Below are 72089 nucleotides of genomic sequence, written 5' to 3' on the forward strand. Positions count from 1 at the left end.
CTCTTCAATATCTTTTAATCCTACTCTCATTATATTTCTCATTCATTGATGGTGCTTTCTCTTTGATCAATAAAAATATAAATTAGAATTTTTTTATCTCATACATACAATGCAAAATAAAAATATTAGTTTTTTTTAAGTTCCTTCTCTTTCCCTTTTCCAACTCTCCTTTCTATGCTTCTCTTATTCATTGAGATTGGAGAAGATAAACTTCACCTAACACAAACATGCTAATCCGATCGGTGCTACTATGCTCCTTGCTTGATTAAATTCAAATGTTCATGCATTCATCCATATTATGTCTCATCAAAATGAAAATTTTATTATTTTTTTTAGCAATAATGAATTAGATACTTTTACTATTTCACTTCCTTGATAGACATTAAATTTAACTTTTATTTACATATATTTACAATCATAAATTATTTGAATTTTTTTTGTCACCATTCTATCATTTATAATTATTCTGGTTTAGATAATAAAAAATATGATTTATTATTTTTACTCTGTACCTAAAAAAACTTTCATTTAGTTCTTGATAAATGATAATAACTAGTTTGATTCATTTGTGATCTTTATTTTCTAAAAATTGTATTCAGTTTTGTCATTTTATATATTTTTTGAATTAGTTATCAAAACTTAAAAATTTAGTTAATAATTTTACATCTAAAAGTTAAAAGAAATTAAATTGTATAATTCTTTTAAAAATTAATATTTAATTTGTTAAAAAAAAATTAAAATCATAGTTTTCGATTCAAGTCTAAATAAAAAAAAAGATGAGGATTTGTTTTTTTAAAATAATGTCAAAGGCTAACAAAATTTCTTGCTTAGGACCTCAAATAGACTTTAGCCGATCCTGTAATATTATAAATAAAACACCACCATCTCGATGCTTGCTTGTACATATATGTTGGAAAGTAGTGGGCTCTCAACAATTTTTTAGTAAGAGAAGTTATAGTATAATAACTTTATAGTGAAGAAAAAAATTTATCTTCCAACTTTATAACTTTATATTATATGAGTATTTATATACTCAATAGAAACTCCAATATCATATATTATTAATTAGATACATGAATTAAAATATTCATATTTCACTTGGTTTATGTACATAAAATATTTATGGTTTATATATTTAAGTTTAATTCAACTTTTAAACAAAACAAAGACACAAATTAAGTGACCAACAAAGAGAGAAATGTTTTGCTGAGAGTGAGAGTCCAAACGATTGAATGCATTTCTTGGACTGACGCTCTTGCTTCTATTTCTTGCTCAGAGAAGCTCTTTCTGGTATTTATTGTAATGTCGTGCCGTGTTGTGGGGGAGCAAAATACATCTTCTGCTTGTGCACCTCGGATTGTATTGACTTCTCTGCTTGCTTCCTCTCCAGGTTATAGGCTGAAGTAGCATAGGATTATAGGCTGAAGTAGGATAGGATTGCACATGCCCCGGCTTCGAGAAAAACTTGATTAATCCTTCTTACTTCAAGTATGAACCTTAATATTTGAAAATCATCAAATTTGAGTGGCTTTATAAAAAAATCAGCAACTTGATCAATAGTCTTCACAAACTCAAGTTCAACTTCTTTCTTTGTAATATATTCCCAAATAAAATGATATCTTGTATCAATATGTCTGCTACGCTCATAAAATACTTAATTCTTTGTCAATCTTTAAGTTGACTTTTTATGAATCATAATCTTTATAGCATTTTCTTGCTCCAAATGAAATTCTTTTAACAATCTTCTCAATCATATAGCATGACAAATGCAAGAAGTAGATGCAACATACTCAGGTTCACACAACTGAAAAGTGTAACAATAGCTTTCTTTTTTGAACTTTACGAAATTGCACTATTTCCTAAAAAGAAAATAAAACTAGTTGTATTTTTTCTATTATCAATGTCTCCCGTAAAATCGCTATCACAATAGCCCATCAACTTGTAGTTGTTAGAGGATGAATAAAGAATATCATAATAAAGAGTACCTTTAATATAATGAAATATCCTCTTAGCTACCAACATGTGAGACTCAGTTAGATTCTCTATAAATCGACTCATAATTCCAACTGCAAATACAATATCAGGTCTTGTACAAGTTGTAAGTACCCTGTGATGATTTTGATGTGATAAACTAAGTCAAGTTAGGTTCTGTTGTAGTTTAACCCTTGTGTCTAAATATGCAGGAACTTAGGAGCACAGGAAGTCGAGCAAAAGACGTAACTAGCGAGAAGGACGGCATGAGAGAGAGCTGACAAGCTCGGTGCGCCCAAGGGACGTGTAGGATCGATGACATGCTAGAGGGGGGGGGGGGTGAATAACACTCGTGGATTTTTCACCCGTTTCAGAAAACACAGAATAAACGCAGTGGAATAAAGAACAAGTAAAACAAAAGCAATGTTAATACAATTTTTTTACTTGATTCGGAGCCTATGACGACTCCTACTCCAAGACCCGCAATCTTCTATCGCTTTCATTGGGCAATCACTATAGATCCGAAAATACTTTACAAATATGCAAGTACAAGTATTAACAAAAAACAAAGTGTACTAACAACAAATGATTAGTAGTTCGTTGATTGTCGGAGTAGTAGTTAGGCGTTATTGAGTTGTTCCAGAGTAGCGCGCACGTAAGAAGACTGTTCTGAATGTGTTGTTCGAAGCTGCTGGTTGACCCTCCTTGTATAGCCAAGCCAGACCTAATCCAGATCCACTGATCTCGGGATCAGTCGATCGATCCAGGTGTTCGGTAGACCGAACCCTCTGAACCTGCCCAGCTTTTTCATCCATATGCTTCTGCTTGAACAAGAGTCTTCATTCGGTCAACCGATCCCTATGTTTGATCTACCAATCCCGCCGATGATCTCTGACTTATTTGATTCGATCAACTCGGTCCGAAGCTAATTCATGTTCGGTCGACTGAACCTCCCTGTTTAGTTGACCGATCCCTTGGTCAACACTTCACCACGAGTTAGAATCTGATATGTTCACTCAGTGGTTAGGTCGATCGATCCAAAGGTTCGGTCGACTGATAAAGGCCAACTCTTCAACCTACAACATGTTAGTTCCCTGCAAAATAGACATTAGAAAATAAGCAGTTAACATGTGAAACAAAATCCGTTTTGACAGTCATCGGATTGTCCGGTTCTAATTTTTGGATTTCACCAGGTTTCTTAGGTCGAACCGATGCATATTGTTCCCTCTTCGGGGAACGTGTCCTCACCTACTCCTCTCAAGAGAGTTTACCTTTTGCCAGACTGGTCCTCCAGACCGACTGGACTTTTGTTCAGCGCCTAAGACTTCAGGTCTTCATGTTGGACGTCCGCTCCACGACCTTTCCAGACTTTCACCTGGTCCACGACCACCAGGATTTTCACCTAGAATCCCTGACTCTAGGATTTTGCCTAAAGTTTACAACCCTCCAAGACTTTCCACCTAGGGTTACCATCCCCTAGGACCTAGGGTTACCTCTCCTAGGGTTTTTTCATAACCTAGGGTCACTACCCCCTAAGACCTAGGGTTACCTCCCCTTAGGATTTTCCACCTGCCTAGTATCCACTAGAACTTATGCCTAAGAACATTTAGGAATTTCTTACAACTTCATTCACACTTGTTAGAACACAAGACAACTTAACTTTGAACCCTTTGCCATTATCAAAACATAGGTTCGATCATCTGGTGCTCACTACACCAACAGGATGAGGTGCTGTGGAAGAGTACACGAGTGGACGAGAAGGAGATGCGCAACATTTCCGACGGATGAGAAGTCGGAGCAGAAGGTTGCTTGAGAAGGTCGGAAAATGGGTTCGGATGAGCTCTATTCCGAATGGCCGAAATCACCCAAGCGAGCGGAACCGGAGCGGAAGACCCGGACCCAAGCAAGCGGAATCGGAGTGGAAGATCCGGACCCAAGCAAACGGAATCGGAGTGGAAGACCCGGACCAAAAACTTAACTGAAAATTGACTTTTCTAGTTTGGGCACTCGAACTCTGGGCACTCAGAACCCCTCCGAGTGCTCGGAACCCCTTTGGGTGCTCAGAACCCCTCCGGGTGCTCGGAACCCCTCCGGGTGCCCGGAACCCCTCTAGGTGCCCAGACCAGGATTTCATCCAAACGCAACATGGCACGTTCCGTTGTGACAGAGATAAAAGTCTATCCCCCTCCAGGTGCCTGGAATCCTTCCAGGTGTCCCGACCAGGGCTATAAATACAACCCTAGCCCGAATAGCTTAGAACAACACTGGTAAACGATTGATTTTTAGTTTTATTCTTTAATTAAGTGCTTCAACTGCTGTAAGAGTCTTCTCCACCTGAAGGAGATTGTTTAGTGAGCTTCAACTCCCTCAGGGCGTAGCGCAGACGATGGACGCATGGTATCTCTGGCGTAATTGTCAGGGGTCGATTCTTAGGAACTCATGACCTGGGGTTTACCCCGCCATGCGCCTATGACCTATGTACCTACATGAACCTCCCTCCATATCCGTGGGGCCGGCATTAGGGGGGGATGCTAAGGTAGCGGATCTACCTTTTTTTTTAGTGAGCTTCAACTTCCTTGGATTAACAATCCCCTTATTGCAAACCAAGTAACCCTTTTGTGCCTCTTCTTTTTAATCAGTTTCTTATTTCTTTTATGCAAGTATCTAGTTTAATAAAGCTGTAAAGTTCGAGAAAGGTTCACTTTTTTGTGTGTGCAGGCTATTTGCCCCCTCTTGTCGGCTGTCAAGGGTCCTACAATTGGTATTAGAGTTGGTAGACTTCAGGAGGACTAACCGTCGATCGAAGCACAAGAGATGGCTGGACCGAGCATATACCCACCTAAGTTCGAGGGGGAATTCATGATTTGGAAAATAAAAATAGAGGTATTTTTCAAAATGGACTTTGATTTATTGTTAATCTTGAAGTATAATTTTGTAGCTCTAAAAGACAAAGAAAAAATATCAATGGACAAAAAAGGAGCAAGCAGACTTCGTAGCAAATAGAAGAGCCAAATTCCATCTACTGAGTGTGCTACCTCCACAAGAAGTCAACAGAATCGGTGCTTATTGTTGGTGCAGGAAGCATCCGACGATCGAACCTGTGTTTTGATTATGTCAAAGGGTTCAAAGTTAAGTTGTCTTATTATCTGATATGCGTGAATAAGTTTGCAGGAAAAGTCCTAAGGTATCTTAGGCAAAAGTCCTAGCTGCGGTTAGGCAGGCAGGAAAACCCTAGGGGGTGATAACCCTAGGTCCTGGGGGGTGGTAATCCTAGGCGGAAAGCCTTGGCGGGTTGAGGTCTTCGGGCAAAAGTCCTAGAGTCGGTGACTCTAGGTGGAAAGTCCTGGTGTCGCGAACCAAGTGAAAGATTGGGCGGGTCATGGAGCGGACGTCCAGCGGAAAGACTTGAAGACTCAGGCACTGAGCAAAAGTCCAGTTGATCTGGAGGACCGGTCTAGCAACAGGTATAATCTCCTGAATGGAGTAGGTGAGGATGTATTCCCCGAAGAGGGAACAGTAGGCATCGGTTCGACCTAGGGTTTCCGGTCGGAAATCCGAAGTTAGAATCGGACAGTCTGGTAACTGTCAAATATCTTTGTTTACCTTATTATTATGTGCTAACTTTGTGTTGTAGGGTATTTTTAGGACTAACATATCTTGCAGGGACAAAGGAGCAAGCTTTGCCTCGGATGAACAGTACCCGAGGAGCCTCGGGTGTAAAGGCTAAGGGGTGCGCACAACAAAGCTGGAGGTGCCCTCATGGAGTGTTGAGGCATTTCGGACAACATTGAAGGCGCCCTCCAGGATGTTGGAGGCACCCTCAAGTGGATGAGCGACGAAGAAGTCAGGCCTTATCCACGCGCGACTGACCCAGTAATTGGAGGCGCCCTCAAGGGGTTTGAAGGTGCCCTTGATAACCATGATTTTACTACACTATTTTCATTCATCCAATTATGGTTTGATGTAGTTTTCATAGATAGAACCCATATTTACATCATATTTTATGCATTGTATCGATTTTGGATTTAATTGCAAATTACTTTAGTATGACTTTATTTGATGCTAATATTTAAGTGTTATTTTGTAGGCATCAAGGGCTCTTGGACTGGATGAATTTGAACCAAATTCGTGCTCGGATCAGAGTTTTAACGAGACGATCAAGCTCCAGAATAATCATAGCCGTTCATTGAAGATCAGAGATCTGGGCCATCTGTCAAGAATCTGGTTCATCCGACCTAATGAGGAGTAGATCTCGTCCATTGATGAAGATCCAGAGGTTTTGAGCCAAATCTGAGTTCAATCCAGCCGTTGATCAAGCCCAAGAAATCTGGACCGTCCGATCAAATTGGAGGAGATTTAAAAGCCGCGAGAAGCTACAGTGCTTCTTGAGCTCGACGTTCGCGATTCTATCCTGTTCCCGCGTCTTCTTCATTAGCGACGCCGACGCTTCCATTCCATATCCAGAGCTAAGATTCAATCTCCTTCATCGTCGGTGAGCTATCTACGATCCGACCACCAACAATTCAAGGGACAGAGCAACAATTTGTGGGCGTTCCCCGATTGTTGAGTTGTTGTTCGTGAGCTTCATCCAAGCCAAGATTTGAGGGTGTTCCCCGATCTGAGTTGCTGTCATACCACTGGAGGATTTGAGGGTGTTCCCCGGTTCTTCAGAGGGCTATCCATCTTCATTTCATCTCGCGTCTCCGGATTTAGCAAGATTTGCTCTGTTCTTCGGTGGCTGGTGATTTCAGATGAATCTGAGCTATTTAGGGTGTTCCCTGTAGCCTCGGACTTCTCCTGAATGTGCTGGGGATTCAGTGGTTAGCTGGTGATTGCCCGAAGGGCGTTCCCAGAGGCAGATCTGTGTTTCGACAAAGAGGAGGAATTGAAGCTCGGGTTTGGTTGTGGAATGCCATTTATGTTTTTGTTTTTGTTTTTTTTTTGGATTTTGTCTTTGAATTGTGCTCGAATTTACTCAGATCTGAAGATCTGATTTCTTTTCCTTACATTTCTTCTTTGATTCAATTTACTGCAATTCATATATGATTTTCTTTGCTGAAATCCCAATCATGTTCCGCTACTAACCTAGTTTTGCAATTCAGATTTGATTTCTCAGTTTTGTTTCCTGCTTTCTTTGAATTTTTGCAATTGGATACTTGTCTTAGCTATTAACTTAGTTTGCAATCTATTTCCTGTTTTGAATTAGAAGTTCAATTGTCACAAGTTTGTTTAGTTTTAGTAATTTAGATAGCAAATCTTGGTGCTATTCAAATGATTTGTTGATACTGTGATTAAGCCCTTGAGTTCAATAGTTTAATTCGGTTGTGATGGGGACGTTGAGATTATTTCAGTCTTTTCAAGTGAATTTGCGCTTATGAGTTTTATTGATACTGTGATGGTGAATTTGAGAGAAAGTAATTGATTCATTTGATTCAATGATGCTTAATTGTTGTTAGCTTGAGGATGTAAGAAGTCGATTTGTGAATTAATTCTAGAATTCACACACACCTACTAGTTATCCTTGGAAATATTCGACTTGGGACTCCTACACGAGTGTTATTTAGTTTAGTTGAGTTCCTAATTTTAATTAATTTGATGTACCACGTGACATGCAAAATGGTTGCCACCAAAATTTTGGCACCGTTGCCAGGGAAGAATAACTAGTAGTGTGTGTTTATTTTGGATTAAACATTGATTTTCTTTGTTAGCATCTTGATTGATTTGATTGCTTATTTCTCTTTGTAATTTCATGTTGGTTTGTCTTGAATTGTTAAGTGCTTAAATGTTCATATTATCATGTGTTTGAAACTTTATGCTCTTGAATCTTCTAATTTTGAGTGCTAGTGTTGTAGTGTAAAAACAAGAGATTTCTTTAGCATGGATCCATATTTTCAGAATTTTGGAGGTGGAATGGAGAATCAGTATTTTCAGCCTAAATATCAAATTTACCCAAACATGGATCAACAAAATAGGTATGAGTCATTTTCTAATGGTTTTAATGCTAATTGGGTGGATAATTCATGTTTTAGGTATGAAAGTGCACAAGGACAATTTATTGAGCCATATCCAACCTACCCGAATTCAAATGGGTTTCAAGAGGTTTCAACATCTTTTTCGCCATATCCTTTTCAACAAAATGAACTTCAAATGGATGAGTCAATATGGAAACTTAGGGAGATTATGCAACAAATGAGCAAGCATCAAGAGCAACAATTCTCAAGGATACAGAACATACAGTTACAATTGGATCAAATTGCATCATCCATTATTCAGTTACAAACACAAAGTGCCAGTGAGGAGTTGGATTGTGGAGCTCTTGTCAGGCCTGACACTGCATCTACTACTTCACTAGATTTTTTAAGTATTTTTTATTGTTGTGATGATGTAGTTGAACATACTTTTGATTCTACTAATGATGTTGCTTTAGATGTTGGAAATGATGCAACTTTTGTTGCAGAAGATGATTTAAGTGTAGGGGAATGCTTACTGGAAGCATTACCTCAAGAATCACCATAAATGGAAGTTGATGATGTAAGTGTAGGGACTTTTGCTATGGAACCAAGCACCCAAGAATCACTACATGAAGTTGTACATTCACCAGAACAAGAGTTTGAGCCATTATTTGATGAAAAGGAGGTAGCAATCACCACTCCAGGTACCGTTCAATATGACAAGGTGATGCTTTCTTATAATTTTTCAGAGAATTTAATAGAGGTACCAATTGTTGACTTTATTAGGTGTGATTCATTTCTTGAAATATTTTCTACTCACACTAATATTCTCCTATTTTCTTTTTCTCCTATATGCATGTGGGAGGTGTTTCCTTTTATTGATGTTGTAGGAGAACATAATTAAGCTTCCGGAGTGGGTACTAAATCTGAACCTGTTGGTTGCTACTCGGAAAGCCTAGAGGTTCCACTGTACAAAAATTTTGTACAAAGGTCTGAACCTTTTCCTAGCTACCATGTGTTCTTTTAAATTAAATTTTGGATCGCCTGCGGAACTTAACACGTTTGATCCAAAACTTAATCTATTTGTTCTTTTAGGTTTTGACTTGGATCTCCTGCGGAACTTAACACGTTCGACCCAAATCACCTTAAGTTATTAATTCCATTAAATATTAATTTCCATAATTGGTTCCCAGTACTGACGTGGCGAGGCACATGGCCTTCTTGGATATGGGAGCAACCACCACCGACTAGACAAAACCTTTTATAGAAATCTAATATTTAATTTCCTAAAATAACTTTAGGTTAATCGAAAAGAACAATCAAATCACAAGGAAAAATAAAACAAAAGAACACAACTTCGAAAAACATATTCGAAATACTAGAATCGTAAGCCTCTTGTATTTGGTATTATTTCCAAAAATAACTAGTATGATGCGGAAAGAAAAAATACTAGTTATACCTTTTAGAAAGACCTCTTGATCTTCTACCGTATTCCTCTTCTAACCTCGGACGTTGTGTGGGCAACGATCTTCCGAGATGAGAATCCACCAAAGCACCTTCTTCTCCTTTCTTCAAGTTTCGACACATAGCTTCCAAAAGATGAAGATCTTTTTCCACCAACCAAGCTCCAAGGGATACAAGCTTTCTCTCCTCCTTCTTCTTCTTCTCCAAGTAGTATCCGGCCACCACAAGAGCTCCAAGCAAATAGAGAAGGTTCGGCCACCACCAAGAGGAAGAGAGGAAGAGAGGTTGGCCGGCCACAACACCAAGGAAAAGAGGGAGAGAAATAATAGAGGTTGTTCACCATGAAGCCTTCTCTACCCCCTCTTTTATAATCCTTGGTCTTGGCAAATAAGGAAATTTAATTAAAAACTTCCTTAATTCTTTTGCCATGAAAAGGAAAAATTTATTTAATTAAAAACAATTTTCCTTTTCTCAATTTACATGGCCGGCCACACCAAAGCTACAAACAAGGAGAGTTTTAATTAATTAAAACTTCCTAATTTGTCTCCAGAAATTTATAAAATTTCTCCAATAATTTAATCCCTTCATGATTGGTTTATAAAAAGGAAATTTAATAAATTAAAATCTTTCTTTTAAACATGTGGATAAAAAGAAAGTTATCTCTAAAAATTAAAATCTCTTTTAATCTACAAATAAGGAAAGATATCAAATCTTTTCTCAATCTTTTGTAGAAACTAATAAAAGAGAATTATTAATTTTTAAACTCTCTTTTAAATCATGAACATGGTTAAAAAGGAAAGTTTTCTTAAAATTTAAAATCCTCCTTTAATCAACAAATAAGGAAAGATTTCAAATTTTAAACTCTCTTTTAAACATGTAGATGATTTACAAATAAGGAAAGTTTTTACCAAAAATTAAAACCATCCTTTTAAACTACAAATAAGGAAAGAGATTAATCTCTTCTCTTAATCTTTTGTAGAAAGTTATAAAAGGAAATTTTTAATTTTTAAACTCTCTTTTAAAATCATGATATCCACATAAGAAATAATTTTAATAAAAATCCTTTTAATATTCTAGTGGCCGGCCACCTACATGGCTCATCCACTTGGTCTTGGCCAGCCCTAGCTTGGGTTCCAAGCTAGCTTGGCCGGCCCCATTGGATGGGTAAGAAGGTGGGTATGGTGGGTATAAATCTCTATATACTAGAGGCTACGATAGGGACCGAGAGGAGGAATTGGTTTTGGTCTCCCGATGAAATTAAGCATCCCGTGTTCGCCCCGAACACACAACTTAATTTCATCAATAATAATTCATTCCACTAAAGAACTATTATTGAACTACCGCACCAATCCCAAATTACATTTTGGGCTCCTTCTTATTATGAGCGTGTTAGTCTCCCTGTGTTTAAGATATCGAATGTCCACTAATTAAGTGAGTTACTGACAACTCATTTAATTAATATCTAAGTCCAAGAGTAGTACCACTCAACGTTATTATCATGTCGGACTAAGTCCACCTGCAAGGTTTAACATGACAATCCTTATGAGCTCCTCTTGAGGACATTATCAACCTAGTATCTCTAGGACACAGTTTCCTTCTATAATCAACAACACACACTATAAGTGATATCATTTCCCAACTTATCGGGTTTATTGATTTATCGAACTAAATCTCACCCATTGATAAATTAAAGAAATAAATATCAAATATATGTGCTTGTTATTATATTAGGATTAAGAGCACACACTTCCATAATAACTGAGGTCTTTATTCTTTTATAAAGTCAGTATAAAAGGAACGACCTCAAATGGTCATACTCAATACACTCTAAGTGTACTAGTGTAATCATATAGTCAAGATAAACTAATACCTAATTACACTACGACCTTCCAATGGTTTGTTCCTTTCCATCTTAGTCGTGAGCTACTGTTTATAATTTATAAGGAACCGATAACATGATCTTCTGTATGTGACACCACACACCATGTTATCTACAATATAAATTAATTGAGCAACTACATTTATCATAAATGTAGACATTTGACCAATGCGATTCTTATTTCTAGATTAATGTTTATACCAAAAGCTAGGCTTTTAGTATACACTCTAACAGAACCGCCTTCGACATCCGGAAAGAATTTTGAAGGGAAAAAGGATGAATAAAAAGAATTTGAGTGGAACTTTGATTACTCCATTACCGGCATGGATACTTCTACTAAATCTTCTTCAACCACCGGGAAAAAAGGGAGTTTGTTCCAACTTAATTTCCTTTTGCATTTTAAGTCATGCTTAATGTTTAGTCTTTTCTTTAATAAATTCTTTGAGTGCAAATGTTGATTTTCTTATTGCATTTAGTTATGTTTACGATTGGTAGTTTCCTTATTGCATTTGATTTTGAGCGTGAATAAGAAAATGGCACCCCTAGCAATTTTTCTATAACATGTTAGAAGTGGGGAATGTGAGCTAGATTTGATAATCTATTTTGGAGCTTAATGTAAATAATGGATTTTTAATTTTTCTCAAGGTTTCTACTTAATGACGGAAATTTGATTGATAAATTGGATTGATACTTTTTCATGCCTATTGAGGATGAGCCTTAATTGAGTGATGCATTTGTGTTATTGCAATCTAGAACTTGTTCTGATTCTTTCAAAATCACAATCCAATGGATTAAATCATGTTTATGAAGGTAAATCTGTTTGTTTCTTTCTTCCACACAAATTCTTGCTATTTTTCTTGATAATCATCATATCAATCTATGTCTTCTCATTTGTAAATCTTTTGGATGTGGATACATGGTTTGTTGTATGATGGATATTTTGGCAAGGTGGACTAAGTTGAAGAGTGGGGGAAGAGTTTTTGGATGATATGTGTAGATTACATTTTTGGATGCATTTTCTTATGGCTGAAATTTTTGATGTTTAAGGTTAAGTTTGATTGCAATGGAGGTTAACGTTAGAGGATCTGTAGTAATTGGATGCATGAAGAAGTTTGGAGTGGTTTAAGATTAGGAAGAGAAATTGCTAAACGATTGTTTTTGTGAAGGATTCCTTGAGCAACCTGATAATTCTGTTTTTGAATAGCAAGGTTTTAAATCCAAAGCTCTTAATGATGTAATGGCAAACCGAATTATTCCTTGAGCTAAATCATGTATACAGCAAGTTTAAATAGTTTTGAATGCTGGAAATTGTTACCTTGGTGATATTTTCAAATTATTCGAAGACATGTTGAAGAAAGTTTTGAAATGCTAGAATCTGAGCATTCTGTTGGAGGTGCTGCCATGAATTGTGCCATGTCTGAAATAGAAAAGCAGAAATGCTGTTGGAGTTGGAATTTTACAGAATAAAGGAACTCAGAGTGAGTTGTTCTATGGAGAGTTGAATTTGGAATGTTATAGTAAGTAGAATCTGCTAAATAATATGCAGGTTTTGGATTGTAGAACTGTACCAGATTGTATTTTCTATTTAGGTGGTGCTGTGAACATAATCAGGAATAGATGAAAAATGCTGTAGTAATCAAATGTACAGAAGAACTTCAAGATAGAAACTTAACCATTCAGTTGCAATAATTCAGAAGTGAAATGCAGTTTTTGATGGTGAAAAAGTTTATTGGTTTCTTAACAATACACAACATTGGAAGACAGAAATCAGAGGCTGAAATCAGATGCACAGTGTGACGACCCGCCTTCTACTGGCTAGGCTGTAAGGCCGGATCGTCACATTATGCTGTGCTAAGCTATATCCATGACCATTACTAAGTCTAGGTGCAGAAAGTTGTACCAATTTAAACCTTGCTAAGCTAATACAGGTTCTTTGTCCTACATGTGCTGAGGGATGCAATCTAAGGTATACATGGCATATCCTACATCCCCTATGGTCAAGGAGCTGAATTACAAGGTTTCCTGGTCGAAACCCGGCTTCCCAATCGATCCAGATTGAACTCAATCGATTGCAGGCTGTTGGATCGATCCATGGATCGATTCAGATTGCTACTGTGCTTGGGGTAATATCCTGGATCGATCGGCTGATCGATCCAGGCTGGCCAATCGATCCAATGATCGATTCCAGAGCTCTCTGTTCACGGGAGCGATTTCCCGATCGATCGAACGATCGATCCCTGAACTCTCTGTTTGCGACAGAATGCGACTGGATCGATCGGCTGATCGATCCAGAAGCTTACTGTTCGCGGAACCAGGCTTCCCAATCGATCCACTGATCGATTGAGGGCCCCCAATCGATCCGCTGATCGATTGAGGGCCCCCAATCGATCCGCTGATCGATTGGGGTTTCTGATTTCGCAGCAAGGCTCTGATTTCCGCACTGTTTCGTGCCCAAATCACATAAACAAGTTCTAAAATGGCTGGGAAACATTCTAACAACAAATATTTAGTATTCTAAGCTTGGCCTAGTGCATAGTTCACTAGTTCATGGCATTTAAACATACTTAAGTGCGGAACAAATAAAATGCTAAAGAGTTCTAATGCTTAAAACAAAACTCGTTAGATCCCTAAGATCTTTATTCCAAGTTCCACCCACACACATCTTCATCGCATTGCCCTCCAGCCTCCGCTAGTCCATCTTTCCTTTACCTTTATCTGCAGTATAAGGAAAAGAGTATCTGTAAGCTTTCGCTTAGTAAGAAACCATCTACCTCACAAAACATGCATACGATGCAATTTATGCTTTGAAAACATGCTATTTGAAATATATGCTGAACAGGTGAGAGCATGGCATGGTATCATACAACATGGAAACCAAAACTGATCATGGAACTATCACGTGTATTAATAATGAAGAACTAAGCTGAAGCATGAACTGAGCTAAGCTAAAACTAAGCTAAAACTGAATTTAAACTGTATACACAACTGATTTGTGAGTTTTGAAAACTATTTATCATAATAGATGAAAATACATAATCATGCTGCTGATGGGCCCAGCAACTATACTTGCTGTGCGTGCATCCCTAACTAGACTCGGATTTGCAAGTCCCGAATTTAGTAGGGTTTACTAGGCTATCTAAACCTAGGGATGACTGTGGGAGCCCAACCCAATGGACATCTAGTCCAGTACAGTGCCACTGCTAAAATAAAATACTGGTTATAGCTAAATTTTCTTATCTTGCTATTTCTAGGTTATCTGAACCTAGAGCTAGGTTATCTGAACCTAGAGGCGACTGTGGGAGCCCACCCATTGGACCGTAGTCCCATATAAGCTATAGTAAAACTGCATATACTAGATAAATGCTTCTATCGCATTTAGTTAAACTATTAAAATGCCTAAGTCGCATTTTAATTGTGTTGAACATACTATCGAGCACTTGGCGTGCGTTGTTGCACACCCTATGTGCCAAATATCCATATACTACTAAACTAAAGCATGCAATCACACGAGAACTACTTATACTGCAGGTGAGGGGTTTCTTACCTCTTGCACTAGTTTCTTACGATTCTAGTCGCTAGTTTTGCCGAAAAAGAGGTTTCTCTGACGATCTTCTTGTGTCTACGTGCTCTTCTCGCGGAGAGGAGCGTCCTCATATCCGAGATATTGCCGGAAGGTGTTCCTATTGCCCTTGGGACGGAACCCTAGATCTTTTCTTGTGGTTGGCGCCGAGAGATGAGGGAGAAGAAAGGTTCGGCGGGATTAGGGTGAGGAAGAGGAGAGTTAACGTTTAGCACCAATAACTCTTCCCTTAATTCCCTATTTATATTAAGTGGTAAATATGGCCCACCTCTAACATAAATATAATTGATTCTCTCTTCTTTCAGCACGGCCCTGCTGGGTTCTCCTGGTTACTAGAGTTCACCTTAAGTCGTAGGTCCCAATAGGTCTCGGGTTCGATTCCCGCTTAGGCCATTTTACGTTTCTATTTATTTTTGCTATTTCCGCTACTCTAAAAATTCCATAAAAATATTCTAAAATTCCAGAAAAATCATAGAATATTTCTAAAATAATTTTGAGAATTTTCGGGCGTTACAATCCCCCATACCTTATAAAAAGTTCGTCCTCGAACTTAGAATAACTCTGGGTACTTCTGTCTCATACTAGCTTCTGTCTCCCATGTTGCCTCTTCTGTGGTGTGATTTTGCCAAATAACTTTTACTAATGGTACCTCCTTGTTCTGCAATTTCTTAATTGCTCGGTCTATTATCTGAATAGGTCGACTGTCATAGCTGAGGTCTTCGCGGACTGGTACCGACTGGGGCTCAATCACCTGGGTGGTATCTGGGATATGCTTCTTCAGCATAGAGACATGAAATACATTATGGATGGCTGACATCTCTTGTGGTAGCTCTAGCTCATATGCTACCTTGCCAACTCTTCTAGTGATAAGGTATGGTCCCACATATCTGGGACTTAGTTTGCCCTTCTTCCCAAAACGCATTACTCCCTTCATGGGAGCCACTCGGAGAAATACTGTATCTCCAACTGAAAACTCTAAGGGTCTGCGCCGTGTATCAGCATAGTTTTTCTGGCAGCTCTGCGCTGTCTCTATCCTCTGGTGGATCTGCTGTATAGCTTGTTGGTTGCTACTCGGAAAACCTAATGGTTCCACTGTACAAAAATTTTGTACAAAGGTCTGAACCTTTTTCCTAGTTACCATGTGTTCTTTTAAATTAAACTTGGATCGCCTGCGGAACTTAACACGTTTGATCCAAAGTTTAATTTATTTGTTCTTTTAGGTTTAGACTTGGATCTCCTGCGGAACTTAACACTTTCGATCCAAATCACCTAGGTTATTAATTCTATTAAATATTAATTTCCAAAATTGGCTTCCAGTACTGACGTGGCGAGGCACATGACCTTCTTGGATATGGGAGCAACCACCACCGACTAGACAAAGCCTTTTAAGGAAAACTAATATTTAATTTCCTTAAATAACTTTAGGTCAACCGAAAAGAACAATCAAATCACAAGGAAAAGAAAAATAAAAGAACATAATATCGAAAACTAATTCGAAATACTAGAATCGCATGCCTCTTGTATTTGGTATTTTTACAAAGAAATAAAACTAGTATGATGCGGAAATTAAATACTGGTATACCTTTTCTTTTGCAAACAGAAACCTCTAGGTCTTCTACCGTATTCCTCTTCTAACTTCGGACATTGTGTGGGCAATGATCTTCCGAGATGAGAACCACCAAGACACCTTCTTCTTCCTTCCTTCAAGTTTCGGCCAAGCAAAAACTTCCAAAGGATGAAGAACTTTTTCCACCAACCAAGCTCCAAGGGATGCAAGAAACAAGCCTCCTTTCTCTCCTTTTCTCCAAGCTATATCCGACCACTTTTATGTCTCCAAGAGATGATGAAGTCTCGGCCACAAGAAGGAGAAGAGAAGAAGAAGGGGAACCTCTAGGGGCTGGCCACACCAAGGAAGAAAAGAGAGGAAGAAAAAGAATAGAGTCGTTAGCCATGAAGCCTCCTCTACCCCCTCTTTTATAATCCTTGGTCTTGGCAAATAAGGAAATTTAAATAAAAACTTCCTTAATTCTTTTGCCATGAAAAAGAAAATTTATTTAATTAAAAATAATTTTCTCTTCTCCAATTTATTTGGCCGGCCACCTCTTTCTCCAAAACAAGGAGAGTTTTAATTAAAACAAAAATTAAAACTTCCTAATTTGTTTCTAGAAATTTATAAAAATTTCCAATAATTTTAATCCCTTCATGATTGGTTAATAAAAAGAAATTTTATAAATTAAAATCTTTCTTTTAAACATGTGGATAATTTTCAAAAAGGAAAGTTATCTCTAAAAATTAAAATCTCCTTTCAATCTACAAATAAGGAAAGATATTAAATCTTTTCTTAATCTTTTGTAGAAACTAATAAAAGAGAATTTTAAATTTTTAAACTTTCTTTTAAATCATGAACATGATTAAAAGGAAAGTTTTTACCAAAATTAAAATCAACCTTTTAATCTACAAATAAGGAAAGAGATTTAGCTCTTCTCTTAATCTTTTGTAGAATCTTATAAAAGGAAAGATTTAAAATTTTAAACTCTCTTTTAAATCATGTTATCCACATAAGAAAAATTTTAAAAAATAAAAATCCTTTTATTTTAATTTGGGCCGGCCACACCAAGCTTGAACCCAAGCTAGGGCCGGCCACCTTGAAGCACCCATGAACCAAACTTTGGCCGGCCCCTATGGGATGGGTAAGAAGGTGGGTATAGGTGGGTATAGTACTCTATAATTAAGAGGCTACGATAGGGACCGAGAGGAGGAATTGGTTTTGGTCTCCCGATAAAATTAAGCATCCCGTGTTCGCCCCGAACACACAACTTAATTTTATCAATAATAATTTATTCCACTAGAGAACTATTATTGAACTACCGCACCAATCCCAAATTACATTTTGGGCTCCTTCTTATTATGAGTGTGTTAGTCTCCCTGTGTTTAAGATAACAAATGTCCACTAATTAAGTAAGTTACTGACAACTCACTTAATTAATATCTAGCTCCAAGAGTAGTACCACTCAACTTCATCGTCATGTCGGACTAAGTCCACCTGCAGGGTTTAACATGACAATCCTTATGAGCTCCTCTTGGGGACATTCTCAACCTAGATCACTAGGACACGCTTTCTATAATCAACAACACACACTATAAGTGATATCATTTCCCAACTTATCGGGCTTATTGATTTATCAAACTAAATCTCACCCATTGATAAATTAAAGAAATAAATATCAAATATATGTGCTTGTTATTATATTAGGATTAAGAGCACACACTTCCATAATAACTGAGGTCTTTGTTCCTTCATAAAGTCAGTATAAAAGGAACGACCTCAAATGGTCCTACTCAATACACTCTAAGTGTACTAGTGTAATTATATAGTTAAGATAAACTAACACCTAATTACACTACGACCTTCCAATGGTTTGTTCCTTTCCATCTTGGTCGTGAGCTACTGTTTATAATTTATAAGGAACCGATAACATGATCTTCTGTGTGTGACACCACACACCATGTTATCTACAATATAAATTAATTGAGCAACTACATTTATCGTAAATGTAGACATTTGACCAATGTGATTCTTATTTCTAGATAAATGTTTATACCAAAAGCTAGGCTTTTAGTATACATCCTAACATAGCTGCTGTGGTATCTACTACTAGATCTGTCTGAAGTTCTAGTTCTTTCTGTTCACCACTTTCATACCAGCAGATTGGAGATCTACACCTCCGCCCATAGAGAGCCTCGTAAGGTGTCATACCAATAGTGGCCTGATAGCTATTGTTGTATGCAAATTATGCTAAGCTCAGATATTTGCACCAACTTCCCTTAAAGTCTAGGGCACATGCGCGGAGCATATCTTCGAGTACCTGATTTACTCGCTCCGTCTGATCATATGTCTGGGGATGGAAAGCTGTGCTAAATTTCAACTTAGTGCTCAACGCTGACTGTACACACTCCCAGAAGTGAGAGGTGAACCTACTGTCTCTGTCTGAAATGATGGTTCGTGGGACTCCATGCAGTCTGACGATCTCCTTAAGATACAACTGAGCTAGTTGCTCCATGGAGTAGGATATCCTGATAGCTAAGAAGTGGGCTGATTTAGTTAACCTGTCGACTATTACCCAGATGGCATCGAAACCATTCGTGGTTCTGGGTAAGCCCACTATGAAATCCATGGAAATATCTTTCCACTTCCATTCTGGAATCTGAATAGGCTGCAGAACTCCTCCTGGTCTCTGATGTTCTGCCTTGACCCTCTGACAGGTCAGACAGGTGCTAACATATCTAGCGATGTCTCTTTTCATCTCGGGCCACCAAAAATGTTTCTTTAGATCTTGGTACATCTTGGTGGATCCTGGATGCATCGCATAAGGAGTCCTGTGGGCCTCGTCTAAAATCTTCGTCTTTAGTTCCTCCTGATCTGGAACACAGAGTCTGTCACCAAAGTATAATACCCCACTATCGGACACTCTAAATTCTCTTCTTTCTGATTCTGCTAACCCTTGCTTGATTTTCTGAATTTCAGGATCCTGTTCCTGAGCTGTCTGAATGTCACCAAGCAGGTTAGATGCTAATGTCATAGTAGAGAGCTGTCCTACTATAAGTTCGAGACCAAAATCTATGATCTCTTTCTGTAGGGGCGGTGACATGGCTGCTAGGGATAGAAAGGTAGCATCGGACTTTCTGCTAAGTGCGTCTGCCACCTTATTGGCTTTTCCTAGGTGGTAGAGGATGCCTATGTCATAATCTTTGACCAGCTCAAGCCATCTACGCTGTCGCATATTCAGATCCTTCTGAGTGAAGAAGTACTTCAGACTCTGATGACCTGTATACACTCTGCACTGAGCTCCATACAAGTAATGTCTCCAAATTTTGAGAGCGAACACCACTGCTGCAAGCTCAAGGTCATGAGTAGGGTAATTCTTCTCATATTCCTTGAGTTGTCTGGAGGCATAGGCGATCACCTTGCCATTTTGCATCAGTACTGCTCCTAGTCCCAACTTAGAGGCATCACTATAAATATCAAAGCTGTATGTGTTCTCTGGTAGAGTCAAAATGGGAGCACTGGTCAATCTCCTCTTTAACTCACTGAAGCTGTTCTCGCAGTCCTCTGTCCACTGAAATTTTCTGTTCTTTCTGGTAAGAGCTGTCAGTGGGGAGACTATTCTGGAGAAATCCTCTACAAACTTTCTGTAATAACTTGCTAGTCCCAAAAAGCTCCTGATTTCACTAGCATTCTTGGGTCTTTTTCAGTTACTCACAGCTTCTATTTTGCTGGGGTCTACCATAATACCATCCTTGGAGATGATGTGACCCAGGAAGGACACCTGATCTAACCAAAATTCACATTTCGTGAACTTGGCGTACAGTTGGTTCTGCTGAAGGGTCTGCAATACTATTCCCAGGTGCTCTGCGTGTTCTTCCTGAGTTCCTGAATAGATAAGAATGTCATCGATAAACACAATAACAAATCTATCTAGGTAGTCCCTAAATACTCTGTTCATGAGGTCCATGAAAGTAGTTGGAGCATTTGTTACGCCAAAGGGCATGACTACGAACTCGTAGTGTCCGTATCTAGTCCTGAAGGCTGTCTTGGGTATATCACCTTCTTTAACTCTAACCTGGTGATATCCTGACCGTAGATCTATTTTAGAGAACACTGCCGCTCCCTTTAGCTGATCAAACAAGTCATCTATTCTGGGAAGAGGATACATGTTCTTAATCGTGACTTGGTTCAGTGCTCTATAATCTATACACAGGCGCATGCTCCCGTCCTTCTTCTTCACAAACAATACAGGCACTCCCCATGGTGAGTGACTAGGGCGTATGAAACCCTTGTCAAACAGCTCCTGTAATTGCTCCTGAAGTTCCTTCAGTTCTGCTGGGGCCATGCGGTAAGGTGCTTTGGAGATAGGATTTGTACCGGGAATGAGCTCTATCTCAAATTTAATCTCCCTATCTGGTGCTAGGCCTGGTAACTCCTCAGGGAAGACTGCTGGGTAGTCATATACGACTTAGACCTCTGCTAGCTGTTGGTCCTTGTCCTGACTGGCCTTGACTACATGCGCTAAAAATCCCGTACATCCTGAATCTAACAATTTCTGTGCCTTTAGAGCTGAGAGAAATTTCTTCGTTTTTCTCTTTGGTTCTCCGCTATACTCAAATTGTACTCCTGCTTCAGGTTGGAATATGACTTTCTGTTTACGGCACTCGATAGAGGCACCGTATCTGATTAGGAAGTCCATTCCAAATATGACATCGTAATCAGTCATATCTAGCACTATCAGATCACAAAAGAGCTCTCTGTCTGCTATAATGACTGGCACTGCTTTGAGCCAGTGCGTGGACGCCATTATTTCTCCTGAAGGTAGTGTTGTCAAAAACTGACCACGGAGTACCTCTGGAGGTATCGCTAACTTTTCGGAAAATACCCTAGATACATAAGAATGGGTTGCCCCAGTATCGAATAAGACAGTTGTACTTTACTATAAAATACTGATCTGACCTGTAACAACTATCGAGGCATTCGCTACGTCCTCTCTGGTTAAGGAGTAGATCCTCGCATTTGTCGTAGCTGGAGGGGCTTCTAGTCTGCCCTGGCTTATATGTGGACCATCTAAAGCGGCCTGCATCTGATGTAGCTGTGCTGGCTGGCCTCCATACTGTATCGGCTGTGGTTGAGGAAGACTTGTCTTGTTCGGGCATTGCTTAGCCATATGCCCTTCCTGTCCTCATTCAAAGCATCCTCGTGTGCCCTTGCGACAAACTCCTGAGTGAAATTTCCCACAAGTAGCACATTTGGGATAACTAGGCTGTTTGCTGGCTGGTCCTCCCTTTGGGTAACTCCCTGGTTTGCGCTTGTTGTTGGAGTTCCCTTTCCAATTAGAGCTGTGGCCCTGTTGTTTCTGAGTACCTGAGCCTCCTTGCCCTTTGGACTCTGAGAGGACTTGCTTCTGCTGCTTGATATTGTTCTGATAGTGCTCGGTGGTCAAAGCTGCGACTAGTTCTTGGTGATCTGCGGCCATGAACGCCACCATGTTCATTGCTATTTCGGCCTCGGCATCTTGAGCATCAACCGGACTCGTTCTTTTTCGATGCTAGGCATAGGCGAGCCAATCTATTGAATTTCTTCACGGCTTCCTCCATCGATAGGTTGCCTGACGAAACTCGGTGAACTCGTCGTAGTGGCGGTTTGTGACCGCATGTGAAAGAACTCCTCGAAGAATTCTTTCTCAAGTCAGCCCATGTCATCGGTTTCTTGGGCGCCGCTCTAATTCTCTCCACCACATACGTGCATCTCTGTCAACCAGAAGGAGGCGCACTTCACCTTTCGTGTTCTGGCCATCGTACTCTCCAGTATTTTGAACCGGGCTTGAGCATCCCAAGGTTCACTGGTGCACGAGAAGTTCTCGGGCTTGACTCTGCCACTGGATCGGATAGGCTTCTCTCTTTGCCTCTGCTGGCGGGGCGTAGGCTATACTGGTGGAACCTCTATAACTCTGGGATTGCTATGTTTGGTTCTGACGGTGGGAGTATTCTGCTAATTAGCCTTTAATGTGGCTATCTCCTGCTGCTGCTCTGCTAGCTGCAGTCTGGGGGAGGCACTGAACTGCCTGCCTCATGCTGGGGCTCAGTAGCTGGTGCCCTTCTAGCTGAGCATCCTCGTGTCATTTCTAAAGGAACAAAGGACATACATAACTAAAGCATCTTGTTTACATAGCTAATACTACCACAGATAAGCATACTTTAGTTATCTATAAATATAAAAGCAATAAACATAACAAAGTGAGAGATATTCTTACTTGGAAGCTGCAGGTTCAATGCTGATGTGTGTGTAGGAAGTATGGAGCTTTCTGCTCTGATACCACTCTGTGACGACCCGCCTTCTACTAGCTAGGCTGTAAGGCCGGACCGTCACATTATGCTGTGCTAAGCTATATCCATGACCATTACTAAGTCTAGGTGCGGAAAGCTGTACCAATTTAAACCTTGCTAAGCTAATACAGGTTCTTGGTCCTACATGTGCTGAGGGATGCAATCTAAGGTATACATGGCATATCCTGCATCCCCTATGGTCAAGGAGCTGAATTACAAGGTTTCCTGGTCGAAACCCGGCTTCCCAATCGATCCATATTGAACTCAATCGATTGCAGACTGTTGGATCGATCCATGGATCGATTCAGATTGCTACTGTGCTCGAGGTAATATCCTGGATCGATCGGCTGATCGATCCAGGCTGGCCAATCGATCCAATGATCGATTCCAGAGTTCTTTGTTCACGGGAGCGATTTCCCGATCGATCGAACGATCGATCCCTGAACTCTCTGTTCGCGATAGAATGCGACTGGATCGATCGGTTGATCGATCCAGAAGCTTACTGTTCGCGGAACCAGGTGTTTCTGATTTTGCAGCAGATTGATCCCTGAACCACTGATCGATTGAGGGCCCCCAATCGATTCGTTGATCGATTGGGGTTTCTGATTTTGCAGCAAGGCTCTGATTTCAGCACTGTTTTGTGCCCAAATCACATAAACAAGTTCTAAAATGGCTGGGAAACATTCTAACAGCAAATATTTAGTATTCTAAGCTTGGCCTAGTGCATAGTTCACTAGTTCATGGCATTTAAACATACTTAAGTGCGGAACAAATAAAATGCTAAAGAGTTCTAATGCTTAAAACAAAACTCGTTAGATCCCTAAGATCTTTATTCCAAGTTCCACCCACACACATCTTCATCGCATTGCCCTCCAGCCTCCGCTAGTCCATCTTTCCTTTACCTTTATCTGCAGTATAAGGAAAAGAGTATCTGTAAGCTTTCGCTTAGTAAGAAACCATCTACCTCACAAAACATGCATACGATGCAATTTATGCTTTGAAAACATGCTATTTGAAATATATGCTGAACAGGTGAGAGCATGGCATGGTATCATACAACATGGAAACCAAAACTGATCATGGAACTATCACGTGTATCAATAATGAAGAACTAAGCTGAAGCATGAACTGAGCTAAGCTAAAACTGAATTTAAACTGTATACACAACTGATTTGTGAGTTTTGAAAACTATTTATCATAATAGATGAAAATACATAATCATGCTGCTGATGGGCCCGACAACTGTACTTGTTGTGCGTGCATCCCTAACTAAACTCGGATTTACAAGTCCCGAATTTAGTAGGGTTTACTAGGTTATCTAAACCTAGGGACGACTGTGGGAGCCCAACCCAATGGACATCTAGTCCAGTACAGTGCCACTGCTAAAAGAAAATACTGGTTATAGCTAAATTTTTTTATCTTGCTATTTCTAGGTTATCTGAACCTAGAGCTAGGTTATCTGAACCTAGAGGCGACTGTGGGAGCCTACCCATTGGACCGTAGTCCCATATAAGCTGTAGTAAAACTGCATATACTAGATAAATGCTTCTATCGCATTTAGTTAAACTATTAAAATGCCTAAGTCACATTTTAATTGTGCTGAACATACTATCGAGCACTTGGCGTGCGTTGTTGCACACCCTATGTGCCAAATATCCATATACTACTAAACTAAAGCATGCAATCACACGAGAACTACTTATACTGCAGGTGAGGGGTTTCTTACCTCTTGCACTAGTTTCTTACGATTCTAGTCACTAGTTTTGTCGGAAAAGAGGTTTCTCCGACGATCTTCTTGCGTCTACGTGCTCTTCTCGCGGAGAGGAGCGTCCTCGTATCCGAGATATTGCCGGAAGGTGTTCCTATTGCCCTTGGGACGGAACCCTAGATCTTTTCTTGTGGTTGGCGCCGAGAGATGAGGGAGAAGAAAGGTTCGGCGGGATTAGGGTGAGGAAGAGGAGAGTTATCGTTTAGCACCAATAACTCTTCCCTTAATTCCCTATTTATATTAAGTGGTAAATATGGCCCACCTCTAACATAAATATAATTGATTCTCTCTTCTTTCAGCAAGGCCCTACTGGGTTCTCTTGGTTATTAGAGTTTACCTTAAGTCGTAGGTCCCAATAAGTCTCGGGTTCGATTCTCGCTTAGGCCATTTTACGTTTCTATTTATTTTTGCTACTTCCGCTACTCTAAAAATTCCATAAAAATATTCTAAAATTCCAGAAAAATCATAGAATATTTCTAAAATAATTTTGAGAATTTTCGGGCGTTACACACAGAGATGCATCAAAGGGTTCTGTTTTGCTGGGAATTGAGTTGTAGATACTTAATTGTATTCAAGAAGCATTCAAGATTGTATCAAGATAGAAGATTGTATCATAAGCTTTGAAAACAAATCTGGATAAAATAGAATTTCGAAATTTCAAAAACTGTGTGAAGTTGAAACAAACAGATTTATCAGTAAGACTCCAATTGAAGATCTGGTTTCCTTAGTGTCTCTCTTATCAAATCCATTCTAAAATTGAAATTAAGAAGTTACAGAAATAGTAAATTCTTGTAGTTACTGAAATCTAGTAAAAAAGGATCAAAATTTGAAATTCATTTGTAGAGCATCATTCCACTCGTGGAGCATTTTCAATTGGAACAGAATTCTGGAACTTGAAAACCTGAAACTGAACAAATTGAGGTTACTTTAAGTCTTGAAGAGTATTCAAATGATAACAGTCATGGACAAAGAAACTGAAGCAAGTGTTGACAGTAAATGTAGAAATATGTAGATTCAAAAACAAGATTCTATGCAATTTTTGGAAAATGAGTTGTAGCAAGCTTAAATTGCTTAAGTCCAGAAATCTTTGGAGGATGTTTTGATAGGGATCTTAAGAGGCCAGATGTAAGAAATCGGAACTTTTGGAGGGTAGACGATGTTGAGTTGATATAAAATTCAAAAACTGTACAGAAAACCAAAAAACCTGCAGTTGCTGTGGTAATTGGTTTTTATAGCAAGCTGATCACTTAAAAATTGAATTCTAGATGTTGTTCTTGTCTTGTTAAATGCTAATTAAGTTTATCTAGAGTTTCCAAGATTTTTGGACTGAGAATCTGATATAGAACAGTGACAAAAGCTGGGAACTGGATATTGAATCTGAATCTATCCATTCTGCAGTTGAGTTAGAATTCTGAATTGGAAGTCTTTTAAGGTATAATTCGAGATGAATTGAGTTAGGACTTGCTTAGGATTAAATGTGAAAGGAAAGCTACAGAAATAGAGGATATAAAATGATGGAAAAGGAGCTGAAACTCATTAATACAGGAAGTTGATTCTGATTTCAGGAAAACAGATTTGGGTTACGTTTCCTTGATATTTTTTATTAGTAATTAATGGAACTCAAAGTCTTTTGACTCAATATCAAATGAACCATCTTCTTAAGCTCAACTTTCTAAAAAATTTTGCAGAAATCATTTTGTATCAGAATCTGGATACTATGTTCAGGTTAAATTTGAAATTGCAGACTTATGTTAGATTTCTGTTGGGCAGGATTTTGAAGAGTATTTGAATGTTAATTCTTTCCATTGGCTATTACAGATATATGATCTTGATCCACTGATGATTAAACGAGTAATGAAATGCATAAATTTTGAATTCTAGCATTGTGCCAAATTCTGTGAAGTTGCAGAAATTTGCTGAATTTATTGAGTCTGTTGAGCATTAGTTGAGTTTCATTGCTCGAGACAAGAGAGGATCTAAGTGTGGGGGAAGGTAAGGTATGATCTAAGTTGTCTCATTGGTTGAATGCATAATTAGAGAACAAGAAGGTTTAAATTGGTACTATATCAGATGATGAAAATGAGGTGCTGAAATTAGAATTTCAGAGCTGAAATTCAGGGTTATTTTGCAATTGGTCAGTGATGTATTACAAGGAAAAGCTGTAGAGTTCAAGGATTAGTAGGATCATTAGTTAGAACTTAAAGGAACTTAAAGGAAACGATTAGAAGGGAGGCGCACAGTGAGTTTTTCAGATCAACAGGAAGGAGACAAATGCAATAAAGGTTAAGTTTTACTATGCAGTTTTTGTGCCGGAATTTTGAAAGGCTAAGAACTGAAGTTAAGTAGATGAAGATTGTTGGATTTGGAAATGAATTAAATGGTTTTCAAGGATTAGTTAGTAGAGATGAATTCATTGAAATTAAAGGAATGGGACACTGAAATTGTTGATCAATGGTGAAGCAATGGGAAGAAAGTGAAGGAAGTAGGAAGTATGGCCAAATATTCATTTATATAGCATTTTTTATATCCATGTCTTCCACTAAAGTTAAATCTTTCTTTCTTATCTTTTCTTTGAGCTAATTCTTCCTTTTCTGATCTTTTCTTACAACTAGTGCTTTGATGTGCACTTAATTCATGTTCTTACATTTTCTTTTCCATGATTAACCTTCATATTGTGATTTGTATCCATGATCATGGTAGAGAGTAGAAGATAAGCAAGCATATGGTAGTGCAAGAAGCACAAGTAACATGAGTGCTCTCCATTTTTGTGATTACATGTGAACTAGGATGAGGGTCACAAAAACTCTATCTTGTGAGATTTTTAGTGTGAAATCAATTCCAATTTATTTATGATAGATGGAAATTATTATGTGGTTAACCAAGAGTAAAGGTTGAAGCCCATGAATGCTTGAGAATTTGGAATATGATAATCTTAGATGGTTTACTTTCTTTATTTTCTAATCATGTTTAGGAATCTATTTAGGGGGTGCCATTTAAGTAGGATTTAAGTTTTTCTTTACTTGCACGGGACGGTCAAGAGTAAGTGTGGGGGATTTGATAACCATGATTTTACTACACTATTTTCATTCATCCAATCATGGTTTGATGTAGTCTTCATAGATAGAACTCATATTTACATCATATTTTATGCATTGTATCAATTTTAGATTTAATTGTAAATTACTTTAGTATGACTTTATTTGATGCTAATATTTAAGTGTTATTTTGTAGGCATCAATGGCTCTTGGACTGGATGAATTTGAACCAAATTCGTGCTCGGATCAGAGTTTTAACGAGACGATCAAGCTCCAGAATAATCATAGTCGTTCATTGAAGATCGGAGAGATCTGGGCCATCCATCAAGAATCTGGTCCATCCGACCTAATGAGGAGTAGATCTCGTCCATTGATGAAGATCCAGAGGTTTTGAGCCAAATCTGAGTTCAATCCAACCGTTGATCAAGCCTAAGAAATCTGGACCGTCCGATCAGATTGGAGGAGGTTTAAAAGCCGCGAGAAGCTACAGTGCTTCTTGAGCTCGGCGTTCGTAATTCTATCCTGTTCCTGCGTCTTCTTCATCAGTGACGCCGATGCTTCCATTCCATATCCAGAGCTAAGATTCAATCTCCTTCATCGCCGCCGAGCTATCTACGATCCGACCACCAACAATTCAAGGGGCAGAGCAACAATTTATGGGCGCTCCCCGATTGTTGACTTGTTGTCTGTGAGCTTCATCCAAGCCAAGATTTGAGGGTGTTCCCCGATCTGAGTTGTTGTCATACTCACTAGAGGATTTGAGGGTGTTCCCCGGTTCTTCAGAGGGCTATCCATATTCATTTCACCTCGCGTCTTCGGATTCAGCAAGATTTGCTCTGTTCTTTGGCGGCTGGTGATTTCGGATGAATCTGAGCTATTTAGGGTGTTCCATGTAGCCTCAGACTTCTCCTGAATGTGCTGGGGATTCAGTGGTTAGTCGGTGATTGCCCGAAGGGCGTTCCCAGAGGCAAATCTGTGTTTCGACAGAGAGGAGGAATTGAAACTCGGGTTTGGTTGTGGAATGCCATTTAGGCTTTTGTTTTTGTTTTTTTTGTTTTTTGGATTTTGTCTTTGAATTGTGCTCAAATTTGCTCAGATCTGAAGATCTGATTTCTTTTCCTTACATTTCTTCTTTGATTCAGTTCACTGCAGTTCATATCTGATTTTCTTCGCTGAAATCCCAGTCATGTTCCGCTACTAACCTAGTTTTGCAATTCAGATTTGATTTCTCAGTTTTGTTTCCTGCTTTCTTTGAATTTCTGCAATTGGATACTTGTCTAAACTATTAACTTAGTTTGCAATCTATTTCCTGTTTTGAATTAGAAGTTAAATTGTCACAAGTTTGTTTAGTTTTGGTAATTTAGATAGCAAATCTTGGTGCTATTCAAATGATTTGTTGATACTATGATTAAGCCCTTGAGTTCAATAGTTTAATTCGGTTGTGATGGGGAAGTTGAGATTATTTCAGTCTTTTCAAGTGAATTTGCACTTATGAGTTTTATTGATACTGTGATGGTGAATTTGAGAGAAAGTAATTGATTCATTTGATTCAATGATGCTTAATTGTTGTTAGCTTGAGGATGTAAGAAGTCGATTTGTGAATTAATTCTAGAATTCACACACACCTACTAGTTATCCTTGGAAATATTCGACTTGGGACTCCTTACTACACGAGTTTTATTTAGTTTAGTTGAGTTCCTAATTTTAATTAATTTGATGTACCATGTGACATGCAAAATGGTTGACACCAGCCCTCAATAACCTTTATAAGGCAGTCTCGACCAGCAGCTTAAATTAATCACAATTCAACAACCCTTCTTCCGTGTGCTGCTCAAGAAACGTTCCGACAAAGCTATAACAAGACTCCGACAACCAGAAGTTTCAGTTTGCTATTTTTCATTATCGGTATAATTGTTATTTCAGTTTTAATATTGTACTTTCAAGTTGTACCTTTTCCAAGCTTATAGTGATTATCCGAAGTAAACGCTCAACAAGCGTGGGCCTTGGAGTAGGAGTCGCCCAAGGCTCCGAACTAAGTAAAAACACTTAGGTCTTTCTGTATTGTGTTTTAATTTCCGCTGCATTTACTCGATAGTTTTTCGAATATGAAAAGTGAAAGTCACGAGCGCTATTCACCCCCCCTTTCTAGCGCTTTCGATCCAACAATTGGTATCAGAGCTAGGCTGCTCTTAATTGGTGAAACCATCAATCGAGCGGGGGGGGGGGGGGGGGGGTCCTTTTTGAAAAACAAGATTAGATATCGTTTTTGTTAAAAATAAAACTGTTTTTATAAAAATTCAATTTCATCTTTTCACTGTCGGTCGGTATTAGCGAAATATCGCATTTTCAAAAATTTATAATAATATATTTTTTATACTTTTTAATATTTTATTATTTTTTTTCGAAATTAGTGAATTGTTAGTTTTCTTTTAATCCCGCACTGCTAATCCAAGACCAAGTCTTGGAACAAAGTTTCTTATTTTTTTTTGTGTGTGAGATTGTCTTTCTAAAATGGCTCTTCAAGAAGGCTATAGCACCGCCCGCCCACCTCTCTTCACCGGAGAAGACTTCGGCTATTGGAAGGGCCTAATGGAGTCGTACCTTCAGATTCATTTCGAAGTATGGATGATTGTCAAAATCGGTATTGAACTTCCAACTGAAAAAACCGGCAAACCGATTTCGTGCGAGAACTGGGATGGAACTCTGATAAAGAAGGAAGAAGAAAACGCCAAAGCAACGTATACACTTCAGTGCGGCCTAACCAAGGAGGAGCTGAACCATGTCAGCCTCTTCTCAAGTGCAAAAGAATTGTGGCAGAAGCTGATTGAGCTACACGAAGGTACTTCCAATACGAAAGTAAGTAAGCATGATTTAATAGATAAATTATTTGAGCAGACTAATACTACTCCGACCGAGAAAGGTGTTACGTTGGTTGCAGGTACAAGCAAAACAAAGGAGGTTAGAAAGAAGAAGGTGTTGAAGGCAACATGGTCTGAGTTGTTGGGACCTTGACGTCCGCTAGAGGGGGGGGGTGAATAGCGTCTCACCCAAAACTTTACTTCCTATAATGTTAGTGCACAGCGGAATACAAAAACAAACTAACAAATACGAAAGTTAACCTAAAACAAGAAGGAAGAAGACAACAAACCAAACACAAACCCTAACACAAGGCGTGTACGTGGTTCGGAGATAACTTGCTCTTACTCCACGGCGTGTCCGTAAGGTGGACGATCCCTCAATCCGTCGGTGGATTAGTCCCCGGCAAACTCCGGCTAGCTCAACCTCCTTGTGGGTGGAGAAACCTCACCACAACTCCAACCAAGACCTCTTGGCACACAAAGATCTCTTGAGCACTTTGGTGACTACTAATTAGGCTTTAACCAAGTCTAATTTCGTCACCTTGGCCGACCATACCAAGCTCCTTCTTATAGAGCTTGGAACAAATCAGAACCTGATTTGCCCGTTACCAGTCGACTGGTCAATGCACCAGTCTGTTAGACTGCTACAGTGTCACAATAGTATTGCTGCAGTAATCCTAAAAGCACATAGAATTTTGCCTCGAGTACATTCACTCAGCACTCGTTCTCGCCCGACCAACCTAGACCTAGCCTTCTAGCCTCCTCCATCAGCCTCGCGTCCCTCGGATGTCTCCCCATCCTTCACGTCTTGCCTTCTGGAGCTTCCTTCGGACTTGTCCATATTGTCGGGTCTTCCTTTGCCAAGAGGCTCCTCACCTCCGGGGCTTCATCCATTGCTAAGTCACACTTGGATTTACGTTGCCAAGACTACATGCTTGGACTTACACCGCCAAGACTCATTCTTGGACTTTCCTCCTTTGCCAAGATCACACTTGGACTTTTCTTGTTGTACTTGTATCCTGCACACTCACAATGCATATCAAATACAACAATAAACCTAACTTAAACCTTTGCCCAAACATCAAAACCTATGGCACCTAGATTGCTCCAACAATCTCCCCCTTTTTGATGTTTGGCAACCTGTTTAAGTTAGGGAAACATAAATCCAATACATATGCAAATAAATATGCAAATCAACTCATGCATAAATAATGGAACCTAAATCCCTAGGCTCCCCCTTCACCTAAGCTCCCCCTTGAGCTAGGATTTCTCGCAAAGGTAAACTTCTCCCCCTTTGCCTAAACAATCGCTCCCCCTTTACCTAAGCTCCCCCTTGAGTTAGGATTTCTTGCAAAGGTGTATAGGTTTCCCACTTAAACCTAGACTTCTCCCCCTTTGCCATACATCAAAAAGAGCTCCAACAATATCCCAATTGTTGAAAACATGTCATCCAAATTGACCCTAAACTCATGTATTTATCCCCCATTGATCTCATACATTTAAACGAGTTGACACGGTCAAGAACAATGTCGAAAAACACTTTTAGGCTGGTATCAGTCGACTGAACTAGGTACCAGTCGACTGCCCCCTTCGACAGAACCTCACAGAAACATTCTGTGGTCGAAATCTACTGTTATCAGTCGACTGGTATCGGCACCAGTCGACTGGTATACCAATCGACTGGTATCTGTACCAGTCGACTGGTACCCTATTTCTGAAAAAATCAGCCTTTTCAGGCCAACTTCAGAAATGCACCAGAAATTCCACAGACCTCCAAAAATTCCCAAATTTTGTGGAGAGGTCTATTGTACCCATGTCTACTTGGGAAAAATATATATAAAAATACATTTATCACAGATCCCAAGATTGACACAAAATTCAAAACTAGCTAAATGGTTCAATTAAACTTTGACCTAAAGTCCTAGTTTTGGCTTCCTCTTGATGTATCTGCCCATACTAAACCATAATGCATTACTAGCATTAGTTTATATGGCATCTCTACATCAAAAACTAATTTTTCATGCAATATGAACCCAATTCATATTTCTATGCATGAAACTCAACTCAATTGTGCCAACCCACTATGTTAGAGACTTAAGTCCGTCTCCTAACCACTTGGCACATTTGATAACTCATCTACCATGGGTCCCAAAGGCTCTTCCTAACCTTAGGAATCTTAACCTTAGTCACCTCCCTTGGTGATTCATCCACTATGGCTAGGCCACTTCGGTGCACCTCGGGTGACACTTGGCCTACAAAACTCACATTCTTAACCTTAGACACATTGTCTTTGGTTAATTTCTTCTTGTCCTTAACCTTGGACATCCCATCCTTGCCATAATTATATGCCACCCTAGCATATTCCTTCTTATTGGCCTTAGATGACTCTCCCTTATCCTTGGTCACACCTCCCTTACCAATGTCATGTGCTACCTTAGCACTTGACCTCTTTTTGGTCTTGGAGGGACCTAATTTGACATTTTTAGGTTTTTGACTACCCAAATACATGTCAAGTCCTTTAGGTCCAATAATGAACCTCTCTAGGACTTTCTCCATTTCCTCAAGCTTTGCCTTCAAGACTTGATTTTCTAATTCTAGGGTTCTAACCCTAAAGTCAACATGTCCACCTTGGACATGCCTAGACCTACCCACCTTCCTAGGCATATGTCTCCCTTTATTGGGATTAATGCTTAGGTTTTCACCCACTTTCCTTCCCTTAGGCAAAGTGGTTTGAGTCTTAATAGGTCTACCCTTAGTGTTGATTTCTTAGGGTTATCTACCGTGTTAACCCTATTCCTATCATTATACCTAAATCCATGATTATGCTTGGGTAAATAATCTACATTATTTCTAACAAGCATATAAGAATTAGAGCTTGGATCAAGCTTCAAAATAGGAATTACCTTCCCTTTTACCTTTGAAGCTCCCCCTTGACTTGTGCTCCTCTTCTTTTCCCATTTCTTCAAGTGCGCCAATTTCTTGAGCTCTCCTCTCCTTGGGCACTTTGTGTGGTAGTGACCCCACTCACCACATGTAAAGCACCTAATGTGCTTCTTCTCCTTCTTCTTCCTACAACTCACATTAGTTTCTAAATTAACTTTAGTGAGTTTAGGGTTTACCTCCTTTACCTTCTTGAGCGAAGGACACCTACTCTTGTAGTGCCCCATCTTACCACACTCAAAGCATTTGATGTGGTCCTTTTTGCTCTTCTTGGTAGTTGAGGTGGAGGGTTGAGCTTCCAAGATCTCCTCTTCCTTGGATTGCTCTTCTTCCTCTTCACTTGAAGATGTGGATGGTTCCACTTCTTCCTCCCTTGAAGATGTGGATGATACCTCCTCATCTTCCTTCTCCTCCTCGGATGTTGAGCTCGTGTCAACATTCGATTGGTCCTTCTCTTCTTGGACCAATGAGTCCTTCTCCTTGGGTTCCTCCTCTTCTTGGATTTGTGTAGGACTCTCATGAAGCGCAATTACCTTTTTCCAAAGGTCACTTGCATTCTCGTATTCACCTACATTCAATATCGCATTAGGAGGTAATAAATTAATTAAAATTCTAGTTACCTCCTTGTCCGTCTCCGATTGCTCCCTTTGCTCCTTGGTCCAATATCGACGTCGGAGACGTTTTCCCTTCTTGTCAGTTGGAGTTTTAAACGATTCCTCCAACGCAATCCATTGGTCCCAATTCATTTGGAACCACATCTCCATGCGCTTCCTCCAATAGTCGAAGTCCTCGCGCTCGTATGGAGGTGGGATTCGGATGTCCCATCCGAGAGGTCCCTCCGACTCCATCTTCTTCCTCTAGCCGCTCTCTTGGCGATTAGTCCAACAAGAGCTAACCTCGCTCTGATACCACTTGTTGGGACCTTGACGTCCGCTAGAGGGGGGGGGGGGTGAATAGCGTCTCACCCAAAACTTTACTTCCTATAATGTTAGTGCACAGCGGAATACAAAAACAAACTAACAAATACGAAAGTTAACCTAAAACAAGAAGGAAGAAGACAACAAACCAAACACAAACCCTAACACAAGGCGTGTACGTGGTTCGGAGATAACTTGCTCTTACTCCACGGCGTGTCCGTAAGGTGGACGATCCCTCAATCCGTCGGTGGATTAGTCCCCGGCAAACTCCGGCTAGCTCAACCTCCTTGTGGGTGGAGAAACCTCACCACAACTCCAACCAAGACCTCTTGGCACACAAAGATCTCTTGAGCACTTTGGTGACTACTAATTAGGCTTTAACCAAGTCTAATTTCATCACCTTGGCCGACCATACCAAGCTCCTTCTTATAGAGCTTGGAACAAATCAGAACCTGATTTGCCCGTTACCAGTCGACTGGTCAATGCACCAGTCGACTGGTGCCAACGGCTATCTCAACGGCTCTCTGCTACAGTGCATCAGTCGACTGCTACAATTATGCCTCGAGTACATTCACTCAGCACTCGTTCTCTCCCGACCAACCTAGACCTAGCCTTCTAGCCTCCTCCATCAGCCTCGCGTCCCTCGGATGTCTCCCCATCCTTCACGTCTTGCCTTCTGGAGCTTCCTTCGGCCTTGTCCATATTGTCGGGTCTTCCTTTGCCAAGAGGCTCCTCACCTCCGGGGCTTCATCCATTGCCAAGTCACACTTGGATTTACGTTGCCAAGACTACATGCTTGGACTTACACCGCCAAGACTCATTCTTGGACTTTCCTCCTTTGCCAAGATCACACTTGGACTTTTCTTGTTGTACTTGTATCCTGCACACTCACAATGCATATCAAATACAACAATAAACCTAACTTAAACCTTTGCCCAAACATCAAAACCTATGGCACCTAGATTGCTCCAACATGAGTCATCAGACGAATCCAAATCCAACAAAGAAGAACAAGCAAGCTTACTCGCTCTACCGGTACAAGTAAATATTGTGGAAACTGAGTCTGAGTTCGAGTCTGAAACTAAGAGCGAATCAGAAATCGAGTCCGAGCGAAGTCACGGATCCGTATCCATTTCCGAAGGGTCTAACCCCTCTATAAGTACTTCTCGGTTATATAACTTAGTTAATTATCTGATGCATAAATTAGCAAAATCTAACATTCGGATCAAATCACTTCTAAAGGAGGTAACAACTCTTAAACAAGTAACTATCTCCGAATCCTTGACTGACCCGATTTAGACATGAACCTCAACTCAAGTTCAAAAGCTTGAGGAAGAGAATTCCAGTCTGAAAAGTCAAGTCAAAGATTTGAAGATTGCATTGGAACAGTTTACACTGGGTCTCAATAATCTTGACTTGATTCTTGGAAAATAGAAGGTCGTATACAATCAATCCGGACTAGGATTTAGAACAAAAAGAAAATACCATTTATATCTGTCACTTGTTAACAGACCAAATAGAAAAGTAGTTCAAGTATGGGTACCTAAGTCCAACTTGGTCAATCAAGTTGGACTTGGTAAATATTGGATCCCCAAGGATCAAGTCCATTACCCTGATAGACTATATCGAGGCTATGATCTAGGGGGAGTCAATAAAAAGACTATTTTTAAAATTGTTTAATGATTGCTTTTACTGTTCTTATATAAATGCTTAGATTAGGCTAGAGTAAGGACCTAGGCGTAATTTACACTTGACTAGTTAGACCTAGGAGTTAAAATAAGCAAATAAAATATTCAATTTCCTCGAAAGGCTTTGTCTGGAAGTGGTGAATGATCTCATACCCAAAAAGGCCTAGTGCCTCGCCACAGCTTGGAAGCCGATCTTCGAAATAAATATTTAATTAACTTATTTTAAAACCTAAGTCTAACTCAAATGTAAATTAATCCTTAGACATAATCTAAATTAAAGATTAAAGTTAACCATCTCACAAAATTATTAAGGTTTCCTGATTAATAACTTAGAAAAAGGGTGAGATGGACCTAGGGTTAAAATAGTTAATCAATTCAATTAAATTAATTTTAAAAATCCTATTTAATTCTATAATTAATTCAAAATCATAATTAATTTTAAAAATCCTATTTAATTCTATAATTAATTTTAAAATCATAATTAATTTCAAAATCTTACTTAATTCCATAAATATTTTTAAATTATTTTTCAAAAATGATAATTCCTTCCAAACCATTATAATTATCATAATTAATTATTTTCAAGTAATTTAAATTCAAAATCTTAATAAAGATTCAAAAATCTTAAAATTATAATTATTTTTATAATCAATTCCAAAATTATAGTTAAATTAAAATCATTATTATAATTTCAAATTAAGTTTTAAAATTATAATTAATTTCAAAAAGTTTATTATTATAAAGTTTCAAAAATTATAATTAATTTCAAAAAGTTAATTTCAAAAGGCTAATTAATCTCCATCCAAGTAAATTATAATTGTTTTTACAAAATTCAAAATTATTATTTACAAAATTATTAATTATTAAATTTTCAAATTAAAATCTTAATCTTAAATTTCAAATCCTAATTAAATTTCTAATTATTCATAATTAAATTTCAAATCTTAGTAATAATTAATTTTTCAAAGTCTTAATGATAGTTAATAGGAAAGATTATAATATTTTCAAAAATTTAAATGGTAACTCATATTTCAAATTCAAAGTCATTGGAAATTCAAACTTAGATTTTAAATATCAATTTCAATATTTTTTTTCCTAAAATTGAAATAAAGTCAACTCTGTCTCACACTCACTTATAAGCTGAACATGCTTGATAAGATAGAATGGGTGAGATGGAAAATTAGAAAAATAATAACTTCTATTCTTTTTTAAATATATGCTTGGACTCTAGGATTCTCAAAATTTCTAAGACATTAATCAAGGAGGAGTGAAGGGAGTCAAGTTTTTTTAAGTTAAAGTTTTTTTAAGGAATTCAATTTTTTAAAATAAACATCAAATATTTCATCAAGTTCAAATATTTTTGTATCTAGAAAAATAAGTTTTTGAAATTTGTTTTTTACTAAGTTTCAATGTACTTAACTAAGTTTTTCTTAAAAATCTTTTCAAAAGCTAAGTACTTGATAATGTTTTTTAATATTTTTTAAGGAAATCATTTCTTTAGCTAAATATTTTTAGAAGAAAATATTTTTAAAGGTTAAGTATTTTTCAAGCTAAGTACTTAACTATGCTTTTATGAAAAATCCCTTTAAGCTAAGTACTTAACTAAGTTTTTTATGAAAATCCATTTTAATCCAAATACTTAATTGAGTTTTTATCAACATCTTTTTATCAATTTTTTTTTCTAAGTTTTTATAATTTTTTTAAAGGATTTATCAAAGTCTTTTAAAGCTAAGTTTTTAATCAACTTCTTTTGAAAGCTAAGTACTTGACAAAATAATTAGTTTTAAAATATTTTTAAAACTAAAAATTTAGCTAAGTTTTCTTTGGAAAGGCTCTGACAGTTTCAATACTTACGTTTATCCAAGTTTTTTGATTTAGCTACGTTTTCAAAAGCTAAATTTTGCTAAGTTCTACCCTTCGGGGGGAGCTTAAAGTTAAATAGAATATTTTTTTTTTTCAAACTTCTCTCTACTTATTCTTTTTGATTTATGTCAAAGGGGGAGAGAGAAGTCAAAGTTAAGAATTAAGAACTTAAACATAATGAAAGGGGGAGCATAAGGTTTTTCAAATTAATTCATTTATGCTCATGTGTAACTTTCTGTATTTACTGTCATATTTTTTCACTTAACTTTGAACGATGTTGTCATAATCAAAAAGGGAGAAATTGTTAGTGCAGGAAGCATCCGACAATTGAACCTGTGTTTTGATTATGTCAAAGAGTTCAAAGTTAAGCTGTCTTGTTATCTAATATGTGTGAATAAGTTTGCAGGAAAAGTCCTAAGGTATCATAGGCAAAAGTCCTTGCTGCGATCAGGTAGGCAGAAAAACCCTAGGGGGTGTAACCCTAGGTCCTAGGGGTGGTAACCCTAGGCGGAAAGCCTTGGCGGGTCAAGGTCTTCGGACAAAAGTCCTAAAGTCGGGGACTCCAGGTGGAAAGTCCTGGTGTCGCGAACCAGGTGAAAGACTGGGCGGGTCATGGAGCGGACATCCAGCGGAAAGACCTGAAGACTCGGGCGCTGAGCAAAAGTCCAATCGGTCTGGAGGACCGGTCTAGCAACAGGTATACTCTCCTGAGTGGAGTAGGTGAGGACGCGTTCTCCGAAGAGGGAATAGTAGGCGTCGGTTCGACCTAGGGTTTCCGATCGGAAATTCGAATTCAGAACCGGACAGTCTGGTGACTATCAAATATCTTTGTTTACCTTATTATTATGTGCTAACTTTGTGTTGCAGGGTATTTTTGGGACTAACATATCTTGCAGGGACAAAGGAGCAAGCTTTGCCTCGGATGAACAGTACCCGAGGCACCCACCATGGAGCTTGGAGGTGCCTCGGGTGCAAAGGTTGAGGGGTGCGCGCAGCGAAGCTGGAGGCGCCCTCAAGGAGTGCTGAGGTGCCTCAGACGGCATTGAAGGCACCCTCCAGGAGGTTGGAGGCACCCTCAAGTGGATGAGCGATGAAGAAGGCAGGCCTTATCCACGCGCGGTTGACCCGGTAATTGGAGGTGCCCTCGAGGGGCTTGAAGGCACCCTCAACAGCCTTTATAAGGCAGTCTTGACCAGCAGCTTGCATTAATCACAATTTGACAACCCTTCTTCCATGTGCTGCTCAAGAGACGTTCCGGCAAAGTTATAACAAGACTCCGACAACCAGAAGTTTCAGTTTGCTATTTTTCATTGTCAGTATAATTGTTATTTCAGTTTTAGTATTGTACTTTAAAGTTGTACCTTTTCTGAGCTTATAGTGATTGCTCGAAGTAAACGCTCAACGAGCGTAGGCCTTGGAGTAGGAGTCACCCAAGGCTCCGAACCAAGTAAAAACACTTGGGTCTCTCTATGTTGTGTTTTAATTTCCACTACATTTACTCGATAGTTTTTCGAATACGAAAAGTGAAAGACACGAGCGCTATTCACACCCCCTCCCCCTCTAATGCTTTCGATCCAACACTTATGAATCAGCAAAAGAGTTTTGGGAAATGTTACTTGAGCTACACGAAGGTACTTCTAAAGCCAAACTCGTGAAACAGGACCTGATTCACAATCAGATCAACAACCTCTGATTAGAAGAAGTTGAAACTGTTACACACCTTCACTCAAGGATCAAGGAACTCATCACTTGACTCACGAATCTCGGAGAAAAAGTAAGCAACCAAGATTCGCTAAGGTACGCGCTTAACGCCTTTCCTAGGACTACTGCATGGGTATCCTTAGTAAATGCTTATTATATCTCTAAGGATCTAGAGGTAAGTGTTAGGATCGATGATCGCGGCTAGAGAGGGGGGGTGTGAATAGCCGCCCCAAATTCTTCCGTTTCTTCCTACGATTAGGGTTAGCGCAGCGGAAATAACTAAATAGAAACGCAAAAAGGAAAGATCAAACCTCAAGCTCGAACTCGACGATGTAACGAGGTTCGGAGATGAAACTCCTACTCCTTGGCGTGTCCGTAAGGTGGACGAGCCCTATCAATCCGTCGGTGGATGAGTCCCCGGAGAACCGGCTAATGTAACACTCCTTCTGGGTGGAGAAACCTCGCCACAATGTTTTACAAAAGCAATACAAGAGTAGAAAGCAACAAGAAGCAAAATACAATACAAATGTATGAAACACCTTCGCTTACTTGCCTTCTCTTCGACTGGATGAAGCAGCAGCTTCTCGGATCCAACCACAACAGCAACAGCAACTGATCAGTTGGTCCCAGCCGAGTGGAAGCTCACAAAAAGCTTCAGGAACGAAGAGCTCAGCAAAGCTCGCAGAAGAAACTTGCAGGAAGAAGAAACAGAGAGGAAGAAGAAGTAGCAGTAGCAGCCCTCGATCTCTTCTTATAACCTCTGATCTCCTGAGCCAACCTGCGAACCTGCAAGCAAAAAGACCAGAACACAGGAGCCCGAAATAACCTAGCCGTTGAGTCACAACGGCTAGTGCTGGACCGATCAGAACATCTCCTGATCGGTCCAGCAAGACCCTGATCGGTCCTGGGGACCGATCAGAGCTTCCTCTGATCGGTCCAGGGACCGATCAGCATGCTTTTCTCCCGAACTTCTTGCCTTCTGATAGTTGTTTCCTGATCGGTCTGCAGACCGATCAGATAACACTCAGTAGGCTACTGTTTGGTTACTGATCGGTCACCAGACCGATCCAGATACCCAGTGTATCACTGGATCGATCCACTGATCGATCCAGAGCTTGGTTTTTGCCCAACCCAAGTCCCAAACCTTCCAAACCAACATCCGGTCAACCTTGACCTGTTGGTACATCATGCTTAGCATCCGGTCACTCCCTTGACCTGCTAAGACTCCCCACCAAGTGTCCGATCAATCCCTTTGACCCACTTGGACTTTTCTCTTCGTGTCAAGTATCCGGTCACTCCCTTGACCTACTTGACCTTCTCAACACCAGATGTCTTATCACCCTTGATCCATCTGGATTTTCCCTTGCCCGGCTTCACTCACCAGGACTTTTACCTAGCTTCACTCACTAGGGTTTTCACCTGGCTTCACTCACCAGGATTTTTAATCTGCCCGGCTTCACTCACCAGGACTTTCCAACTGCCTGGCTTCACTCACCAGGACTTTCCCACTGCCTGGCTTCACTCACCAGGACTTTCCAACTGCCTGGCTTCACTCACCAGGACTTTCCAACTGCTTGGCTTCACTCACCAGGACTTTTCCGTCTGCCTGGCTTCACTCACAAGGACTTTCCACATCCGGTCCAGAGAACGAGCTACCGAGCTCTCTCTGACCACAGTTCAGAGAACGAGCTACCGAGCCCTCTCCGACTTCCATCCGGTTCAGAGAACGAGCTCCCGAGCCCTCTCTGACCACAGTCCGGAGAACGAGCTACCGAGCCCTCTCCGACTTCCCATGTGCCAAGCTTCCATACTTGGACTTCTCCGCGCTAAGTCTCCATACTTGGACTTTTCCCATGCCAAGTCTCCATACTTGGACTTTTCCCGTGCCAAGCTCCCTGCTTGGACTTTTCCCGTGCCAAGCTCCCTGCTTGGACTTTTCCGAGTTAGGTCAACTCACCTCGGGTCAACCAGGTCAACCTTGACCACGGGTTACACCCACAATCTCCCAAGTTTCTGTTCTTGTCAAACATCAAGATACAACTTGAGTCTGGTCAATTCGAGTCAGGTCAATCAGGTCAACCTTGACCTAAGGTTGCACCAACAATCTCCCATCAAAATACAACTCTTCTGTTTTCGTCAAACATCAAAATACAACTCGAGTCAGGTCAACTCGAGTCAGGTCAACCAGGTCAACCTTGACCTAAGGTTGCACCAACAATCTCCCCCTGTTTGATGTTTGACAAAACCATAACCTAACTTAGGTTTTCTAATGTTCTTCCTTGAACATTCTCCCCAAACCTACACTCTCCCCCTTTTTGACACACATCAAAAAGAGTGAATCAAGGTCAAGAGTTTCTTCCTAATGAAAGTCCCATACCTTTCATTGAAACTCTTAATTTCCCCCTTGATACTAAGGTCAACATTTAACTTAGTGATAATCTCATATCACTCAAGTCTTTAGGAGTAAAAACTCCCCCTAAAAGTCAACTCCCCTTGACTAATAGGTAAAACTCCCCCTAAAGATCAACTCCCCCTTGACCATTGTACCAACAATGTCTTGGAGAGTTTCAAACCTTTAGAACTCTAAAACACCACTTCCATAGCTGCAATTTCAGACAAACAGTCGAAAAATCAGCATTTGGCACGCTCTGATCGGTCACCAGACCGATCAGCATTTACTGGATCGGTCCAGTGACCGATCCAGCATCCCCTGGATCGGTCCTAGTGACCGATCCACTCTCTCCTGGACCGATCAGAATCCTCTCTGATCGGTCCACAAGTCTGATATCAGAATTTCTGATTTTCCTCCCGAAATTCAGAAACTCCTAGAAAATTCCAGAAAATTCCAAAAATTGTGAAATTTTGAGGATACATTCCTCATAACATATACTATCAAGGAAAAATAGTTTTCTACGAAAATAACTTCCATTTTCAAAACTTGATACAAAGTTCAAAAGTCTTTGAAATAGCTCAAAGTTAACTCATCTTTGTATCAACTTGTTCAATGATGAATGCTATCACTAGAAAAGCTTCATCAAGGTTTTGCAAATCAATTTTGAAATGATTTTAAACCATTTAATTTAGGACCACAATCTTTGGGCTAAATGTACATGACTTGTACATAAGCTTTCCCTATGATCCCCAATTAGAATTAGGCTCATCTAGGTACAAGAACTATACACCTTGATCCTAACTCATGATCCTAATATCTCACACACATCTAAGGTGTATCAAACACATCTAAGTCAATTTTGATGTGAGATATGGGTTTAGGTTAGCTTATTCTAAGTTCTCATGCATTTTTCTAAACAACAATTTGATCTCCATATCAAATTGTGTTTCTTATCCTTAGATCAATTGATCATTAATGCACAAGATGATGACATGGCATATAATTGTATCATAAATGGAAACATGTGCCAATGTCATGAAGTCATGGCATAAAGTATGAAACTTAAATAAAGCATGACATATAAATTAACCTAAGCATTATCATGACATTTTAAATGATCATAAAATAAATATGATGTCATGACATGGCATATGGCAAACAATATATGACAAATAACATGTAAAGGTATAGAAAATACCTAATTCTAGCCTTAGTTGCCATTTTTGATAATTTTGATCATTTTGCCATAAATTCTATATTCCTAAGTGTATTAGACCTAAAATCATATCCTCAAGACTTTTAGATCACTATGTGCCAATTAGATTGACTCTAGAAAACTCCTCAAATTTGATTGGCACATTCTAATCACCTTAGGAATAATTCTTAATTTCATTTTCAAGGCTTGATCATACCTTGAAAATTTCTAAAGTGCCACCTTTTGCCATGATTAGGTTAACTACCTATTCAAGTAAGGTTGGCACACCCTAACTCATCTAGCGTGATGAAATCACGCTCCTAGGAACCCAATACCTATTTGAGCACATTAGGTTCACTAAGTATTCACTAGGGATGGCTTCCCTAACAACCCTCCTAATGACCCTCCTAGGCTTTGAAGCCTTGGTCATTTGGGACTCATCAAGATCAACTCTAGGGGTGACTCCCCTTGTGACCTTGGTGATGGTCTTCCTAGCCCTAGATTTTGTTCCATAATCGAATGGAACATTGTAATAAGTGGGCTTGACCACTTGGGACTTAGGTTTGTGACCCAAACCTTTCTTGTCCTTGGACATTGGTTTTTGACCCTTAAACCCTAGAGATGACTTCTCCAAGTTCTTAAGAGCCTTTTCCAAAGTATTAAGTCTTGACCTCAAGACTTGATTCTCCTTCTCTAATACCTCAATTTTTAATTTTTCATTTTTCTTTGAGGTATTCCTAGGCATGTGTCTAGTTGTTTTGGGATTTCTACCTAGGTTATCCTTAACCTTAGATGAGTTGATCCTAGGGTTGGCTTTCCTAGTGTTATCCTTATTCAAGCTAACATGTTTAGCACCTAAGCATGTGTATCGATTTCTAATGTTATCATGCTTACCATTATTAACAATAGCAATAAGGCTACTAGCATGTGTCTTATTATTATTGCAATAATGTGCCTTAGAGATTACCTTAGGGTTTGCCTTAGCTCCCCCTATCGATGTGCTCGTCTTCTTGTCCTTGTGAGGTTGCCTCCCCCTCGGACATTGGCTCCTATAGTGTCCCCTTCGCTTGCATTGGAAGCACACCACGTGCTCCTTGCTCTTGCGTATCGGGACTCCGGCTTCCTTGACCTTTGGCGCTTGTGGAGTCTTCCTAATCCTCCTTGGACACTTACTCTTGTAATGTCCATACTCCCTACACTCAAAGCACATTATGTGTAATTTATTTGAAATTGAAATGCTTGAGTTACCTAGGGTTAAGGGTGGATGAAGACTTTCTTCTTCATCCCTTCCGGAGGTAGACGCTTCTTCTTCTTCTTGCTCTGAACTTGAAGAAGAACTCTCCTCCTCTTCTTCTTTAGATGTTGAGTGGCCCTCAACTTCTAAATCCATTCCTCCATGAAGTGAGCTACTTGGCTCACTTGACTCCTCTTCATGGCTTGAAGTGGAGTTCCCCTCATGGAACTTAGCCAAGTTGTTCCACAACTCCTTGGCATTGTTGTATCCACCTATCCTACACAAAACATCATTAGGTAAAGAAAATTCAAAAATTTTCAATACCTCATCGTTGACTAGGGATTGGTGGACTTGTTCCTTGGTCTACTCCTTCTTCTCTAGGGTTTCTCCTTTCTTGTCCATCGGAGGCTTGAAACCTAATTGAACACAACTCCAATTTTCAAGGTTAGTCATAAGAAAATACCTCATTCTTACCTTCCAATACGCGAAGTCGTCGCGGTCGTAGAAGGGTGGAATCGTGATGTCCTCTCCAAGTCGATCCATCTCTAGCTTGTGCTCCCTCGGGTGTTAATCTGACGAAGAGCGACCTGGCTCTGATACCACTTGTTAGGATCGATGATCGCGGCTAGAGAGGGGGGGTGTGAATAGCCGCCCCAAATTCTTCCGTTTCTTCCTACGATTAGGGTTAGCGCAGCGGAAATAACTAAATAGAAACGTAAAAAGGAAAGATCAAACCTCAAGCTCGAACTCGACGATGTAACGAGGTTCGAAGATGAAACTCCTACTCCTCGGCGTGTCCGTAAGGTGGACGAGCCCTATCAATCCGTCGGTGGATGAGTCCCCGGAGAACCGGCTAATGTAACACTCCTTCTGGGTGGAGAAACCTCACCACAATGTTTTGCAAAAGCAATACAGGAGTAGAAAGCAGCAAGAAGCAAAATACAATACAAATGTATGAAACACCTTCGCTTACTTGCCTTCTCTTCCACTGGATGAAGCAGCAGCTTCTCGGATCCAACCACAACAGCAACAGCAACTGATCAGTTGGTCCCAGCCGAGTGGAAGCTCACAAAAAGCTTCAGGAACGAAGAGCTCAGCAAAGCTCACAGAAGAAACTTGCAGCAAGAAGAAACAGAGAGGAAGAAGAAGTAGCAGTAGCAGCCCTAGATCTCTTCTTATAACCTCTGATTTCCTGAGCCAACCTGCGAACCTGCAAGCAAAAAGACCAGAACACAGGAGCTCGAAATAACCTAGCCGTTGAGTCACAACGGCTAGTGCTGGACCGATCAGAACATCTCCTGATCGGTCCAGCAAGACCCTGATCGGTCCAGGGACCGATCGAGCTTCGATCGGAAGGTGGTCCCATCCTTTTCTCTGAACTTCTTGCCTTCGATCGTTGTTTCTGATCGGTGCGGTGATCGAGATAACACTCGATGAGCTCTTGTTTAATTCTTGATCGGTCACGGACCGATCCGGATACCGATGTATCCGGATCGATCCACTGATCGATCCAGAGCTTGGTTTTTGCCCAAACCAAGTTCCAAACCTTCCAAACCAACATCCGGTCAACCTTGACCTGTTGGTACATCATGCTTAGCATCCGGTCACTCCCTTGACCTGCTAAGACTCCCCACCAAGTGTCCGGTCAATCCCTTTGACCCACTTGGACTTTTCTCTTCGTGTCAAGTATCCGGTCACTTCCTTGACCTACTTGACCTTCTCAACACCAGATGTCTGATCACCCTTGATCCATCTGGATTTTTCCTTGCCCGGCTTCACTCACCAGGACTTTTACCTAGCTTCACTCACTAGGGTTTTCACCTGGCTTCACTCACCAGGATTTTTAATCTGCCCGGCTTCACTCACCAGGACTTTCCAACTGCCTAGCTTCACTCACCAGGACTTTTCCGTCTGCCTGGCTTCACTCACCAGGACTTTCCACATCCGGTCCAGAGAACGAGCTACCGAGCTCTCTCTGACCATAGTTCGGAGAATGAGCTACCGAGCCCTCTCCGACTTCCATCCGGTCCAGAGAACGAGCTCCCGAGCCCTCTCCGACTTCCCATGTGCCAAGCTTCCATACTTGGACTTCTCCGTGCCAAGTCTCCATACTTGGACTTTTCCCGTGCCAAGTCTCCATACTTGGACTTTTCCCGTGCCAAGTCTCCATACTTGGACTTTTCCCGTGCCAAGCTCCCTGCTTGGACTTTTCCAGTGCCAAGCTCCCTGCTTGGACTTTTCCGAGTCAGGTCAACTCACCTCGGGTCAACCAGGTCAACCTTGACCACGGGTTGCACCCACAATCTCCCAAGTTTCTGTTCTTGTCAAACATCAAGATACAACTTGAGTCTGGTCAATTCGAGTCAGGTCAATCAGGTCAACCTTGACCTAAGGTTGCACCAACAATCTCCCATCAAAATACAACTCTTCTGTTTTCGTCAAACATCAAAATACAACTCGAGTCAGGTCAACTCGAGTCGGGTCAACCAGGTCAACCTTGACCTAAGGTTGCACCAACAGTAAGCACCTTAGAAGAGTTATTTTCCACATTTGAAGTTCATAAAACTAGATGTGCAGATCTGAAGGAGCCTAAGCACAACATTGTCCTAAAGGTAAAAATGGACGAACTAGATTCTGAGACATTACTTGACATTGATGAAGCGGCATTCATGGTAAGTAGATGTAAAAAGTTATTTAAATCTAATAAGTTTAATCAAGTGTAGGGGAAGAGAAAGAAAAGAAAGGTAAAATGCTACCACTGCAATGAAGAAGGGCATGTGAAAGACAACTATCCAAAATTGAAGAACAAAGACAAGAACAAGGACACAAGCATGGACAAGAGACCAACTCAGAAAATGCAAAAGAACCTAAAGGCGACGTGGAATGAAACTTTATCAGAATCATAAATTGAGGCATACACTAGACTCACACTAATGGCAAGTCACCAAGAAGAAGAGGACGAAGCAAACTCTTTTATAATGAACATCGATGAAGGGGGAGCAACATCAGAAAAGGGCAGCTCTACAAGGGGAGTCTCAGATGATGAAATCGTCAAGGTAAGTCAGGTACGATCCTTACCGCTTGATAAGCTATTTAAATTTATAAAAATTATGACTAAAACATCTTATAAATTAGAAATTAAGAATAAGAAATTATTAGAAGATTTTGACAAACTCAATGTAGAAAATAAAAATTTTAAAAAATAAATTTAAAATTTAAAAAATTCTGCATACTCAACTTTTATTCCTTCAAATTTTAGAAATAATTCAGGACTTAACAGTATCTCAGGTATCATAAAGGTCAAGTTAGAAAGTTGTCACCAAAATATATACATAAAATTTTTTTGATTAATCTGGTAGGAAGAAATCTATTTTGGGTTCCAAAGTTATATCTAAATTAAAATTATCTGCTTGTGCATGTTTTTTGAAAGAAAATTAAATATTCAATTTCTTTAAGAGGCTTTATCTAGAAGTGGTTGATGTTCCGATAACCAAGAAGGCTTAGCGCTTTGCTATAGCATGGAAGTCAATTACTGAAATGAATGTTTAATTAATTAACTGTTAAAATATTTAACTGTTATAAAATCATCTAATGCTTTCAAACAAATTGTTCTACATAATTTCTATTAGAAATTAATTAATTTTTTTTAGAAATAAAACTTGATTACTCATCTATAATAAAAAAAAAAAATATTTTTTTTTTAGCAAAATTCATATTCTTCAATTTAAAATATATCTTGCAATGATACTTTTTGCAAAATTTATTTTTCTATGGAACTTTTTCATTTTCTCTATCTAAGAAGGATTTTTTTTTTGAAAAATTACGTACTATTATACATTCTCAGAAAATTTTAAGTTTTCATATTCTTTTTAAGTTGAAACACCTTTTGTTAAATTTGCTTTAGACTCTATTTTGCATTTATTTCAAGTTATTCCCTTGGACTTTGCTTAGAGTATCCCATTTTAATGTGATCAAAGGAGGAGAATTAAATATTAAGTCTAGGAGGAGGGTAGTAACATTCATTTTTTTTTTTTTTTTTTGCATATTTTTGTATTTTCAAAATTCATTATCTTACTATTATTTATGTTTGGTTAACTCTAACTTAACTTGGGTTGCTCACATCAAAAAGAGGAAGATTGTAAGTACCCTGTGATGATTTTGATATGATCAACCAAGTCAAGTTAGGTCTTGTTGTGGTTTAACCCTTCTGTCTAAGTGTGCAGAAATTTAGGAGCACAGAAAGTCGAATGAAAGACGCAGCTAGCGAGAAGGATGACATGAGAGAGAGCCTACGAGTTCGGTGCGTCCGAGGGACGAGGTGTTGTGGAAGAGTACGTGCATGAATGAGAAGGAGGCGCGTGACATTTCTAAGGGAAGAGAAGCCGGAGCGGAAGGTTACTTGAGAAGGCCGAAAAATGTGTTTGGATGAGCCCTATTCCGAATGGCCGACATCACTCAAGCGAGCGGAACTGGAGCATAAGACCCGAATCCAAGCGAGCGGAACTAGAGCGGAAGACTCGAACCAAAAAGTCAACTAGAAGTTGACTTTTCTGGTCCGAGAGCCCAGAACCCCTCCGAGCGCCCGGAACCCCTTCGAGCGCCCGGACCAAGAATTTCATCCAAACACAATGTGGCATGTTCCGTTGCAATGGGGATAAAATTTTATCCCCCTTCAGGCACTTGGAACCCTTCCAGGTGTCTCGACCAGGGCTATAAATACAGCCCTAGTCCCAATAGCTCAGAACAACATTTATAAACGATTCCTCTTTAGTTTTGTTCTGTAATTAAGTGCTTCAACTACTTTAAGAGGCTTCTCCACCTAAAGGAGATTGTTTAGTGAACTTCAACTTTCTTATATTAGCAATCCCCTGATTGCAAACCAAGTAACCCTTTTGTGCCTCTTCTGTTAATCAGTTTCTTATTTCTTTTATGCAAGTGTCTAGTTTAATCAAACTGTAAAGTTCAAGAAAGGTTCATTTTTTTTGTACAGGCTATTCACCCCCCTCTAGCCGGCCGCAAAGGGTCATACACAAGTTAAATATCTCAAACTCCCAATAAGACTTCTGGAAGCAGTTGGATCAATCTTCTCTTCTCCTTTCTTCACTTTAGATAATTGTGCTCCAAATTGCATAAGGGTATTAACTGGTTTGCAATTGAATATGTTGAACTTCTTAAGAACCTCTTTCACAAAGATTTCTTATGAAATAGAGGTTCTATCATACATTTGTTTTACTTGGATCCCCAAGAAATAAGTCATTATTGGTGTTATTTGTACTAATGATCTAACTCAGGTTTTGATGAATGACAAGTGGATTAAAGTTAGAGTGTCTGTGGTCTAATTACTTTACCAAGTGTGTAAGAGCTAATGGATCTGAAGGACCTGACACTAGGTTAAAATCTAGCTAGGTCTGCAGGGCCCGATATCTGACGAGAAGTGCGGTTGGATCCACGGGACCTGACAACCAATCGAAATCTAGTTGGATCCACGAGATGTGATAATTGACCTGATGGGTCAAAGGTAAGTTAAACGACTGCAGTTGGTAAGTAAGTGGTAAGCAACTGGAGGAGAGATCTAGTGAGAGTGCATTCCTGGTTAAAGGAACTGTAAGCGTCGATTCAGCTTAGGTCCATTTGGGAAACCTAAGCTGAGACCTTGACTAGATCCTGGTCTTAGGGAGATAGGATCTTTTTGCTACTCTTATCTTATTAATGTTGTGCTAACTCTTTTTTACAGGATAAAATATTTTTATTTGCCTGGACTTACTCTTTTTTGCAGGAAGGAGAAGTGCGAAAAAGGGGAGTCTGGGTGCTCGGACCAGCTCACCTGGGCGGGTGCCTGGGCAAGCACCTGGGTGGTCCGGCCGTCCGAAATTGGTCTAAGCGCTCGTACCAGAAAAATTATCCAAGAGCTAAGTTGAGTGCGTCGACTAGCCGAGCCCACTTCAACAGTTTAGGCGCCCAAAAGGGGTCTGGGAGCCCGGAAGTAGATAAAACTTAGCTGATGAAGTTTCGATGAGATTTCACCATGTCAACATGGTCTAAGCGGCTGGAGGAGTTCTAGGCGCCTGGAATGGGCCAATATAAGGGACTTCAACTAGCAGCTTCAGAACAATAATTGCTACAAGTTTTATTCTTAAGCACTGCTTCGAAAAGGCTCCGACGACACCGAAAGGCTGCTCTGAAGTTCAAATTTCCTTTCTGTTTGTCGATAACATTTGTATTTTAGTTCTTGTACTAAATCTTTTGTAATCCATTTTTGAACTAATAGTGATTGCCACTGAAAGTACTCAATGAGTGTGGGCCTTGGAGTAAAAGTCGTCGAAGGCTCCGAACCAATTAAAACTTGGCTTTGTTAGCATTTTTTTGTTTTCTTTTTTCCGCTGTATAACTCATTTTAACTCATGATTTTCGAAAATCGCTATTCACCCCCTCTAGCATCTCTACAATCCCATAAGTGGTATCAGAGCGGGGTCACTCTGAATTGGTTTAACAACCGTCTCTACGCCTTTCATTTTTTTCCCTCCAAATATTTTCTTCATTGAAAAATTCTCATTTTTTCCTATTTTTATTTTTTCTCCATTAGTCAGAATTAGTAAAATATCTCATTTAACAAAAATTATCATAATATATTATTATTATTTTATTTATTTTTAAAATTGGTGAAACATCCTTATTTCCTTATCTTCCACACTACTTACCCAAGACTAAGTCTTGGCAATATTTCAAGGTTTCTCTTTTAGAAAGTAATGACCCAAAATGAAGGATACAACACCGCTCGTCCCTTGCTCTTCAATGGAGGCGACTTCCCATATTGGAAGAAGCGGATGGAAGTGTATCTGAAAATAGACCTCGACCAATAGTTCAACATCTGCAAGGGATAAAAGCCTCTGATCAACAACAACATCCGGATTTCAATGGACCTTGAAAACTGGACTTTGGAAATGAAAAAGAAGGCATAAACCAACTTCAAGGTAGTGAACACAATCCAGCACGGACTTATGAAGGAGAAACTGAACTGAGACGGTCTGCAAGAAAATGCAAAGGATCTTTGGGATAAACTTACTGAGTTGCATGAAGAACCAAATGATGAAAAGGTAACTAAAAAGAATTCACCACTGAATAAATTACCTAACATCATAATGCTGGAAGAAGAGAAGGTGGCTTGCGATGAAGAATCAAACATCGAAGATCGGAAGCATCACAACTATCTCACGCAGATGGCAACTGGACTAGAATTTGAAAGTGACTCGGAACAAGACGATGAGTCCAAATACAAATCAAGTCACAAGTCTGTACTCGTTTTCGAAGGATCGAACGAGATATTGTCTATCCTAACCGCTAAATTTTTTAAAATAATTGCATGTCTAGATAAAAAATTAATTAAATCTGAAAAATAAAATGACACACTCCTCAAGGAAAATCAACACTTTAAGGAACAACTTGACTCCCAAACAAAAAACACTAACTCAACTCAAGTCAAAAGACTTGAGGAAGAAAACTCAAAATTAAAAATTTAAATAACCAATCTAAAAGAATTATTAGAAAAATGTACAACCAGATCAAAGTACCTAGACATAATACTTGAATCTCAACGAGCTGTATTTAATAAATCGAGACTCGGATAGAAGTCCAACTCAACAAACAAAACCTTCATGTCACTTATAAGCCAAAACAAGAAACAAACCAAAGCTTGGGTTCCGAAAGCATGCCTAACCACACAAGTAGGACTCAATCAATTTTATGTACCCTAAAAGTGAAATTCATTACCTAAAACCAAATCTAGCTAAAAATTCAAACTCAAACCTAAAATGTAAAATGAAATAAAATAAATCAAACTCAAATAAAAAACTAAATTTGAGTAAAATAACAATAAAGTTAATCTAAATTCAAGTTACAATCAAGTTTACTATAACTATAAAACAAATCGATACAAACCTAAAACCTAAACCCAAAACTCAATAATTCAGGGGAAGATTCCAAATTAGTTGGCGCCTCCAAAACAATAAGTTACTCGGCTGGATAATTAGGACTAGGTTAAAAGGAACAAAAGTTTAACATGACAAACAACACTGGAGAAGTTTTAGATGATAGTAAGTTAGAGAAACTATGTCTATGTATGTCTAGGAAGATATGATTTCGACCTAGCGCATTTGACTTAGTGGAACTAACTGAATCTATCTCTTACGAATCATAACTAGTTTGACCAAAGTTTTATACTAAGTTCAGTGGATAGGACTATTTGAAAAATTTTGAAGGCTTGACTAATGATGTCCAAGTGACTCATCACAGTTTAGAAGTTTATCCAAAGAATGCTTGTTTATCGAACCCAAAGTTAAACTTGAATCTAACACAAGTTAAACCAAACCCTGAAATTTAACTTAACTCATCTCATAAAATTATAGGATTTCCTGATTGAAAATATAGTTCAGATGAGATGAACCAGGATTAAAATTAAATTAAATAAAATAAAAAATTAAAATGAATTAAATTAAAATTGAATTGAATTAAATTAAATTATAATCAAGTTCACACTTAAGCTAAAAGTTTATTTCTTCTAATTTTTTTAGGAATATAAATGGATATTGGATAGTAGTTCCTCCCAACATATAACCGGGGATCAAATCATGTTCACAAAGTAAACATTCAAAAGACTAGGAACGATTACCTTTGAAAATAACGACAAACTGAATGTAATTAGAATAGATAACATTGAATTAGAATCCAATTTTATTATTAATAAAGCACTCTTTATTGAAAATTCTAAATTTAACTTACTCAGTATTAGTTAATTGTATGACTCAGAATATAATGTTAGGTTTACATCCACTGAATGCTTAATTAAACATATGAAAAAACCTACAATAAAATTAAAAGGACTTAGGAATAATAATATTTATACAATTAACCTAACCAGCTCCTCACTTAAGTGTCACTTGACACAAAAAGAGGAAACCTGGCTGTGACATTGGAGAATGCCCCACACTAACTTTAGAAACCTCACCAAACTAAATGGCTTAGTTAGAGGACTACCAAAACTATCTAACTTAGAATTAATAATTTGTAATGCTTGTCAACAAGGAAAATAGACCAAATCAACTCACAAACCAACTAATTAGATTCAAATCAACTCAACACTTGAATTATTACACTTAGATTTATTTGACTCACATGAGATTAAATCGATTAATGAAAATTTATACTGTCTAGTAATAATTGATGATTACTCAAGATTCACTTAGGTAAAATTGTTAAAAAATAAAGATGAAATATTTAGTCATTTTTATAAACAAACTGAAAATAAAAAGACTCAAAAATCAAAAGAATTAGAATTGATAATGGTGAAGAATTCAAAAACCATAGATTTACTAAATTCTGCTAAGAAAATGGGTATCATCAAGAATTCTCATGTCCTAATATACTTCAACAAAATGGAATAGTGGGAAAAAAATAGAACTCTCCAAGGAGCCACTAGAACAATGCTTAATGAGTATCAATTACCAAAATATTTCTAGGCAGAAGCTGTTAATGCAGCTTGCTATGTACAAAATAGAACAACAATAAATAAAAAATACAATAAAACCCTATTTAAAATTTACTATAATAAATTATCAAATATTAAATACTTTGAGGTATTTGGATGTCATATTTGTTGGGACCTTGACGTCCTCTAGAGGGGGTTGAATAACATCTCACTCAAATCGTCGCTTCCTACGCTTGTTAGTGCACAGCAGAAATACAAAATAAATCTAACAAATAGAAAACTAAACCTAGAGATAATAACCAAGACAATCAAACCTCTAACACATTTATATAACGTGGTTCGGAGATCACTTACTCCTACTCCGCGGTTGTCCGTAAGGTGGACGATCCCGATCCGTCGATGGATGAATCCCCATAAAACCTTTGGCTAGCTCGAGTAGCTCCTCGCGGGTGAAAAAACCTCGCCACAAACTCGCACAAGCTCTTGATCACTCAAGAAGACCTTGAAGACTCTAATAGGGGTTAACCACCTCTATTTTCATCAACCTTAACCAAGCTTCCAATGCTTGGTTATATAGGCCATGAGTTGGAAAACCCCGCATGCCATTCGACTATCAAAACCATCAGTCGACTGCCCTCTGTGGAGATTCAACCGTTACAATCTAACGGCTCGATACCAGTTGGCTGATACTTCCATCAGTCGACTGCTCTATACTAATCGAACGAATAGAAGCATTCTATTCGCTCCCAGTCGACTGTCCGGTCGATCGTGTTGGGACCGATGTGCCCTCTAGAGGGGGGGAGGGGTGAATAGCGTTTCGTCGCGCTTGCGTCGGTTTGCTTCATCTTATTGTTGTGCAGCGGAATACTCGAAGATAAACACTCACAATGCTAACACCTAGGATTTACTTGGTATCCACCTCAAGAAGAGATGACTAATCCAAGGATCCACACACGACACGCTATCTCCACTAATGAAAACCTCCTTCTCGGTCACAGCCGGAGGCGGAGAAGCCTCTTACAAACTCACACACAACACAAACACAAATGCAAGAAGAAACGCTAAGAATACAAGTGAATACACCTTTCTTCTTGCTACTTGTTGTTGCCTCTTGAACCTTGAAGATGCTCCTCAAGTGCTTTCAAGAACTGGCTTAAGTGCTGGAGAAATTGCTGTGAAGATCGTTGTAAGCTCGCAGGAGAAGATCACAAAGATCTGCGGAGAAAAACGCTCCACAACAGCTATATCCTGTGCTCCCAATCGATTGAAATCAACCTCAATCGATCACCACGTCAGCTTCGCACAATCCCAGCCGTCTATCACCTGCATCCTGCACAACAGTTGAATCCCAATCGATCAGCCAATCGATTGGGACAATCTGAATCGATCGGTGGATCGATTCAGACGCTTTATGTGTTCTCGCGATCGCGTGAGAACTCCCAGCTCCAATCGATCGACCGATTGATTGAAGATTCCCAATCGATTTCCCGATCGATTGGGAAAGCCTCTGTGCTCGTGACTCATGCTCCCAATCGATCAACCAATTGATTGGGTCATTCCTTCCTTCGCAGCACACTCCAATCCATCAACTGATTGATTGGACTCTGGTTCAATCGATTGACCAGCCTGGACTTGACTCAATCTCAAGTCCAAAGTCTCCAACCCAACTCCTGGTCAACCGTTACCTATTGGATCTCCATGCCTAGCATTTGGCCACATCCGACCAACCTTGAACTAGCCTTCTAGCCTCCTCCATCAGCCTTGCGTCCCTCGGATATCTCCCCATCCTTCACGTCTTGCCTTTAGCTTCCACTACAAGAAAATTGGGATTTTACAACACTTAAAAGACAACGCTTTTTTTAAAACGCGTTGTCTTTTTTTTTAACAACGCTTTTAGTGAAAAGCGTTGTCTATTTCATTATTTTCTTATTAATAGACAACGCTTTTTTAAAAATCATTGTCTATTAGTAATTTTTATGGGTCAAAGACAATGCTTTTTAAAAAGTTTTGTCTATTAGCCTTTTTTTTAGTGTCTACGATAATGATTTTTAAAAAGTGTTGTCTATTATCAAGTTCTCATCTAAATTTATATTAATATAAACCGTTAGATCAAGTAAGGAGTAGAAAACTCCTAGTTTCACTTGCCCACCTATCTTCTGATCAAATCCCTCTGGAACCCTTCTCCCAACTCCTCATCTCACGCCGACCTTCTCCATCCAACTCCTCCTCTCACGCCCTCTCCTTCCAACTCCTCTCCAGCAAACCCCTCTCCGGCGAACCACTCCTCCTAACTCCTCTCCGTCAAGATTGCGGGCAAAATTTTCTCACCTTATTCCTTCACCTCTTCGTGCCCTAATCTCTTCGCCTCTGATCCATCACCTCATTCATACTTCCTTCACAGATCCCGGAAAAGGGGGCGAGCTCACCAGCGGAAGGGGTCTGGATGGAAGGCTTCGGGCAGAGAAGGAAAGGACGCGCACGCGATCCCGTCGAAGGAGAGCTCGGGAAAAAGGCAAGTTATGCAATTCCGGCGAAGGAGAGCTTGGGGAAAAGGCAAGTTTTCTTCCATTGTAGATACAGATAGACATTCTAGGTATGTGTTTTCGGGTGTTTTTGGAGGTTTCGATTCCCTAGATCTGAAAATGAGTAATCGATCTAGTGATTTCATGAGTTAATTTGATGATTTTCTTCACAAATCTCTTCTGGGTGTTGATTTATGTTTCTGAATTTTCTCTCAAACTGTAGCCCTAATGCATGCTAATGTTTTTTTTCCCCGATGGGTTTGATGAAGTAGGTTATTCGGTTTTCTTTTGTGTGAGCTATGGTTGTAGACGAATTCAAGGAGTGTGTGGTTCTTGTTTCTTGTAGTTCGGGGTTGGTTCTTTTGCAGATTTTGTTAGTTTTGTTCTTTAGTGAATCAGTATAAGGTCTTTCTGTTGCTATTTGTCAAATTTGTTTACAATCAGTTCTTCTTTGGTTATTTAAAAAAAAAAGTTGGACGTGTATTGTTCTCTGTTCTATCCTGTATATGTATTCTTATGTATTCATTAAATGGTAGATTGGTGTATACTATCCATAGAAATTTTGTACATGCTTGAATTGATTCTCAGATTCGGGTCTTGTGGTAGTGGAATAAGAATTTTTGTGATACCTTGCTGCTCGAATTGTGCATGATCTTCATATGAATTTAGTTGTAGAGATCTTGCAAAGATCATGTTCCAAATGTTTTGTTCTTGGGAAGTAGTAAGTGAAATTTTGTTTATATACCTGCTTAACATCACAACCTGGATTACTGCAAAATAAGTGCTTATCTTTAGAGCATACTTGTATTTGTCTTGTACCAATGTAGCATTAGTTTAGTTGTTTCCGATGGATGTATAATCTTTAGGTTTTGGTTTACTTGGGTATGGACTTAATGTATGGGGGGATGGGATTTTGTTGAGAAATTTGTTGTTGTTTCATATAACCTAAGGATGTTGAATCTGGGATTTTTGAATCTATGATGTTGTATACTGGTTGTGCTGGATTTTGGAATTATGATGTTGGTATACTTGTTGAGCTGGTTTCTGGAGGTGAAAGGTTTGTATGCTAGTTAAGTTGGTTCTATTATTTTCTTTAGATTGTGGAAGTAGTGCATGCCTCAACGAATCTGATTCACAAGTTTTGTTGTGTTGGTATCATGTTGTGATTGTTCTATTTTATATTATAATTGTTATTGTGGTTCTAGGTGCTTCCATTTAGGATTTAAATTTTAAATCTGAATTTTCTCTGAAGCGTGGGGATAATTCAGTTTTTCTTTCTTTTTCTATTTGTTGTTGTTCTATACATGTTTAGTATGTGTTAAGTCCCTGTTTACTGTGAAAAACCAGTTATGCAACTGTCAAGAGTAAGATACCATTTGTTGATGCATAAGTAGTTTTTTTTAAGAATGATGTGAGTTCTTAAATTGTTATCTGTACAAATTGTTGTGGTTATAACCTGTTATTGTATATGTATTTTCTGTAACTGTAATGTATAAATTGTTCTTGTTGACTTTCATTAAATATTGAGTTTTTGAAAATTTTACATGCAATGTCTTTTCAGATATTTTGAATGGTAAATGGAGATATTCAGAAACTCCAGCTAAATAGCTCGGATATGGATGATTATAGGAGCAGCAACTATATGCTATATGGCGCTGCATCCAAACTTCAAGGGTGTGACTAGAAAGTACTTCGACGAAGAACTATTAAGAAGACTTTGGGATTTAAACGAGAAGATGGTTAAAGCCAATGAGTAAACAACATTCAAGTCAAGAGGATAAGTAGCATCTATCAAGATTTTTTAAGTTCATGCAATAAGATGTAGTCGATAGGAGTAGTTTTGAGTGTTTCCTAATTAAAATTTCTTTGTATGCAAGTAATTATGTTTGTTATAGAAGTGTAAAGATGATAATTTCTATATTGATCTTAGTTGTTTATTTAATAATATGTTGTTGATTGAAATAGATTTATTTTCATTTATCTTTTATTTGTCTTTGGTATTAAAAGATAATAGTTTAAAACTTCTTATCTTTTACTAAAAAAATAACGCTTTTTTATGTATTGTGAAACTGTTGTCTTTGTTAAAAAAGACAACGCTTTTTATGCGCGGTCTTTAACAAAGACAAAGCTTTTTATGTGTTGTCTTTAACAAAGATAACGCTTTTTATGTATTGTCTTTAACAAAGACAACGCTTTTTATGCGTTGTCTTTGTAAAAAATGACAACGCTTTTAAAGCGTTGCAAAAGCGTTGTCTTTGCTACAAATAACAACACTTTTAAAGCGTTGTCTTTGAGCAGACTTTTAACAACAGAGCTTTTAACAACGCTTTTTCAGCCACATAGACAACGCTTTTAAAGCGTTGTCTATTAGCTTTTTTCTTGTAGTGTTCCTTCGGCCTCATCCTAGTTGTCGGGTCTTCCTTGCCAAGTCATACCAGGACGTACCTTGCCAAGACCACATGCTTGGACTTACACCCTTTACCAATATCACACTTGGACTTACCAATTGCCTGACTCCTCACCAGGACTTTCTCCTTTGCCAAGTTCACACTTGGACTTTCCAACTGCCTGGCTCCTCACCAGGACTTTCCACTTGTCTGGCTCCTCACCAGGATTTTCCAATTGTCTGGCTCCTCACCAGGACTTTCTCCTTTGCTAAGTTCAGACTTGGACTTTTCCGTTGCCTGGCTCCTCACCAAGACTTTCCAAATGCCTAACATCCAGTTAAGACTTTCCCAGTCAAGTCTCCTGTCAACCTTGACCTACTTGACTTGTATTCTCATCAACCTGGTCAACCCTTTGACCATCTCCATAACCGAACGATTGCTCCAGCAATCTCCTTATATTGTCAAACATCAAAACTCAAATCTCAACTCAAACTTGACTCAACTCAAATTTAGTCAAACTGGTCAAACTTGACCTAGGAAAATTGTCCCAACAATCTCCCCCTTTTTAATGTTTGATAATACCTCTAAGTTAGGCTAAATCCCATAGCCTTAACCTCTTCTTTATACCAAGGTTATCCCATAGTCTTAACCTCTTCTTTATCACAAGGCTAAATCTCATAGCCTTAACCTCTTCTTTATACCAAGGCTAAATCTCATAGCCTTAACCTCTTCTTTATCACAAGGCTAAATCTCATAGCCTTAACCTCTTCTTTATACCAAGGCTATCCCATAGCCTTAACATCTTCTTTATCACAAGGCTAAATCTCATAGCCTTAACATCTTCTTTATCACAAGGCTAAATCTCATAGCCTTAACCCTTTCATAACAAGGCATGAATGACGGTTTCCTTCATTCTCTCCCTTTCCTAGAGGGCAAACTCCCCCTGCTTGGGATGAAGACCTAACTTAACCTTCCATTCTCCCCCTTTGTTACACATCAAAAACTGAAAACAAACTCTTCTCCATAAGAGTTAACTCTACGTTGTTTACAACCTCATATGTTGTTAACAACCCCACAATGAAGATCTCATATTCTTCATTGCCCCCTAAGCTCCCCCTTGAGCTCTACTTCACTTCACAATGCTCATCCTAGAGCATGCATCAACTTCCCAATGAAACTCTCATTCATTGTATTCAATGCTCCCCCTTGAGCAGTAATCTTCTTCACAATGCTCATTCGAGAGCATTTTTCACTTTACCAATGAAGGTCTGATCCCCTTCATTAACTCAATGCTCCCCCTTGAGCAGTAATCTTCCTCGCAATGCTCATCCAAGAGCATTTATCATCCTAGCAATGAAGATAACCAATCTTCCACTGTTCCCCAATATTCAACCCTGAGTATTATCCATCACAAAGGTTTAACCCCCTTCCAAGTTCCTTGAAGATAAATTTTCATGCAATCAAGGAGTAACGCCCCCTAAAAACATGGTCAAACTTCTATCATTGCACCAACAATGACTTGGAGTTCCTAAACAGTTAGTAAAACAAAAACTTGAAGTTTTGATGTTCCAAATTCAATAATGAAACTAAACCCCAACCTAAACTTCACCTAAGTCTACTTTAACCAATCCATACTTGCTTTCATCATGAAAACTCCCCCTAAATGTATACAAATGTATTCTAATGGATTTGGAATGGTTATTGGAAATTGAAGTGGCTTAATGTGCTAAATTCAAGTTCTTCCAGTCATAATCAGACTTCCCAATCGATTAAAGTTGGGACTCAATCGATCCAAGCTATTTCAATCGATCCATTGATCGATTCCGTAAGCTTCTGCTTGCAGAAATTCCCTCTGAATCGATCGATTGATCGATCCATCCTGGGCCGATAGATCAGATGATCGATTCACTGACCTTCTGTTCATGGGAATGAACTTTCCAATCGATCGACTGATCGATTGGGTTTCTGATTTCTCTTAAATTCAATTTCAGTATACTTCAGAAACTCCCTAAAAATTCTACAAACCTCTAAAAATCATGAAAACTCATGTAGACATTATTTAGGGTATATTCTGTCAAGGAAAAATAGTTTTCTATGAAAATACTTCCTATTTTCAAAGATTGACACAAACTTGAGACCTTGTAAAAACTTTAGTGTTTTCTTCCAAGTTTGTGTCTAACTCTTCAATGATGATTACTATCAAAAGATAGTCTTCACCAAGGTTTTCCAAAAGCCTTTTAAAATCATTTTCAAAACCAATGTCCAACCATGTTCCTTGGGCTCAATGCACATGACTTGTACATTAGCTTTCCCAATGATTGGAAAACACATAACTATATGTTTTGATGAACCTAAAACTCAACAAGATGCACTAAATCAACATCTTGAGTTTTGTTCACCATCCTAACATCTCACTTGTATCTAATGTGTACCAAAACACATACAAGTCACCTTATGGTTCTTTGTGAGATGTATATTTGGTTTTTCCTAAAATAAGGGATCATGCATAACTATCTAGGCATTATGAAACTTATGATCATCCACCTAGGATGTCACTTGGTATCATCCCACTTGTTGAGATATTTACCATTCATGATAAATGCCTTTTGTTATTAATTAAAAGGAAATTAACATAATGCATGATGTTACATGGCATACATCAAAATAAGCAATTTTCAAAAGAAAAAAAAATGTTATAGCTACATGATGTATGTATGGCATGACATGGTATTTTTATGTTTTTCATACTAAAAATGAATGCAACACATGATGTCATGACATGTGATAAGCAATCAATCATGGCACTTTAGTATATATAAAATATACCTAGATAGACTATCTAAGTATCCTTAATCCCTTAGCTAAGCCTTTAAATTCTAATCCTAGATTACCTATTGAAGAAATGCCACAACCCAACTTGGCATGTCTTTTAGCCTTTCCTATTTGTGCCAAATGAAATTAAAAATTAAATGCTCAAATTTTATTTGGCACATTTTACTCTTTCTAAGAGTGACAATTTGGATTAAGGTTTACATTTCCCTTAATTCCATAGGAAAATGTCAAATTCTCAATTTGGCATTTCTTTTGCTTCTCTCAAGTGTGTCAATTTAAATTAGATTCAACTCCTCAAATTTTGATACATTTTACTCTTTCAACTAGTAACACTAATAATCCTTCTCATTTTCAAAGGTTAGTAAAACCTTGAAAATGCTCTCCAAGTGTCAACTTCATCAAGGTTGGGTTGACTACCCTTCCAATTAGAGTTGACACTCTCTAAACCCATCTAGGGTGTAGAGAATATGCTCCTAGGAACCCAAAACCTATTGGTACTCCTTGGATGTTCTAGGTACTCACTAGGGATGACTTCCCTAGATAACTTCCTAAGGACCTTTCTAGGCTTCTTAGAAGCCTTGGTCACCTCTACTAGGTCACTTCTAGGAATAACTTCCTTTGTAACCTTTTTTGTGACTTTATTAGGCTTTTTTGGAGCCTTATTCACCTTTACTAGATCAACTTTAGGGATTGCCTCCCTTGCGATCTTCTTTGTGACTTTGTTAGACTTCTTAGAAGTCTTAGTTACATTGGTCTTGTCAAAAGTACTCTTAGGGATTCCTTCCCTAGTATCTTTGACTTGACTTCTACACTTAGGGTTGGTCCCATAGCTATATGGAATCCTATGAAAGGAAGTCACATCCTTCTTGGCTTTAGGTTTGTATCCCAAACCCCTATAGCCATTGGATGGCTCTTGTCTAGCTTTTCCTAGGTTATGCTCATTTTGACCCCTAAGCATATTTTTCATTCTTGCTAGGGTCCTTTCTAAATTATCAAGTCTTGACCTTAAGACTTGATTGTCCACTCTTAAATCCGTAGATTTGAATTTTTCTTGATTCCTATGAGTATTTCTATATTTAGGTATATATCTATAATCCTTAGAATTATTGCCTAAGTTGCTATCTACCTTCTTAAACTTAGGTATGGTAGATCTAGCATGAGGAAGAATATATTTATCCTTAGTGCCATCATGCTTCCTACTTTCATGATAATTAGCATTAAAATGATAAGAATTATTTCTAGCATGCTTTTTATCTTATGTCAAAGGAATAGATTTATTAAATGATACCTTGGTTTTTACCTTGGAAGCTCCCCCTAGACTTGTGCTTCCTCCTTTGACTTTGGTTGGCTTCCTCTCTTTAGGACATTGACTTCGGTAATGTCCTCTTTGTTTGCATGAGAAGCACACAATGTACTCTTTGCTTTTGTGTTCTGTGGAACCAACCACTTTAGGCTTCTCCTTAGCCTTGGTTGTCACTTGGCCCTTCTTCTTAACCAATTTTGGACACTTGCTCTTATAATGTCCATGTTCTCTATACTCAAAGCAAATGATATGATTTTTATTATTTACAATCGAAATTTCTATACCTTTGCTTGTAGGAGTGACACTTGATCCTCCATTTGATTTATCTTGCATTGTGGAGGTTGCATCATCTTCTTCTTCTCCTCCTTTTGAGGATGTGGGTGCTTCCACCTCTTCAACCCTTGAGAATGTAGATGCTTCCACCTCTTCCTCTCTTGAAGATATGGATGATCTCTTCTCATTTTCCTTCTCCTATTTCTTTTCCTCCTTGAATGTTGCACTCGTGTCAACATCCGATTGGTCCTCCTTTTCTTGGACCAATGAGCCCTTCTCCTTGGGCTCCTCTACTCCTTGGAATTTTGATGGGTCTTCATGATAGACAATGATCTTTTTCCAAAGATCACATGCACTTGTGCATTCACCTACACTCGCAATGATATTAGAAGGTAATAAATTTAACAAGATTTTTGTTACCTCCTTACCCGCCTCTGCTTGCTCCCTTTGTTCCTCGGTCCAATGTCGAGGTCGAAGGCGCTTCCCCTTTTTGTCCTTTGGAGGCTCAAATGGATCTTCCAATGCAACCCATTGGTTCCAATCCATTTGGAACCAAGTTTCCAACCTCGTCCTCCAATAGTTGAAGTCTTCTTTGTCATACGGAGGTGGAATTCGGATATTCCATCCGAGTTGTCCTTCAGACTCCATCTTCTTCCTCTAGCTTCTTGCTCTCTTGGCGGTTAATCCGTAGAAGAGCGACCTGGCTTTGATACCAATTGTTGGGATCGATGTGCCCACTAGAGGGGGGGTGAATAGCGTTTCGTCGCACTTGCGTCGGTTTGCTTCGTCTTGTTGTTGTGCAGCGGAATACCCAAAGACAAACACTCACAATGCTAACACCTAGGATTTACTTGGTATCTACCTCAAGAAGAGATGACTAATCCAAGGATCCACACACGACACACTATCTCCACTAATGAAAACCTCCTTCTCGATCGTAGCCGGAGGCGGAGAAGCCTCGTACAAACTCACACACAACACAAACACAAATACAAGAAGAAACGCTAAGAATACAAGTGAATACACCTTTCTTCTTGCTACTTGTTGTTGCCTCTTAAACCTTGAAGATGCTCTTCAAGTGCTTTCAAGAACTGGCGTGAGTGCTGGAGAAATCGTTGTGAAGATCGTTGTAAGCTCGTAGGAGAAGATTACTAAGATCTACGGAGAAAAACACTCCACAACGGCTATATCCTGTGCTCCCAATTGATTGAAATCAACCCCAATCGATCGCCACGTCAGCTCCACACAATCCCAGCCGTCCATCACCTGCATCATGCGCAACGATAGAATCCCAATCGATCGGCCAATCGATTGGGACAGTCTGAATTGATCGGTGGATCAATTTAGACGCTTTCTGTGTTCTCACGATCGCGCGAGAACTCCCAGCTCCAATCGATCGACCGATCGATTAGAGATTCCCAATCGATTTCCCGATCGATTGGGAAAGCCTCTGTGCTCGCGACTCACGCTCCCAATCGATCGACCAATTGATTGGGTCATTCCTTCCTTCGCAGCACACTCTAATCCATCAGTTGATCGATTGGACCCTGGTTCAATCGATTGCCCAATCGATTGACCAGCCTGGACTTGACTCAATCTCAAGTCCAAAGTCTCCAACCCAACTCCTGGTCAACCGTGACCTGTTGGATCTACATGCCTAGCATTTGGCCACACCCAACCAACCTCGAACTAGCATTCTAGCCTCCTCCATCAGCCTTGTGTCCCTCGGATATCTCCCCATCCTTCACGCCTTGCCTTCAGGAGCTTCCTTCGGCCTCATCCTAGTTGTCGGGTCTTCCTTGCCAAGTCATACCAGGACTTACCTTGCCAAGACCACATGCTTGGACTTACACCCTTTGCCAAGATCACACTTGGAATTTCCAATTGTCTGGCTCCTCACCAGGACTTTCTCCTTTGCCAAGTTCACACTTGGACTTTCCAACTGCCTAGCTCCTCACCAGGACTTTCCACTTGCCCGGCTCCTCACCAGGACTTTCTCCTTTGCCAAGTTCACACTTGGACTTTTTCGTTGCCTAGCTCCTCACCAGGACTTTCCAAATGCCTAACATCCAGTTAGGACTTTCCCAGTCAAGTCTCCTATCAACCTTGACCTACTTGACTTGTATTCTCATCAACCTGGTCAACCCTTTGACCATCTCCATAACCGAACGATTGCTCTAGCAATCTCCTTATATTGTCAAACATCAAAACTCAAATCCCGATTCAAACTTGACTCAACTCAAGCTTAGTTAAACTGGTCAAACTTGACCTAGGGAAATTACCCCAACAGATCGTACCAATCGACTGATAAAAACATCAGCCGACTGCTACAATAATGCTACAGTAAATACCTAATCATAGGATTTAACCCCCGAGTGCATTCACTCAGCACTCGTCCTCGCCCGACCAACCTAGACCTAGCCTTCTCCATCATCCTTGTGTCCCTCGGATACCTCCCCATCCTTCACGTCTTGTCTTCTAGAGCTTCCATCGGTCTTGTCATTATTTTCGGGTCTTCCTTTGCCAAGAGGTTGCATCTATGGGACTTCATCCATTGCTAAGTCACACTTGGACTTATGTTGCCAAGATTACATGCTTGGACTTACACTGCCAAGACTCATCCTTGGACTTTTCTCCTTTACCAAGATCACCCTTAGACTTTTCTTGTCGTACCTGTATTCTGCAAATGCATATCAAATACTGTTGGATCGTGATGAATCGATAGAGGGGGGGTGAATATCGATAATAAAAAAATGTCGAGTAAAGTACGCAACAGAAAGTAAAAACAATGCTAACACAGGTCGATTTACTTGGTTCGGAGCATGTGTTGACTCCTACTCCAAGGCCCGCACACAAGGGTGCTTTCGATGGACAATTCACTAGCAGTTCGAAAGTTATTACAAACTAAGTACAGAGAAATTCCAATGAAAAATTAAAGCAATATCGACAAAGTAAGAGACTAAAAAAGGAGAAGCGCGTCATCGAAGAGCTTCGTAGCATCGCAGAAGCACAGGAGAGCGAATTCTGAGTTGTATTGGAGCTTCAGCCTTGACCCTCCTTATATAGGAGGTTCCGGGCCGCCTAGAACCTTCAGGGCGCCCCGGTGTGAAGTAGCTAACCCAACCAGGAGCCTTCATATGGCGTTGACGCGAAGGGGATAAAACTTTGCCTCTGGACGCCCGGGTACCTCTCGGGCGCCCGGACCTCCGGGAGCTTGGGTACCTCCTGGGCGCCTGGACCCAAGTTTTTCAACAGACTTCTTCCTGCAAGAAACACGTTAGTCCGAGGTAATTATACCCTTTAAAATAGATTGTTAGCACAATTCATTGTTTAACAGAAATGAGTATGACTTATATTCCGTCTTTCCGAGACCGGAATCTAGTCACGATCTCAACTTAGATTTTCGAAATGGATCTAAGTTGGATCAACGCCTAAGTTCCCTTCTCGGGAACGCGTCCTCACAGTTACTCCCCTCCAGTGACTTACCTTTACTTACCTGCCAGACGTCCGGTCAGCCCTTTGACCCGTCTGGACTTCACGCCAGCTATCCGGTCAGCCCGTCGACCTAGCTGGACTTCGTGCCAAACGTCCGGTCAGCCCGTCGACCCGTTTGGACTTCGTGCCAGCTATCCAGTCGGCCCGTTGACCTAGCTGGGCTTTGTGCCAGACATCCGGTCAACCCGTCTACCTGTCTGGACTTCTCCTGCACACTCAGTCAGAGTGTTAGATCAACAACAAAACTAACTTAACATATTTTGTCATTCATCAAAATCTGGGTTAGACCATTAGTGCTAACCGCACCAACAAATACAATAATAAATCTAACTTAAACCTTTGTCCAAACATCGAAACCTAGGGTACCCAGATTGGTCCAACACTATTTACATATTAAACACAAGAGAAGACTTAGGAAAATTTACTTGAAAAGTGGAAAATGAAATCTTTGTAGGATAATCCCTAAACAGTAGAGGATATAGGGTTTATAATAAAAATACTCTAAGAATTGAAGAAACAATCAATGTAAAATTTGATGAAATTACTAAAGAATTTAACTCAACTCAACCTCAGTATCAACCAATGGACTTCTTTAAAGATAGCATTGATCTAGGGGAAGCAAATGAAAATCCAATAGGCGAATACGAGGATGAACAAAATCTATTGGTGCGGGAAGCATCCGACGATCAAACCTATGTTTTGATTATGTCAAAGGATCCAAAGTTAAGTTGTCTTGTTATCTAACAAGGTTTATTGAGCTTGTAGGAAAGTCCTAAGTTGTTTTAGGCAAAAGTCTTAGTGGATTCTAGGCAGGTGGAAAACCCTAAGGGGTGGTAACCCTAGGTCCTAGGGGGTGGTAACCCTAGGTGGTGGAAAGTCCTAGTTGCGGTTAGGCAGGTGGAAAACCTTAGGGGGTGGTTGTTAATACAGTCTGACCTGGCTGTTGTTTTGATGTTGACACTGATTTAAGTTTGTATTAGATGTTAATTGAACTCGAATTGATTACTGATCGAGGTTGATCATGTGGAAGGGAAAAGTCCAAGTTGGATACTTGGCACGCGAAGTCGGAGAGGGCTCGGTAGCTCGTTCTCCGGACTAGGTCAGAGAGGGCTCGGTAGCTCGTTCTCTGGACCGGACGAAGTCGGAGAGGGCTAGGTAGCTCGTTCTCCGGACTAGGTCAGAGAGGGCTCGGTAGCTCGTTCTCTGGACCGGACGAAGTCGGAGAGGGCTAGGTAGCTCATTCTTCGGACTAGGTCAGAGACGGCTCGGTAGCTCGTTCTCTGGACCGGACGAAGTCGGAGAGGGCTAGGTAGCTCGTTCTCCGGACTAGGTCAGAGAGGGCTCGGTAGCTCGTTCTCTGGACCGGACGAAGTCGGAGAGGGCTCGGTAGCTCGTTCTCTGGACCAGGAAGACGTTAGGGTTTAGGGCTGGGAAGCTCTAAAACTAACTCAGGGAGATTGGATCGGTCAACAGACCGATCCAGTGATAACCTGTGTGACTAGATCGGTCGACAGACCGATCCAGTGATACTGAAGTCTCTGATCGGTCTATGGACCGATCAGAAACCACACAGAGAGTTTCTGTGGGTTATCTGATCGGTCTGTGGACCGATCAGTAACCACACAGAGAGTTTCTGTGGGTTATCTGATCGGTCTGTGAACCGATCAGTAACCACACAGAAGCATTCTGTGGGATATCTGATCGGTCTACAGACCGATCAGCATGAAGGGATCAGAATCGCTGGGACTCAAAACGATAGAGGGGGATCGGTCTGTGGACCGATCCACCCATAGTCTGATCGGTCCACAGACCGATCAGACCCCTTCCAGACCGATCAGGCTGTTGTCTGATCGGTCCAAAGGTCTGTGATCGGTCTGTTGACCGATCCACAGTTAAGTTCATTGTGCATGCACTTTCTCTGATATTTTCTGATTCGCACTCCTTTTTGTCAATCTCTATTTAACCTTCTGCTGTGAGTCTTTTGGAGATGCAGGTTGCAGGTACCATACCAGTGCTTAGTTTCAAATTAAGCCTCATCAAAGGAATGAGACAAAGGATCTTTCCACTGCTTTCTCTGCGTCAAATGCATTTGAAGCAGCAACGGCTACAAGTTACGATTGGCTGTGTTTCTGGTAGTGATCAGGCGGCGATTGGCTTAACTCCTGGTGATTGGTTCGAGCTCAGAGGCACTAGTGAAGACCGTGGTTCTATTGGTGTGAGCTCAGAGAATCAGAAGAGGAAGAGAAGCGATTGGCGACGCCGTAGCTTGCAGCAGGGATTCGGTGCAGGTTGGCAGCGATCCGGTGCAGGCTGATCGAGCAGAGACATAAGAAGCAGTGTATGCTGGAGAGAATAACACAACAAGAAAGTAAGAAAGTGATAAAAGTTCTGTTGATCGTTGTGGTGTTCTTGAGCTCTCGGTGAAAAATTGCGATCTGTGAGTTCTATGTTTCCACTGATCCTCGCGTGGTTGTAAGCTTTATTTCATTTTTCTGTGCCACCGAGCTCTGTAAGTCTTGTGCTTTAACATATATATTTCTTGAGACTTTGTGGAGAGGTTACTCCACCGAGAAGGAGAGCTTCATTAGCCGGAGTCATCCGGGGTGTGATCTACCGAAGATCAAGGACTCGTCCACCTTACGGACACGCCGAGGAGTAGGGGCAAGTTATCCCTGAACCTCGTAAATCAGTGTGTTAGTGTGCTTGTTTCTTCTTTGTTTTAGTTTCCTAATTCCGCTGTGCTAACAAGTTTTTTGTAGAAATTTGTGTTTAAGTTTTTAAAGAGGCTATTCACCCCCCCCTCTAGCCATCTAAGATCCTAACAAGTGGTATCAGAGCCTGGTGCTCTTCATCAGCACCAACAGACCACCCTTCTTCGATGGAGCAGATTTTCAGTATTGGAAGAGCCGCATGGAGTACTACCTCAAAACTGATATCTCCATGTGGTTCTCGGTCAAGGAAGGATTCACACCACCGAAGGACGAAGAAGGTAAGGAACTCGATTCATCAAGGTGGTCTACTGAACAAACTCGTAAAGGGCAAGCCGATGCCAAGGCGGTAGTCACCTTACAATGTGGGATTGCCAAGGACCAACTCGTCAAGGTAGGTTCATTCTCGAGTGCAAAAGATTTATGGAACAAGCTTATCGAGCTCCAAGAAGGAACTCGAGATTCTCGGATAGCCAAGAGGGACCTATTCTTGAATCAACTCCAAAACCTCACCATGAGGGAAAATGAGACAGTAAGTGAGCTACATGGAAGATTCAAAGAGATCATCAATGGTCTCCATTCCGTGGATGAACGTGTGGAGAATCGCGATCTTGTAAGGTACGCTCTAAAAGCTTTTCCGAGGAGTGCCTTGTGGTCATCTATGGTAGATGCCTACAAGGTCTCTAAGGATCTTTCAATTGTAAAGTTAGATGAATTTTTTTGTGAAATGGAACTTCATGAACTTGCTAACAAAGGTCAAAAGGAGAGAGGTATAGCTTTGGTTGCAGGAGAAAAGAGCAAGGATGGGAGAAGAAAGAAAGAAAAGAAGAAGGAGAAAGAGATTCCTTCATCTTCATCCTCCTCCGAGTCCGATGATGAAGGTGGATCATCATCAAGCGAGATGGCAAATTTTGTGAGGAGGATCATGAGAAGAAGCAGGAGATACAAAGGTAAAACTGTAGATCAAAATATTGATAAGTTTAACATTACTTGCTATGAGTGTAGCAAGAAAGGCCACTACCGGAGTGAGTGTCCAAAACTCAAGAAGGAGGAACGGGCCAAAAAGAAGGAGGAAAGAGCCAAGAAGAAGAAAGCTCTCAAGGCCACTTGGGATGAATCTTCCTCAAGCTCATCGGAGGAGGAAGAGAAGAAGGAGAAGAGTACTCGGCAATTGGAACTCATGGCAAGGGAGGAGTCCGAGTCTGAGAGTGATGACTCAAGCACTTCAGCCGCGGCTTCATCTTCTTCGGATGATGAAGAGGTAACCTCTTCTCACTTAGAAAAATGTTATAAGACTATTACACATTTGTCTACCTTGCTTAAAAAATCAAAAACATAAAATAAATCATTAAAAGAAGAAGTAGAAAACTTGAGAGCTCTTAGGGAAGATGAGGTTGATGACCTACATCTAGAGCTCCTTGAGAATAAGAACAAGGCCTTGAAGGGTGAGGTTGAGAAACTCAAGAAAATGCTTGAGAAATTCTCAACTAGCTCCAAGACATTAGACATGATTCTAAATGCCCAAAGGGCGGTCTACAACAAGACTAGATTAGGATACCAACCTAAGGAGTCTAGCTTTATTTCTTTAGTGTCAAGAACCTAATTTCATAGATCGCATGTTTCTAGGGTTCATGAGACTAGGAAGAAGGTAACAAAGGCATGGGTGCCTAAGTCTTTCATTGTAGATGCATTAGGTCCCAAGATTTGGGTACCTAAAACATCTATCTTTCGTGTCTTGTAGGCATTGGTAAAGGGGGAGCGTCTATCAACTTGGTTTGTTGATAGTGGATGCTCCAAGCACATGACCGGGGACAAGTCACTATTTTCTACCATTCAAAACAAAAATAGAGGTAATGTGTCATTTGGTAACAATGGTAGTCTTAAGGTTATAGGAGTTGGAGACATTCATATATCCGAATGCCTCCAAATCAAGAATGTCCTTCTAGTCAAGGGGATGACTTTTAATCTCCTAAGTGTCAGTCAATTGTGTGATACAGGTTACACAATTGAGTTTCATTCGAGTCAATATCTAGTCAAGAACATTGACACACTTGACACGGTACTAGTAGGCACAAGGGTAGATAATATTTATCAAGTTTCTTTTAAAAGTGCTACTAATGCTCTTGCTAAGTGTTTCATGTCAAAAGAAGAAGAATCGTGGCTTTGGCATAGGAGGTTGGCTCATGTGAACATGAAGAATATCCGGAAGCTGGTCAACAAAGGGTTAGTGCGAGGCTTACCAAGCATCAAGTACCAAAAGACCAAATTGTGTGATACATGTCAGAAGGGTAAGCAAACTAAAGCGCCTCATAAAGGTAAAAGCGCTGTAAGTACAACTACTGCCTTAGACTTATTACATATGGATTTGTTTGATTGCAGTAGTGTTATTTCATTAAATGGAAGTAGATATTGTTTAGTGATTATTGATGACTTTACTAGGTATACATGGACCTTCTTTTTGAAAACTAAGGATCAAACCATAGATATTTTTATTTCCTTTTGTAGAAGAACTGAAAATGAAAAATCAACAACAATTAAAACCATTAGAAGTGATCATGGTGGGGAATTTCAAAATCATAGGTTTTTAGAATTCTGTCAAGAAAAGGGATATAGGCATGAGTTCTCTACTCCAAGGACCCCACAGCAAAATGGGGTTGTGGAGAGAAAGAACCGAGTCTTACAAGAGGCTGCACGAAGTATGCTCAATGAGTACTCACTACCGAGTTACTTATGGGCTGAAGCTGTAAATACAGCTTGCTATGTGCAAAACCGAATCC

General features: G+C 39.7%; 1 protein-coding gene across 1 annotated transcript; it reads left to right on the top strand.

Annotated features, from left to right (window-relative positions):
• Positions 1-8487: 8487 nt before the first annotated feature.
• On the top strand, positions 8488-58238 carry LOC122013633. The gene is made up of 5 exons (XM_042569883.1): positions 8488-8626; positions 54917-55042; positions 55901-56105; positions 56194-56345; positions 57876-58238. The coding sequence occupies exons 1-5, from the start codon at positions 8488-8490 to the stop codon at positions 57920-57922; spliced, it is 669 nt and encodes a 222-aa protein (XP_042425817.1). The 3' UTR covers positions 57923-58238.
• The last annotated feature ends 13851 nt before the right edge of the window (positions 58239-72089 follow it).

The sequence above is a fragment of the Zingiber officinale genome, chromosome 8B (assembly GCF_018446385.1).
Source record: "Zingiber officinale cultivar Zhangliang chromosome 8B, Zo_v1.1, whole genome shotgun sequence".
NCBI classification, from domain to species: Eukaryota; Viridiplantae; Streptophyta; class Magnoliopsida; order Zingiberales; family Zingiberaceae; genus Zingiber; species Zingiber officinale.

What these genes read in the sequence shown, in the direction of transcription:
- LOC122013633 (XM_042569883.1), top strand. Translation starts at nt 8,488, where the DNA reads ATGGAAGTTGATGATGTAAGTGTAGGGACTTTTGCTATGGAACCAAGC. An exon ending in GGTAGCAATCACCACTCCAG is followed by an intron (nt 8,627 to 54,916) that starts GTACCGTTCAAT and finishes TGAACCTTGAAG; the next exon opens with ATGCTCCTCAAGTGCTTTCA. An exon ending in AAGGAGAGCTTGGGGAAAAG is followed by an intron (nt 56,346 to 57,875) that starts GCAAGTTTTCTT and finishes ATGTCTTTTCAG; the next exon opens with ATATTTTGAATGGTAAATGG.